Source organism: Ricinus communis, chromosome 7, assembly GCF_019578655.1.
Source record: "Ricinus communis isolate WT05 ecotype wild-type chromosome 7, ASM1957865v1, whole genome shotgun sequence".
Lineage (NCBI taxonomy): Eukaryota > Viridiplantae > Streptophyta > Magnoliopsida > Malpighiales > Euphorbiaceae > Ricinus > Ricinus communis.
In genome coordinates this window covers 16,018,601-16,090,689 of record NC_063262.1, presented here as the reverse complement: position 1 = coordinate 16,090,689, position 72,089 = coordinate 16,018,601, and the positions used below count along the sequence as shown (strand labels likewise).

Genomic DNA, 72,089 nt, shown 5'->3' with positions numbered 1-72,089 from the left:
AGGCACTTAGGTTTTTCATTCTAGCCAAATAGCTTTCATTCGTTTATTGATTATGTAGATAATCCTTTCTTTCACCATTTTTTTTATCATAATATATTACCACTTAGTTTTATTCTGCTTTGGGTTATGATTTTGCACATGAGTTGTTTTTATTGGGAACTTTTGTCTTGGGAATAGCTTTGGAATCTTGTAGCAGCTTACTTCAATCCAAAAAGAAATTCACTCTATTATGTAAATGTTTTCCCTTATGATTATTCAAAAAAAAAAAGAAAAAAAAAAGAATAAGAGGGAAAGGTGATGAAAATAAAGAAAGTGAGATAAACATTTTGACTTGATTCCTATTTCCCACCTTGGACTACTATCCATCGTTTACCCCTTGTGATTATTATGACTTGTGTGCATGTCATATATTTCATTGCAGAACACCATAGGTTCAACTCTTACCAAATTTACCTACCCCTACCTAATCCCCATTACAACCCTTATAAAGACCTCTTGACATGGTTGTTGACTCTCCATAAGTGGTAGGAGTAGGATTTAAGAGCAAGCATATAGTAAGTAAGGCAGTAGTTGATGCATTGAGCGATTAAACACTACCCTTTAAACACTTTGAGTGATTTAGAGTGAATCTGGTAAGGAGATGGTTCTGAATAATTTCCTTGAGACAGTATTTTATGAATTATTGGCATCATGGTTATGATACTTGAATTGATTGCTTCGTTTCTTTTTGTTTGACTTGTGATTGTTAAGGATATGTGCAGGAACTCTCTAGCTTGTTTGTCAGTTTAAGTATTGTTCCTTAGTGGTTTATTTTTCTTATTTTACTTTTGATTGCTTGAGGACAAGCAATGAGCTAAGTGTGGGGTTATTTGATGTGCGTAAAATACACACATCTAAATGGGGTTTTTAAGATTGATTTTATGGACATTTGGATGTGAATTGGTCTCAACACTCACCTTATACATATGTTTGTGTGCATTAGGTCCAAAAGAGGTCAAAGGATGAAAAGGAAAGAATTGGAGCATAATTGGACGTCAAAGGCTGAAACGAGCTAAGTAATGCGAGCATGAGGAAGCTGAACATGGCCGTGTTGATCTCAACACGGCCGTGTTCTGCTGATCACAAACATGGGCCGTGTTACTAACAGGGACAAACATACCGTGTTGGACATCAAAGAAGAAGTAGATTTTAGGGAGCACGGCCACAGAGAGTAACACGGCCAGGAACACCATCCCGTGTTGAGAACACGGCCAGGAACACGGCCGTGTTGGAGGCGACATGGGGTATTAATTAAAAGAACGAAAAGAAGAGAAAGAGAGGAGGCTAGGGTTAGAACGTCCCAAACACTAATTTTTCTTTCTCTAAGGGTTTTCTGAGCTGAAACTAAGGGAAAAGGAGACTTGGATCAAGGTTTCAATCAGATTTCCTTGAAGGATCGAAGATTGGTCAAGGTTCGTTGATTGATTTTCAAATCGAGCAAGAGGAACAAGAATCGATTCAATTGGAGCAAAAGGATTTGGGGCTGTTTACTCTCATCCAAGGGTGTAATCGGGTTTTCTCTACCTTTGCTTATTGTTGTAATTGAATTCTTGTATATTTTGAGAATGAACATGATTAGCTAGATTGATTTAATCCATTGGGATTTCTTTACTATGTTGGCTTGATATTATACTGTTGGATTGTTCGAGTTGGTTTTGTATTCTCCTTGTTTTCAGTATTAATAAGATTATGCATTATTCATGAGACGTTGTGAATTGTGATGTTTAGATTGCTTTATGAGATTGAGAAATCCGTTTGGCAATTGGAATTTTGAATAACAAGAACTGGTTAATAATCGCTTAGAGATAAGGATAATTAACTAGCCGGATTAAGAATTAACAAAGCTTAATAGAGGCGGATTAAAGCTTAATGCTAATTTAAGAATCAATCGTTAGGAAGAGATTCCAACTTTAGGTTATTAGGTTTAGGAGTTCGGTTATCTCGAGAGAGAAACCAAATTCGGTTAAGAATTCATCCACGGGTAGCATAATTAGACTCACCGATCCTTTATCTTTTGTTTGATTGCCAACTAGTTTAGATTCCCTTTGGGTTTGTCTTCTTGTCTTGATTATTTCACTTATCAATTACTCCTGCATCTCCCTTAGAACTTAGCTCGTAGTTAATAGTTAGTTTAGAATTTATTCATCATCCATTTTAGGTTAATATAACAAAGAACAAAGGAGTAACTCTGGGCTTTCGCTTTCCCGAGGAATACGACCTTGATACTCGCCATTAGTGCTAGACTGCATCGATAGGTACACTGCCTTAGATTGTAGCTAACACGAGTAGCACCCATCAAGTTCTTCCATCATGCTCATTTCAAATTCTCTAGTCATACACTTAGCAAAATCCTCACAAAGCAATTCATTAGTAGCACCAAACACAATGTCATCAATATAAATTTGAACAATTAGAGTATCATGCTTGTGTTTCATTACAAATAGTATAGTTCAACCTTTCTTTTTAAAAATCCATTTTCAATTAAAAGGGGACTAAGCCTTTCATACCAAGCTCTAGGGGCTTGTTACAATCTATACAAGGATTTAGATAATATGAAAATATGATTAGAAAATTTATGACTTTTAAGACCGAGAGGTTGCTCAACATAGACTTCCTCCCTAATAAATCCATTTAAAAATGCATTTTTCACATCTATTTGAAATAATTTGAAATCATGTGACATGGATAAGCTAAGAGAATCCTAATAGCTTCTAATCTAGCAACCAGAGCAAAGGTCTCATCATAATCAATGCCTTCCTCTTGGTTGTTGATGTGCGTAAAATACGCACATCTAAATGGGGTTTTTAAGATCGATTTTATGGATATTTGGATGTGAATTGGTACCAACAGTCACCCTATGCGTATGTTTGTGTGCATTAGGTCTAAAAGAAGTCAAAGAATGAGAAAGGAAAGAATTGGAGCATAATTGGACGTCAAAGCTGCCGAAACGAGCTAAGTACAAGCATGAGGAAGCTGAACATGGCCGTGTTGGTCTCAACACTGGCCGTATTCTCAACACGGTCACAAACACAGGCCGTGTTACCAACACGGGACCCAACACGGCCTTGTTGGTCATCAAAGAAGAAGTAGATCTTATGGAGCACGGCCACAGAGAGTAACACGGCCAGGAAAAGAGAGGAGGGCAGCTAGGGTTAGGACGTCCAAAACTCATCTTTTTCCCTGTCTAAGGGTTTTCTGTGTTGAAACTAAGAGAAAAGGAGACTTAGATCAAGGTTTCACTTGGATTCTCTTCAAAGATCAAAGATTGGCGAGGATTGTCGATTGGTTTTAATCCGAGTAAGAGGAACAAGAATCGATCCAAAATTGGGCACGAGGAATTGGAGCTCTTCACTCTCATCCAAGGGTGTATTCGGGTTCCTCTACCTTTACTCATTTTTTTTTGTAATTGAATTCTTATTGGTTGTGATTATGAATATGATTAGCTAAGCTTATTAACCCACTGGGGTTCTTTATCTAGGGATTTTTGTACTTCAATTTTGAATTGAATGTATTGATTGTCAATATTGGTTTGAAATGGAAGTATTTATTGATTTGTTCTTCATATCTTGTTGAATGATTTTGGAGAATTTGAATGATCTTGAGAAAGACGTTTAGGTTTAGATTGTCCTTTGCAACCTAGAATTGAATTCACCTAGAGATAGGGTTTTTGTTCTACCAGATTGAGAATTAACAACTCTCAATAGTGTTAAATGGTACATAATGCTAACTTGGGTAATTAGAGTTAGGAAGAGATTTCAACCTAATTAATCTAAGTTAAGATGTTAGTGTCCTTGAGAAAGGCATTAATTGTGTAGAGACTTTCCCACGGAAATTGGATTCAATCAATCAATTCCACCCTTAGTTTCCATTCCTTAGAGACAAGAATTCCCAAAGGGTTATTCTTTTACTTGAATTAATCATTCCCTAGTATACGTAGTTCGACAATTGTAATGCGGGAGGTATGTTTGCATCTTCTATGCCTACTAATGTTTCTAACGTTGAGCATGTTGATTATGTAGGTAGGCAGCAGAATGATCCCTACAGCAATACATACAACCCAGGGTGGAGGAATCATCCTAATTTTGGATGGAGAAACTCCAATAACCAAGGTCCACCAGGATACCAGAGGTTGCATCAGCAGCAACCTATGCAATCTATTCCCCATCAACCAGGAGGTAGTCAAGAAAAGAAACCTAACTTGGAAGAGTTGATGATGAAGTTCATTTCAACTTCAGAGAAAAGATTTCAGCAAACGGACACTGCCGTTTGGAATCAACAAGCTTCAATTCATAACTTAGAAACTCAAATTGGGCAGTTGTCTAGGATGATGGCTGAGAGGCAGCCAGGCACGCTTCCAAGTAACACAGAGTCTAATCCAAGGGAGCATGCCAAAGTAATTACTTTGAGATTAGGTAAGGAACTTACTAGTTCATCTAAGCCTTTCACTAATAATGATTCTAATGTCCAGGTGGATAAGTCGAAAAAGAAAGACAAGCCTGAAGAGAAAGAAAAGGGAGCTGTTGAAGAGAAAGAGGATTCGAAGAAGATTCCCTTGAGGCCATACCAACCTCCCATTCCATATCCTGCAAAACTCAAGCAGGATAAAGTTGATCAGCAATTTGGTAAATTTTTAGATCTTTTTAAACAATTGCGGATTAACTTGCCGTTTGTTGAAGCTATTTCACAGATGCCAAAGTATGCAAAGTTTTTAAAAGAAATCCTAAGCAACAAGAGGAAGTCAGAGGATTTGGGATTGGTGACCTTGAATGCAGAATGCTCGGCAGTGTTTGAATTCGGTCAAGCAGCGACCTAGGGAGTTTTACTATACCTTGTTTGATTGGGGATAAATTGAAATTGCTAGCATTAGCTGATTTGGGAGCTAGCATCAATTTGATGCCTAGTTCATTGTTTGTGGACTAAGCACTTCTAAGCTAACTCCTACCAGGATGAGTATACAACTAGCAGACAGAACTGTTAAGTACCCGAAAGGGATTATAGAAGATGTGCTAGTTAAAGTTAACAAATTTATATTTCCTGTGGATTTTGTTGTCATGGATATGAATGGTGAGAGTGATGTCCCATTGATCCTAGGTAGACCATTTTTAGCTACATCTAAAGCTTTGATATATGTTAGTAGCAGAAAGCTGGAACTTAGGGTAGATGATGAGAGCATTACATTTGATTTGACTAAATCCTTGAGATACCCATATTGTACTGTTTGTTCGATTGATTTTATCAATGATATTGTGGAATCTCAATTGCAAGAAATCATGATTGATGATCCTTTGCAAGTGGCAATGCAAGAAAATGAGGACAATTTATCCAATGAACAAGTGTTGGAGCAGCTAGAGCACTTATTAGCTGCTAATGTTGATGATGAAAAGACTGATGGTTTTGTTGATCTTGACAGGTCAGGAGTAAAGAAGCTGAAGCCTTCTTCGGAGGAGCCGCCCGTTCTTGAGTTGAAAGAGTTGCCAGCACACTTAATGTATGCCTACCTAGAAGAAGCAAAGCACTTACCGGTTATTATTTCCGCTCATCTCACACCTGAGGAGAGGGAGATGGTGCTGTGTATTTTGAGAAGGTATGCAAAGGCATTTGCATATAAGACAGCTGACATACCAGGAATAAAGCCGAGTTACTGCCTTCATAAGATTTTGATGGAGGATGAGTTCAAACCGGTGGTGCAGCCACAAAGGCGGTTGAACCCTCATATGAAAGAGGTGGTTAAAAAAGAGGTAATTAAACTTCTTAATGCAGGTTTAATTTACCCTATTTCTGACAGTGCTTGGGTGAGTCCTGTGTAGGTGGTTCCCAAGAAAGGGGGCATGACGGTGGTGAAAAATGAAAAGGAGGAGTTGATCCCTACACAAACGGTAACGGGCTTTCGGGTTTGCATAGACTATCGACGCTTGAATGACGCAACCCGAAAGGACCACTTTCCCCTTCCTTTTATCGATCAAATGCTTGAGAGGCTTTCAGGCCATAAGTATTACTATTTCCTTGACGGTTTTTTTGGTTATTTTCAGATTCCCATAGCACCAGAAGACCAAGAGAAGACAACATTCACTTGTCCTTATGGCACATTTGCCTATAGGAGGATGCCGTTTGGCTTGTGTAATGCGCCTGCGACCTTTCAGCGGTGTATGATGGCCATTTTCCATGACATGATAGAGGAGTCGATGGAGGTCTTCATGGATGACTTCTCTGTATTCGGTAACTCTTTTTCCCATTGTTTGCAAAATTTGGAAAGGATGTTAGCTAGGTGTATTGAAGCTAACCTGGTGTTGAATTGGGAAAAATGTCATTTTATGGTCCAAGAGGGTATAGTCTTAGGACATAAAGTTTCACATGCAGGGTTGGAAGTAGATAGAGCTAAAGTGGAAGTTATAAGTAAACTACCTCCCCCTACTTCGGTTAGGGCTGTTAGAAGTTTCTTAGGGCATGCAAGGTTTTATAGAAGGTTCATTAAGGACTTTTCTAAGATCGCTAGGCCTTTAACTCAATTGCTAGTAAAAGATATACCTTTTGAATTTGATGATGATTGTTTAAGAGCTTTTGAGTTATTAAAGGAAAAAACTAACCACGGCTCCCATTATGGTTTCTCCTGATTGGGAGCTGCCTTTGAGCTTATGTGCAATGCTAGTGATTTTGCAGTTGGAGCTGTTTTAGGCCAGCGCAAGGAGAAGAAATTCCAACCTATTTACTACACTAGCAAGACACTTACGGACACCCAAGAACACTATACAACCACAGAGAAGGAGCTCCTAGCTGTCGTGTTCACTTTTGACAAATTCCGTTCCTACCTTGTGCTGTCAAAGACAATTGTTTACACGGATCATTCTGCTTTAAGGTATTTATTTTCAAAGCATGATTCTAAGCCAAGATTGATTCATTGGGTTCTTCTATTACAGGAATTTGACTTGGAAATTCAGGACAAACGAGGAGCTGAAAATCTTGCAGCAGACCATCTTTCTCGATTAGAGAACCCGCACTTGGAGGAGCTTAATGAGCAAGAGATCGATGACTTCTTTCCGGATGAGCACTTATACTCAATGCAGGTGGAAAATGATATTCCTTGGTTTTCTAATTATGCAAATTATTTGGCTGCAAGGGTACTCCCAAAGGGTATGACGGGCCAGCAAAAGAAGAAATTCTTTACTGACTTGAAGTATTACATTTGGGACGACCCCTTCTTGTTTAGAATTTATGCAGATCAAATTATCAGGAGGTGTGTATATGGGGAGGAGATCATTCAAATTATCAAGCATTGTCATGAGGGACCGGTTGGTGGACACCAAGCCACAAATCATACGGCCATGAAGGTTATGAATGCTGGTTTTTATTGGCCGACTATCTTCCAGGATGCACGAGCTTATGTCTAGGTTTGTGATGCATGCCAACGGTCAGGTAATATTTCTGCCCGAGATGAAATGCCCTGACATAGTATACAAGTGTTGGAAATTTTTGATGTTTGGGGCATTGATTTTATGGGTCCTTTTCCTTCTTCGTATGGATGTTAGTATATAATGGTGGCTGTTGAATATTTTTCTAAATGGCCTGAGGCACAAGCCTTGCTTACTATTGATGCTAGGGTAGTTGTGAGGTTCCTTAAGAGATTATTCTCTAGGTTTGGAACACCTCGAGCATTAATTAGTGATAGGGGAACCCATTTCTGTAATTCTCAACTTGAGAAAGTGCTTTGAAAAGATATGGAGTATCTCGTGATTCTCCACACCTTATCACCCATGAAACGAGTGGGCAAGTAGAGGTTACTAATAGGGGACTCAAGCGCATTTTAGAGAAGGCCTGTAGGAGCCAATAGGAAAGATTGGACTACAAAGCTAGATGATGCTTTATGGGCATTTAGAACTGCCTATAGGACTTCTACAGGGTTCACTCCCTTTAGGCTTGTGTATGGAAAAGGTTGTCATTTACCTGTAGAGCTAGAACATAAAGCATTATGGGCACTTAAATCATGTAACTTTGATTTGGATACCGGGTAGACAAAGGCGATGTGAGATAAATGAGCTAGAGGAGTGGCGTCAACAAGCCTATGAAAATTCAACAATCTACAAGGCGAAGACCAAACAATGGCATGACAAGCGATTGAAAAATTGGAAGGAGTTTAACGTAGGAGATAGTGTGTTATTATTTAACTCTCGTCTCCGTTTATTTCCAGGAAAGCTGAAGAGTCGTTGGTCGGGGCCATTTACAGTGACACAAGTCTTCCCTTATAGTGCGGTTGAAGTGCATCATCCAGAAAAGGGAAATTTCAAGGTTAATGGGCAGAGGTTGAAGCATTACCTTGGAGGGTCACTGGATGTGGAGGAGCGAGTGAATTTGGTGCTCCATTTCTGATTCAAAGAAAAGAATAAAGTCCAGCTTATGACTTTAAAGAAGCTTGTTTCTTTTAATTTCATTTTAATTCCTTAGTTTTCGTTGTGAACTTAGCTTGATTAGATTTTACAGTTTGTTTTTGGTAAGTTTTATTTATGTTAAGTGTATGAGTTGAGGACTTATTGGTTATGCAGGTGAGAAAGAGTGAGAAAGTGCTGGGAATCACAACTTTTGCATTTTCTGAAGTTCAACACGGGCGTGTTAGAGACCGTGTTCGTTAACACGGTCCATGTTCTAATTGAAGAAAATCAAATTAAGATGAACACGTTTACAGTAGGAAACACGGGCATTTATGCCCGACCGTGTCCGAAACACGGGCGTGTTCTTAGAAGTGGTAAGTCAGCACGTTTTTATTCGCTTAACACGGCCTGATATCCAGACCGTGTTCCTTAACACGGCCACTGTTGGTGAACACGGGAGTGTTCCGTACACTGCCTATATATACCACTTCATTTCAAAATCTCCGAAAATTTTATTCTCCCCTTAGTTTTAGCAATTCTCTCCTCTCTTACTCTCTTATTTCTCATCTCGAAGGCTTTGGATATTGCGTTTATCAAGTAAGTATCCTCCAACTTCATTTTCTATTATTTTATTTTGATATTAGTTCAAATTTATGTTTTCTTTGTGTTCAAATTTGTGTTTTAATTTTTTCAATTTTTTTTAATTTATTTCCTTATTTTATTATATGGTGGATGCATTTACATTCATGTTTGTGCTTGATTTTCTTTTATTTGCTGTAATGTAGTTTATATACTTAACTTGCTCATATTTTCCATTTTTATTTCCACCATTATTTATGATTATGATTAATTCCTTATTTTTCTCTTTATTATTATTATTGTCGGCCATTAGCATGTTGGTTTGCCTTGTGATGGATTATGACGAAGTAAACTCCATATGGATGAATTGCAAATTTAATTGGTTAGCATTGCCTGGCAGTGTTGTGGATTAAATTTTCTTTGCAGGACATTGAGCAGTTTAATTTTATCGAGTTAAATCGTTTGGTTTGTTCATTTTATGCCGTTATGCTGCTAGAATTTTGTTGATCCTTAGTACTAAAAGTTTCCTTTTCAGGTACTATGTCCACCAGACGAGGATCAAGAGTTTACAAGAGGAGGCGGACCGATGGTTCCTCTTCCTCGCGATTGTCGTCACCGACTAGTTCGGGGCCAAATTAGACCACTTGGCGCCATCGATTCCTACTTTTCCAAGGGCAGCCCACCTTTGAGCGGGAGATATCAATCGATGAGGCACAAAGATTTGGGAAAAGGGCGTAGGATAGGCAGCGTGGAGACTATCGGACTTGCAGTGCGGTCCGTCGATATCTTAAGACGCCCCCATTTCAACATTTTTTGACATTGTTGAACCAACATATAGGGAGTTGACTGTGGAGTGTGCCGGCACTTTCTTTTGCAAAGCCAGTTCGCGGGACTTCCAACAACCGGATGCGATCAGTTTCGGACTAGCAAAGCGGACTTTCAAGATGAGTGTACAACAGTTTGGGGTACACTTAGGCTTGTGGTGAGGAGGATCATTTGAAGAGGTTCTGGTCAGCTGTATACACACTGGTGTGTCATATCCGTAGATGTGGGCCGAGATTTGATGACAACGAGGGATCTGATGCCGGCCAGTCTAAGGTGTCTAACTTGCCTGAGGGACTGCGGTACTTGCATGCATTGCTGGCTAGGACCATCACTGGCAGAGGAGATAGCGGTGGTGTAGTTACCCGTGACTGTTTATACTTTACAAAGCATGCACCGACGATCTGTCAACATGGGGTACTTATTGGCCACACAGATTAGTGCCTTCTGCAACAACTCAAAAAAGGTATTTTTCTATTTTGGGACTTACATTACTCGACTGGCTAGGAGTTTAGAAGTTTTGGAGGAAGCAATACCACATTTGACAGAGCTGGGGGTGATGGAGACGTTGGGACTTCCCCAAATGGTTAGTATGGGGATGGTGACTCGTAGGCAGGGTCCGCTAGGACCAGAGTATAGACTAAGGAATGCTATCTTGGCAGCACTCAAAGAGGAGCGACCTGCCCCACGAGCCCATGGTACACAGGATGTCCCACCTTCTTCTGATATTCCGGAGTATTCCTCGAGACTGTCAACTTCAGCTCCTTCTGGGTCTTCTTCAGCTGTTTTAGGAGTCTCCCCAATTGAGTTTAGAGAGCTACAGCTTAGAGTGCAAAGGTTGGCAGAGGAGCAGCAACAACATTTCATTCGATAAGAGGCTTTTCAACAGGATCTTTTACAGCGTCAGGCTGAGGTTCAAAGCGAGATGATGGCTCAGTTTGAGAGGCTGAGGGCTATGCTTCAGGCCCTGATTGAGCAGGGAGGTAGGTTAGAGGCCTCTATGGCCAATGACATGTTTGATGATATTTTTGCTACAGACTTTGCACCTGCTTGTCCACAGAGCCGGGTTCCAGAGCAGAGCCATTTTGACATCCCTCTAGCGGATGATCCAGCTGGCCCTCCCTCTCCGACTGAGCACCCTTCAACACAACAGCCTAACGAGCCTCATATTGATGCTGCTCCTGCTGATCCACCAGCTTCTGCATGTGACACTATTTCCGATCCTCATAGAGCAGCCACTCCTCCACCACAGACCAGCCAACACCCTGATGCACCTCTTTTCACTCCGGAGCCATAATCAGGGCAGTATTAGTCCTTTTTCCTTTTTCATTTCATATATTTTGTACACTGAGGACAGTGTGTCCTTCAAGTGTGGGGTGGTGATATCAATATATACTTGCTTTCATGTTCTATTATTTTGTATATGAAATTCAGATCCTTTTCTAGTGTATACATCGCATTTCATTTATTCCATCTCAGTTATTTGTTTATTCTTTGTGCAATTTTTTGTAAAATTTTAAAAATTCTTCACTTTGTTTCGATGCTCTTACTGTTGACTTGCTTTTGAAATCCTGTTTATGTCCATGTGATCGGGTAAAACCGATAGTGTTGAGTCTTGCGGAAGAATGTAAGATAATTAGTTTGAGTTTTGCACTAAGTTGCTTTGGTTTATTTAATTCTGTTTTGATGATTTTTGTTTGGAACCTACTCAAAAAGCACACTTGTGAGAAATTGAGCCTCAATTGTAAGCATACACTTGATATGCTTGTATTTATTTCTTGTTGAGAGTGTCAATTACTGTCTTTACCTTTAGAACTTGCTCAGTAATGCTTATAAGGGCCACAAGGAGAGTTTAATACTTTGGTATGATAGAGGCACTTAGGTTTTTCATTCTAGCCAAATAGCCTTCATTTGTTTATTGATTCTGTAGATAACCCCTTCTTTCACCATTTCTTGTATCATATTCCATTACCACTTAGTTTTATTCTACTTTGGGTTATGATTTTGCAAATGAGTTATTTTTATTGGGAATTTTTATCTTGGGAATAGCTTTGGAATCTTGTAGCAGCTTACTTCAATCCAAAAAGAAGTTCACTCTATTATGTGAATGTTCTTCCCTTATAAAAAAAGAAAAAAAAAAGAAAAAAGAAGAAAGAAAGAAGAAAAATATAGAAATAGAAGAATAAGAGGGAAAGGTGACGAAAAGAAAGAAAGTAAGTGAGCTAAACATTTTGACTTGATTCTTATTTCCCACCTTGGACTACTGTTCATTGTTTATCCTTTATAATTTTTGTGGCTTGTGTGCATGTCATGTATTTCATTGCAGAACACCATAGGTTCAACTCTGACTAAATTTACCTACCCCTACCTAATCCCCATTACAACCCTTATAAAGACCTCTTGACATGGTTGTTGACTCTCCATAAGTGGTAGGAGTAGGATTTAAGAGCAAGCATATAGTAAGTAAGGCAGTAGTTGATGCATTGAGCGATTAAACACTACCCCTTTAAACACTTTGAGTGATTTAGAGTGAATCTAGTGAGGAGTTGGTTCTAAATAATTTTGTTGAGATAGTATTTTGTGAATCAATTACATCTTGGTTGTGATACTTGAATTGATTGCTTCGTTTCTTTCTGTTTGACTTACACTTGTTAAGGATATGTGCAGGAGCTTTCTAGTTTGTCTGTCAGTTTAAGTGTTGTCTCTTAGTGGTTTATTTTCCTTATTTTACTTTTGATTGCTTGAGGACAAGCAATGAGCTAAGTGTGGGGTTACTTGATGTGCGTAAAACACACACATCTAAATGGGGTTTTTAAGATCGATTTTATGGATATTTGGATGTGAATTGGTACCAACACTCACCCTATGCGTATGTTTGTGTGCATTAGGTCCAAAAGAAGTCAAAGAATGAAAAAGGAAAGAATTGGAGCATAATTGGACGTCTAAGCTGCCGAAACGAGCTAAGTATGAGCATGAGGAAGCTGAACATGGCCGTGTTGGTCTCAACACTAGCCGTGTTCTCAACACGGTCACAAACACAGGCCGTGTTACCAACACGGGACCCAACACGGCCGTGTTGGTCATCAAAGAAGAAGTAGATCTTATGAAGCATGGCCACAAAGAGTAACACGGCTAGGAACACCAACCCGTGTCCTTAACACGGCCAGGGACACGGCCGTGCTGGCGGCGACAAGGGAAATTAATTAAAAGAACGAAGAGAGAAAAGAGAGGAAGGCAGCTAGGGTTAGGACGTCCAAAACTCATCTTTTTCCCTGTCTAAGGGTTTTCTGAGTTGAAACTAAGAGAAAAGGAGACTTGGATCAAGGTTTCACTTGGATTCTCTTCGAAGATCAAAGATTGGTGAGGATTGTCGATTGGTTTCAATCCGAGTAAGAGGAACAAGAATCGATCCAAAATTGGGCACGAGGAATTAGAGCTCTTCACTTTCATCCAAGGGTGTATTCGGGTTCCTCTACCTTTACTCATTTTTTTTGTAATTGAATTCTTATTGGTTGTGATTATGAATATGATTAGCTAAGCTTATTAACCCATTGGGGTTCTTTATCTAGGGATTTTTGTACTTCAATTTTGAATTGAATGTATTGATTGTCAATATTGGTTTGAAATGGAAGTATTTATTGATTTGTTCTTCATATCTTGTTGAATGATTTTTAAGAATTTGAATGATCTTGAGAAAGACGTTTAGGTTTAGATTGTCCTTTGCAACCTATAATTGAATTCACCTAGAGATAGGGTTTTCGTTCTACCGGATTGAGAATTAACAACTCTCAATAGTGTTAAATGGTACATAATGCTAATTTGGGTAATTAGAGTTAGGAAGAGATTTCAACCTAATTAATCTAAGTTAAGATGTTAGTGTCCTTGAGAAAGGCATTAATTGTGTAGAGATTTTCCCACGGAAATTAGATTCAATCAATCAATTCCACCCTTAGTTTCCATTCCTTAGAGACAAGAATTCCCAAATGGTTATTCTTTTACTTGAATTAATCATTCCCTAGTATACGTAGTTCGACAACAATTAAAGTAGCTATTAATTAATTTAGAAATTACTCATCAACACCATTTATGTTCTGTGATTAGATAACAGAGAAGATTGAGTAGATTTAGGTTCACACGTTCTTTGGGGAATACGACACTTGGTACTCACCGTTAGCTGTACTCCACTGATAGGTACACTGCCTTAGGTCATAGTCTTGCTTGACTTAGCACACATCAGTTGTATCCTTTTGCAACCAATCTAGTTTCATTTCTAGTTATAGAGTCTTGCTCATCCAACTTGTTTCCAAATACCCATTTACACCCTATAATTTGGTGATCCTTAGGTCTAGGAACAAGTTTCCATACTTTGTTTCTTTCAAATTGGTTGAGTTCATCTTGCATAGCAATCACCCAACTTTCATTATTTAGAGCCTCATCAATAACTCTTGAGTGAGAGGGTGATCCTTTTTGAAGCTCCACTCCTTGAGAAGACTTTGTGAATTTTCCAATGGTTGAGGATCTTGAGTTGCATCATGATTTTGTTGATCTTCTCGATTCCCTTCTATAGGTTTGTCAACTTCTTTTGATGGGTCATCAAGATTCACATCTAGCTCCTCAAATGCACCTACAAGATCATTCACATAAGTACCTTTCTCAAGATAAAGCCTTTTAGATTCATCAAAAACAAAATTCATAGACTCTTCAACTACTAAAGTATGTTTGTTAAAGACTTTATAAGCTTTGCTTGAGGTGAAGTAGCCTAGGAAGACTCCAATATTGGTTTTAGAGTCAGATTCTCCAAGATTATCCTTAGTATTAAAAATGTAGCATTTGCATCCAAATACTCTAAAATATGAAACCTTAGGCTTTCTTCTATTTCAAAGCTCATAAGAAGTTTTATTTAACAAAGGTCTTTTGAAAACTCTATTTGCAACATAATAACTAGTGTTAACGGCTTCTGCCCAAAAGTAGGAAGGGAGTTTATACTCATTGAGCATAGTTCTAGCCATTTCCACTAGAGTTCTATTTTTTATTTCCACAACTCCACTTTTTTGTGGTGTTCTAGGAGATGAAAAATTGTGTAATATACCAAATTCTTTGCAAAGGTTTTTAAAAAGATCATTTTAAAATTCTTTTCCATTATCACTACTTATAAAAGAAATCAAATATCTCTTTTCATTTTGAACTCATTTTGCAAATGATTTGAAAATATTAAAAGCCTCATTCTTATGATCAAGGAAATTAACCCAAGTAAATCTAGAGTAATAATCTACAATCATAAATGCATATGACTTTCCACCCAAACTAGCTACTCTTGTAGGTCCAAACAAGTCCTTATGAAGTAGTTGAAGTGGTCTAGAAGTTGATGCATGCTATCCGCACATGGAAAAATGCACCGATCGTATCAAGTAATATAATGATAAGTAAGAGTATCGTTCCACTTAGGACCTAATTGTGAATACTACCTTCAATCTTATACTAATGTTTAGCAATCAAAAAGTTGTTTGGGTGTAATTATATTTAAAAGTAAAATAATCTTGAAAATAAAGATAAAAAAGATTGGTAAATTTATCAAGGATAAAACCTATTTAGGTAGTGAATCCCCCTAATAAGTTAAAACAAACAGCAATTAATTCAAATGAAGAGTTGATTTGGCATTCCACAAAATTAGGTTTAAACCTTTCTCAAGTGATTAAACCCATAATTCCTAAGAGGAGGAAGAGGAATCTCTTCTCAAACCACTCACTTAGGTCATACATTAATTTATCAAGGATAAAACCTATTTAGGTAGTGAATCCCCCTAATAAGTTAAAACAAACAGCAATTAATTCAAATGAAGAGTTGATTTGGCATTCCACAAAATTAGGTTTAAACCTTTCTCAAGTGATTAAACCCATAATTCCTAAGAGGAGGAAGAGGAATCTCTTCTCAAACCACTTACTCAGATTTAATTTATAATGAAAGAAAAAGGCTAAGGCTCAAAATGGGTTCACTAAAGGAAAAAACCGGGTTAGGCTTTTTGGCTAAATTGTGTAATACCTAAGTGCCCAAATCATCTCATGACTATCAACAATTCATGTAATCTTAAAGGTCATCACAAAGCAAGTTATAGAAACAAAAATTCTGCACGATGCTCACTAATTAAAAACAGAATGGAGCATAAAGCCTCACCATTGAGATTGAGTGGGATAAAATTGCATGAACTCTCAAACTAGAGTTTAAACAATTAAACAATCTAATACGCATCAAAATTAACAATGTTCTATATCCAAGATAAAGTGAAATGAAAGGATTAAGGAAAAACACCAGTTTTACCTGGCTTGATTGAAACTAAGAGATTCGTTCATTGCCTTCTTCCCACAAAGATTCGATACAAGCAATAAGGGTCCATTCAAAAGAAAGAAAATCATTAACTACTCGATTAAAACAAAACTCAAGATAAGGACAGTAATAATGAACGGACTCAATCAATAAGGGAAATTAAAACAAGATAAAAACAGCAAAGACAAAATTGGTACCTACACAAATCTACGGTACCTACCCCACACTTGTGAAAAACACTATCCTCAGTGTGAACAAGGTAGGCACTCCAAAATAAAAGGGATAAAATACGTAAAATGAAGCTAATTATGGGAGTCCATAAAAGAAATTTGAAAACTAAGAGAAAAACAAGACGACAAAAGGAGATAAAAACTAGAAAGTCTACTAGATACTGCCCTTGATGTGTACTTTAAGACTTCAAAATATGTTAGTCCTCAAAATTACGTACGAGCATCAAGTAGGCTAACTCCTACAAAACTCAAGAATAAACACATCCCTAAGCAACATCTAGTAAAGGGTTCAATAAGATAGCATCTCCTCAAAATCAAACTCACTAAAAACAGACTGAAATATCTAACTACAAATTACTACATAAAATAAAATAAAAATGTTCAAAAATTTAGAAAGCAAAAATAGATTCGAGAATGCCTCCCGAAGGCGCTTCTTTTTGTTCGAGTCATCTAACTGGACTCTACATCAGCATTCCTGCATTGTGGGCAAATTAAGAAGGTAGGCTCAATGTAAGTTGGGGCTCGAGGCATATAAGCGCAATGAGAAGGTCTGATGTGTGCGGTAGATGACCAAGGAGGTGCTCTCTGGACCGATTTGGGATGTCCATTCATCCACTCCGAATTCCGGTTAAGTGACCTGTCAAAAACAAACTTGCAACTACCCTTCTCGGGTCTATCATAGCATAAAGTCTCATATTGATACAAGTTATTTTTTTTCAGATGAATAACACATACTAATAGAGGAAGAAACATGTATAGCATCATCCATTTGTACATCTTGTGGTTGTGTATTACATGCAAGATCAATTCCATCAATACTACAAATGGCATGAACATGGTCGGTGGAAGAACTATCAAATGAGGGTAAACTAAAAGTGACACAGTCATCCCCTACATTAAGTTCTAACTTCCCCTCAAATACGTCTATTTTAGATCTAGCTGTGGCAAGGAAAGGTCTCCCCAAAATTAATGGTACACCATGATCATTGTCCATATCCAAAACCACAAAGTCCACAAGAAATATGAACTTATCTACCTTAACTAGCACATTTTCCACAATTCCCCTAGGAAGCTTAACAGAACGGTCAGGTAATTGAATGCACATCCTAGTGGATTTTGCCTCCCCCAAACCTAGCTTATTGAACAAACTAGTGGGCATGACATTTATGCTAGCCCCTAAATCAGCTAATGCATCATCAACACACAAATTACCTAAAGTGCAGGGAATAGTGAAACTCCCTGGATCGTGACGTTTCTCTGGCAACTTGCTTTGAAACACCACTGAGCACTCCTCGTTAAGCTGCACATAGGCAACCTCCTCCAACTTCCTTTTTCTGCTAAGTATGTCCTTTAAGAACTTAGCATACTTCGGCATTTGCTCCAATGCATCAATAAAAGGCAAGTTAATATGCAGTTATCTAAAAATATCTAAGAACTTACTGAACTACTCTTTCGCCTCTACTTGTTTAGCTGTAGCAGGATAAGGAATCTTAGGTTTATATTCCCTTACTGGAATTGATTTCACCTTTTGTCCCTCAGGTTCCCTAACCTTACTGCTCGCCTCAACGTGCACATCAATAGTGGCGTCATCAAAAATAGGCTTAAAAGGAGCTGAAACTAACTTATCTGAATGCAAAGTGATGGCGTTCATGTGCTCCCTCGAGTTAGACTTAGTGGTGCTCGGGAGTGCTCCTTGTTGCCTCTTAGACAACATCTTAGAGATTTGGCCAATCTAGGTCTCCAAGTTCTGAATCGAGGCCTGCTGATTCCTAAGTGCACTATCAGTTTGCTGGAACCTCATCTCCGTAGACGCCACAAACTTCATCATAAGCTCCTCTAAATTTGACTTCTTTTCTGGTAGAGGAGGAGCTTGTGCGAGCCCAGTGAATGTTGCTACGGGCTGTGATGAAGTCTCCGAAAATCAGGTGGACCACAGGCGTTATTGTTCCTCCAAACTGAAGTTGGGATGATTCGCCACCCGAGGGTTGTATGTATTCTGTAAGGATCGTTCTGCTGCCTTGGGGCATTCCCCATATAGTCAACCTGCTCAACATCAGAAGACATAGCAGAATTAGATGGAAAAGTAGTAGAGGATGAAGCAAACACACCTCCTACATTACAGCACCATAAAACTCGCAGCCAACGTTAGCTGCATGAACCGGCATCTGGAGTTGGTCAATCTTCTTGGCTAGAAGCTCCACCTGAGCTGCCAAGGCTGCTGTAGAGTCCACTTGGTTGACCACTCCCTGTCTTCCTGGTCGGCTCCTAGAGGATTGCCACTGATAGTTGTTCATGGCTATTTCCTCTATCAGGTTCTGAGCTTGCTCGAGGTCTTACTGTTTAGCGCCCTACCTACTGCAGCATCCACCATCTGCCTCGTTGCAAGGTTCAACCCGCTGTAGAAGGTCTGAACCTGCATCTACACTGGCAATCCGTGATGTGGGCAGCATCTCAAAAGATCTTTAAACCTGTCCCATGCATCGTACATGCTTTCATCATCAAACTGCACAAAAGAAGATATGTCATTTCTAAGTTTAACAATTTGAGCGGGAGGAAAATACTTATATAAAAATTTTTCAACCAACGCCCTCCAGGTAATAATCGTTTGCTATGGAAGAGATTGCAACCATCTCTTAGCTCTGTCCTTCAAGGAAAATGGAAACAATCTCAGCCGAATGGCGTCATCGGTTGTTCCATTTATCTTGAATGTGTTACAAATCTCTAAAAAATTAGAGATATGTGCATTGGGATCCTCGCTGGGTAATCCTCCAAACTGCACACTGATGGGTTCTACTCGTGTTAGCTACAATCTAAGGCAGTGTACCTATCGATGCAGTCTAGCACTAATGGTCAGTATCAAGGTCGTATTCCTCGGGAAAGCGAAAGCCCAGAGTTACTTCTTTGTTCTTTGTTATATTAACCTAAAATGGATGATGATAATTTCTAAACTAACTATTAACTACAAGCTAAGTTCTGAGGGAGATGCAGGAGTAATTGATAAATGAAATAATCAAGACAAGAAGACAAACCCAAAGGGAATCTAAACTAGTTGGCAACCGAACAAAAGATAAAGGATCGGTAAGTCTAATTATGCTACCCATGGACAAATTCTTAACCGAATTCGGTTTCTCTCTCGAGATAACCGAATTCCTAAACCTAATAACCTAAAGTTGGAATCTCTTCCTAACGATTGATTCTTAGATTAGCATTAAGCTTTAATCCGCCTCTATTAAGCTTTGTTAATTCTTAATCCGGCTAGTTAATTATCCTTATCTCTAAGCGATTATTAACCAGTTCTTGTTATTCAAAATTCTAATTGCCAAACGGATTTCTCAATCTCATAAAGCAATCTAAACATCATAATTCACAACGTCTCATGAATAATGCATAATCTTATTAATACTGAAAACAAGAAGAATACAAAACCAACTCAAACAATCCAACAATATAATATCAAGCCAACATAGTAAAGAAATCCCAATGGATTAAATCAGTCTAGCTAAACATGTTCATGTTTAAAACAATCTAGGAAATCAATTACAATGAAAGAATAATGAAAATAAAACATGTACACCTTTTTCTCTCGAATTGGATGAACGGCTCCAAATCCGGATCTACACTTTGATTAATCTCCCAAACGCCTCTTGAATTGCTTCCACTACGGTTTTGCACCGGAACCTTGCGATTCCGGGATTCTTACTCCCATGACTCTCTGCTCAATCTTTGTCGCGAGCCGAACCCGGTAGGGCTCTGTGTCACTCTTTTTCCTCTCCCTCACAAGAAAAATTCATTTTTCTTATATATTTAACTCAGCACGGACGTGTTCAAGGCCGTCTTTAGTATGGATCTCACTAAGTAGGGTTTCACCACGGTAGTGTTTCTCTAGTGTTGGCCACCACGGGCCGTGTTGCTCCAGTGTTATCCACCACCGGAAGGCATCTTGAAGGCCGTGGTGGCTCTGAGCAGGTGCCCAGTGCCAATTCAAGAATCAAAGCCAATGGTTGAGCACGGCCGGAGTCCGAGGCCGTGCTCAATGTATACATTAATGGGCTCTTGTCGATCTTGATGAATTCTCGTCCGTTTCCGACGCGTATTGATCTATAATTGCTTAAACACCGATGATGGTCCTATAAATGTTCCTGAAATGCAAAAGAACACAAAACACGGGTGATCTGGGAATAAAAGCACAATAATTGCTAAGAACATACGCAATAATATGCAAGCAAATATGTGTAAAACTATGCTCATCAAATTACCCCACACTTAAGCTATTGCTTGTCCTCGAAGCAATTAACAACTCACCCCATAAAACTACGAGTTAGCAATTCCTTTCAGTTTATGCCCCTAGTCCACAACAGAGAGTATTCAACACATCTCAAAGGATACTCAATCATAAATCAAATTACAAATCATTAACAAAGAATGGAAATAATATTAATGCATGAGTAACTTAAATGACAACTCAACCTGAAACATCATGAACCAATGCCTCACAGGGATCACTCAAGTCGCTCAAAGTGTATATTAGGTGAATAACAAATCCCTCAAAGCAAATGCACAAGACCCGCTCACCATAAGCTTGCTCATAAATCATATCTTCGCTACTGTGAATAAGTAAATACCAAAATCAAAGGGTCTTTACCAAGGTTGAAATGGGGCTAAGGTAAAGGTACGGAGATTTGGATAGAAGTGTGAAAGTGTTGGAATTCGTGCGATAAACAATAGTATATGCTGAAAGGATTAAATGCCTAAGATCACAAAAAGAATCATTCACTAAAATCCCTACTTCATAGAATAACGCTCGCAAATGCTCTAAATCCAATAAAAAGATAAATAATTAAAGAGATTTGTTTATTATATATTCTTTTTTTTTCTTCTTCTTCTTTTTTTCTCTTTCTTTTTGTTTTCTTTTTTTTGTTTTTTGTTTTTGTTTTTTTTTTGAATAATGAACTAGCAGCTTATTAGCGACCGCTGCATATAACTCGAATAAACATAAAGAATAACAAATACAAATTGGATCAAAGGGAGCATTTAAAATATAAAAAAGATTTAGTGAATTTACCAACATAGCAACTAGCATTTTAATCCCACATAAAGTTGAATAAATCATAGAAAGAAATTCCAGCATAAGGGTAAAGGAAAGATAAATGTAAAGAATGGTATAATTGAAGTGTATAGGTGTAGATTATGAAGAAAAGGTTAAGGCTCAAAAACTGGCTAACTAATAGAAACATAAGGTGTTAGGCTTTTGGTCAAATGTGGTGAATCCCAAATCGCCCAAATCAACTCATGGTATTCACAATATTCATGTAACTTCAACACGCATTACAAAGCAAGTTCTAGAAGCAAAGTTAAGTACAATGCACACTCAAACAAGAAATATAAAGAGCATAAGTATAATGAATACTCAACTGGCTCAAAATCTCACTTTCAGGTGTGGTATTAGGTGCAGTTGGTTCGCAACATCATTAATTGAATCATTACTTAAGAAACACATGCATATGATATTATCAATGTTCTAAGTTAAAATTCGACAATTCGAAAAAATAATTAAATAACACCGGTTTAACCCGGCAGGGTTGATGTGTAAAACACCATAAATTGTTTTCTAAGGACAATGAACAGCAAAGAAAAGTAACTACAATTCTATAAATCAAGTCATCAATCGACCAAAAATAGCATACTCAAGTGCATAAAAACACAGTGTCCTAACATCCCTAAAAATACACAACACCTAGCCATAGCAATTTCGGATATATTAAAAATCCATATGAGAGATTAAGGTTTATCCATAAGCACCCCACACTTGAAGAACACACTGTCCTCAGTGTAAAATGTTATGGATACCCCGCATGGAATGCTCAACTAAGATATCAAAGGCAATACAATCCAAGTGCATGACATGTATGAAAAATAAAGTAAATAAATGCGGAAAAATAAAAAGATCTAGGGGTACCGATCATCCATCGAGGCCGATGTTGTGGAAATTCGGTGCCTCCTCGGTAGAATCCGAAAATAATAAAATAAAGAAATAAAATCGAAACCGAAATATGAAAACTAAAACTAATAAAATGTTTCAAAACAAAAGGTTAAAATATTAAAGATTAAAGATAAAGTTTGGGGTGCCTCCCAAAGCGCTTCTTTTTATGTGATGAGTCTTCTTAGGCTGGACTCATGGTGAAAAGCAAACGTTGGGGATTGGCGACCATCCATCCTTCTTCCAAGCAAATGGCTTCAAATATCCGCTTAGAGGGATAATCGTCAACTTCCTCTTCCGACAGGTCAAGCAAATTTGCCGTTATGATGGGCAAAACTTCGCTCCTCATATATTTGCACGTAGTCATGATGCTCTAGGGGCTCTTCCAATTTGAAAGCTAAAGTTTCACCAATTGGAAGGATCGACGGTTGGGCAATTTCTTCAGGAACGTCGATGGTTTTCTCTAGTCCTTGGCTTCGTTCACTTGCTAGAAGAAACTCGAGCTCCTCCAAGACTTCTTCATTGGATAACTCGTGCTCATCTTCCATCAACGAAGGGACTTGTGGAAAATCCACCAAAAATTCCTCTAACTGCAACTCAGCATCATCGACTGTACGTTCCTGTTGATAGTCTTTCAGAGGGATCATGTTTGCCTCTTCCTTTTCTAGTTCTATCTCCATGTTTAAAGAGTCGTCCTGCATAGAAGCATCATCATCAAACATAATAGATAAACTAGAAAAATTCTCACCTGAACGCAAAGTGACGGCGCTCAAGTGTTCCTCGGATTCAGTAGCGTTTGATGGAGTTCCCAATTGCTCTTCAGCTAGTAACTTGAATTTTTTTAATTAGTTCTATCTCCGTGCATATTGCATTTTTTTTATCTGCCATTTTTGTAATCTTCTTACTGTTTAGTAATAAAATTTGATTCAATTAATTTGAGACGTTAAATTAATTGTCTTTTGGGTTGTTTCTTGACATTGAGAAATGCTTTTTACAACTGGAAATTAAATAGTAAGAACTGGTAATTAACACTTAGAGATAAGGTTAATTCACTCGCAGGATTAAGAATTAACAACTCTTAATAGTTCTAAATCACGCTTAATGCTAATCTGTAATAATTCGATAGGAAGAGATTCCATTAGGTTAGTGCAGATTTAGGAACTCAGTGAGCTTAAGAGAGGAGCGGAGTTTGATTCAGGATTTAGGCACGGGTAGCAAGATTGGCAGTTTATAAAATCAACCTTAGAATCCCATCACTTAGGTTCCCTTTGGGTTTGCTTCTTTGTTACGGTTGTTTTTCGATTGTCAGATGTTGTTGTTCCTTTATTTGCATTCATAAGCATTAGTTAATTAATTTAGACTTCTCACAACTTATTTCAGATTAAATAACATAACGAACAGTAGTAACTTTAGGTTTACCGGATCTCCAGGGATACAACCTTGATACTCACTAGTGCTAGACCGCATCGATAGGTTCACTGCCTTAAGTGTAGGTTGCAAAAGTAGCCCACCACTCGTGCTACGGTCCATGCAAATATGCACGGCCCATGCAACGGGCACCAACCTCCATAAAATGAAAAAATTTTGAAATTTTCCAAAGGAGATCGTGCAAAAGCCTCAAAACTGTGCACCAACAAGGAATCGACTCCGATAAGCATCTAATACGCGTAAATCATCCAAATAGCTTAGTTTCTACCCGTAAATCAATCAATCTTTATCGAGGAGTCTGAAAACCTGAAAAATTGATAAACATACCACAATGCGATCAAACTGGAATAAATATGACTCAAATACGCGAATAAACGACTGATAAACAGTCAATTAACATGCATAGAATCATCTACATCACTCCCTGCTCAATCAGGGCCTGAAGCATAGCCCTCTGCCTCTCAAACTGAGCTATCATCTGGCTTTGAAACTCAGTCTGACGCTGTAAAAGGTCCTGCTGAAAAGCCTCTTGTCGAATGAAATGTTGCTACTGCTCCTTTGCCAACCTCTGCACTGTAAGCTGCAGCTCTCTAAACTCAATTGGAGAGACTCCTAAAACAGCTGATGAAGAGCTAGAAGGAGCTGAAGTAAATGGTCTGGAGGAAGACTCCGGAATATCAGAAGAAGGTGGGACATCCTGTGTATCATGGGCTCATGGGGCAGGTCGCTCCTCTCTGAGTGCTACCAAGAGAGCATTCCTCAGCCTATACTCTGGTCCTAGCGGACCCTGCCTATGAGTCACCATCCCCATACTAACTAATTGGGGAAGTCCCAATGTCTCCATCACCCCTAGCTCTGTCAAATGTGGTATCGCCTCCTCTACAACTCCTAAGCTCCTAGCCAGTCGAGTAATGTAAGTCCCAAAACAGAAAAATACCTTCTTTGAGTTGTTGCAGAAGGCACTGATCTGTCTGGCCAACAAATATGCCATGTCGACGGACTGGTACTGATGCATGCTATAAAATATAAACAGGTCGGGTTGGGTAACTACACCACCGCTATCTCCTCTGCCAGTGATGGTCCTGAGCGGCCAATGCATGCAAGTCTGTGATCCCTCACGCAAGTTAGACGCCTTAGACTGGCTGGCACTGTATCCCTCAATGTCATCAGAAATCTTGGCCCACATCTGCTGATATGACACACTAGGCGTGTGTATATAGCGATTGTAAACCTCCCCAGCTGCATCCTCATCAGTCCACAAACCCAAGTGTACCCCAAACTGCTGCACACTCATCTTGAAAGACTGCTCTGCTAGTCTAAAACTAATCGCATCCGGTTGTTGGAAGTCCCGCAACTGGCTCTGCAGAAAGAAAGTGCTGGCAAACTCCACAGTCAACTCCCTATATGTTGGTTCAACTATCTCAAAGAAATGCTGAAATGGGGGCATCTCGAGATGTCGTGACTGCATTTGCAAGTCAGAGCGGTTTCTAGTCTTGGCCGATCTACCCTATGCCCCTTTCCCAAATCTTTGTGCCTCATTGATTGATATCTACCGCTCAAAGGTGGGCTGCCCTTGGAAAGTAGGAATCGATGGCTGACTGCGGTGGTCTAATTTGGCACGAACTAGTCGGTCGGCGCTGACGATCGAGAGGAAGAGGAACCATCGGTCCGCCTCCTCTTGTAAACTCCTAATCCTCGTCTGGTGGACATGGTACTTGACAAACGCAATATCCAAAGCCTTCGAGATGAGAAATAAAAAGTGAGAGAGTAAGAGAGGAGAGAATTGCTAAAACTAAAAGGAGAGCAAAATTTTTGGCCATTTCGAAATGAAGTGGTATATATAGGCGGTGTCTGGAACACGTGTTCACCTGTGGGGGCGTGTTCATGAACACGGTCTAGATATCAGGCCGTGTTAAGCGAATTAAAACGTGCTGACTTACCAACTTCTGAGAACACGCCCGTGTTTATGGAACACAGGGACGTGTTGGGGACACGGTCAGGCATAAATGCCAGTGTGGCCTACTGTGAACGTGTTCATCTTAGTTTGATTTTCTTCAATTAGAACAGGGGCCGTGTTAATGAACACGGTCTTGAACACGCCCGTGTTGATCTCTAGAAAATGCAAAACTTGCGATTCTCAGCACTTTCTCACTCTTTCTCACCTACACAACCAATAAGTCCTCAACTCATACACTCAACATAAATAAAACTTACCAAAAATAAACTGTAAAATCTAATCAAACTAAGTTCACAATAAAGGGTAAATTATTAAAATTAAAAAATAGAATTTAGGGTGCCTCCCAAAAGCACTTCTTTTTTATATGATGAGTCTTCTTAGCTGGACTCATGGTGAAAAGCAAACGGTGGGGATAGATGACCATCCATCCTTCTTGCAAGCAAATGTTTTCAAGTATCCGCTTAGAGGGATAATCGTCAATTTCCTCTTCCCGACTATCAAGCAAGCTGCCAGTATGATGGGCAAAACTCGCTCCTTGTATAATTGCACGTAGTCATGATGCTCTAGGGGCTCTTCCAATTTGAAAGCTAAAGTTTCACCAATTGGAAGGATCGACGGTTGGGCAATTTCTTCAGGAACGTCGATGGTTTTCTCTAGTCCTTGGCTTCGTTCACTTGCTAGAAGAAACTCGAGCTCCTCCAAGACTTCTTCATTGGATAACTCGTGCTCATCTTCCATCAACGAAGGGACTTGTGGAAAATCCACCAAAAATTCCTCTAACTGCAACTCAGCATCATCGACTGTACGTTCCTGTTGATAGTCTTTCAGAGGGATCATGTTTGCCTCTTCCTTTTCTAGTTCTATCTCCATGTTTAAAGAGTCGTCCTGCATAGAAGCATCATCATCAAACATAATAGATAAACTAGAAAAATTCTCACCTGAGCATAAAGTGGCCGAGCTCAAGTGTTCCTCGGATTCAGTAGCGTTTGATGGAGTTCCCAATTGCTCTTCAGCTAGTAACTTGAAGATTAAGCCTACTTGATGCTCTATGTTCTTAATCGAGGCTTGTTGATCTTCAAGTATCATCTCTGTTTGTTGGAATCTATCCTCAAGACTTGCAATAAACCTCATCATCAGCTCCTCCGACACTAACTCTTCACCTTGAGTTGATGGTGCAAGATTAGGCCGCTGAAATTCTAGTGGTTCTTGGCCATCTAAGCTCCATCCAAAGGGTGAATGAATGCTCAACTCTTGATTGTAGGTGCTTCCATATGAGTCATTTTGCCAACTTCCCGTATAATTCACCTGTTCATAGTTATAAGAACAATGAGCAACATCACTATATAATGGATAATCATTACTCAAATGTAAACCACAATAAAATTCATAAAAAACTTGAGATGAAAGGATAGGAGTGGAGAGTTGATCGGTAGCCCTGCAAAACGATTCCACTCGAGCTTCTAAAGATGCACGGGTATCCCAATTTTTAGCACTCTCTTGGTTCCTAATCCCATTTTCCAACGTGTCACACAAAGAGTTTAGCATTGAACCTCCTTATCATCCACTACCCAAATCATAAAATTAACTAAATAAATATGTATAAATAAAAGAAAATAAATAATAATAAAAATAATAAAATAAAATAATAAAAAAATGGCTAAATTAACAAATAGCAAACTGATGTGTGTAAAATACACACATCTAAATGGGGTTTTTAAGATTGATTTTATGGATATTTGGATGTGAATTCGTCCCAACACTCATCCTATGCGTCTGTTTGTATGCATTAAGAGGTCAAATAATGATAAAGGGAAGAATTGGAGCATAATTGGACGTTAAAGCTGCCGAAACAAGCTAAGTACGAGCATGAGGAAGGCCGAACATGGCCGTGTTGGTTTCAACAGCGTGTTCCCACTACGAACACCAGCGGCCGTTTTGGGTGCATTAGACATCAAAGAAGAAGAGGCGTTAGGGAGCACGACCACAGGGAGTAACACGGCCAGGAACACCAAACCATGTTCGCAGTGACAGGACGAATTAATTAAAAGAAAGAGCAAGAGGAGAGCGGGGGAGAACGTCCCAAACCCTAATTTTTCTCTCTCTAGGGGTTTTCTGAGCTGGAACCAAGGGAAAAGGAAACTTGGATCAAGGTTTCAATTGGATTCCCTTCAAAGATCGATGATTGGGCGAGGTTCGTTGATTGGTTTTCAAATCGAGCAAGAGGAACAAGAATCGATTCAATTCGAGCAAGAGGAATTGGGAACATTTACTCTCATCCAAGGGTGTAATTGGGTTTTCTCTACCTTTACTCATTGTTGTAATTGAATTCTTGTGTATTTTGATAATGAACATGATTAGCTAGATTGAATAAATCCATTGGGATTTCTTTACTATGTTGGCTTAGTATTATATTGTTGGATTGTTTGGGTTAGTTTTGTATTCTTTTTGCTTTCAGTATTAATAAAATAATGCATCATTCGTGGGGCGTTGTGAATTGTGTGTTTAGATTGCTTTGTGTGATTGAGAAGTCCATTTGGCAATTGAAATTTTGAATAGCAAGAGCTGGTTAATAATCGGCTTAGAGATAAGGATAATTAACTAGCCGGATTAAGAATTAACAAAGCTTAATAGGCGGATTAAAGCTTAATGCTAATTTAAGAATCAATCGTTAGGAAGACATTCCAACTTTAGGTTATTAGGTTTAGGAATTCGGTTATCTCGAGAGAAGCCGAATTGATTAGAAATCATCCACGGGTAGCATAATTAGACTCACCAATCCTTTATCTTTTATTTGATTGTCAACTAGTTTAGGTTCCCTTTGGGTTTGCTTTCTTGTCTTGGTTATTTTAGTTATCAATTACTCGTGCATCTCCCTTAGAACTTAGCTTATAGCTATTAGTTAGTTTAGAAATTATTTATCATTCATTTTAGGTTAATATAACAAAGAACAAAAGAAGTAACTCTGGGCTTTCACTTTCTCGAGGAATACGACCTTGATACTCGCCATTAGTGCTAGACTGCATCGATAGGTACATTGCCTTAGATTGTAGCTAACACAAGTAGCACACATCACAAATTTCAGTCTAGTTTTCAAACATTCCCCGACAGCGGTGCCAAAACTTGATGTGTGCTACTTGTCTTGGCTACAATTTAAGGCGGTGTGCCTATCGTGCACTGTAATGGCGGTATCAGTCGTGTTCGAGAAAAGTGACCTGGGTTACTCCTTTATTCTTTATTATATTAACCTAAAATAAATGATGAATAATTTCTAAACTAACTAATAGCTAAGTTCTAAGAAGATGCAGTGGATAACTAAATAACCAAGACGGCAAAGGCCCTAAACTAGTTGACAATCAAACAGATGAGGTTGGTGTCCAAATGCCGTGCAGAATTCGGTCGGTTTCTCTCTCGAGATAACCGAATTCCTAATAACCTAAAGTTGGAATCTCTTCCTAACGATTGATTCTTAAATTAGCATTAAGCTTTGTTAATCCCTGAGTTAATTATCCTTATCTTCGATTAACCGGCTTCGCTTATTCAAAGTGCCATGGACTTCGATCACAGCAATCTGAACACATAATTCACAACGTCTCATGAATAATGCGAAACAATCCAACAATATAATACTAAGCCAACATAGTAAAGAAATCGATGGATTTAATCAATCTGGCTGATCATGTTCATTATCAAAATCCACAAGAATACAATTACAATAAAGAGTAAATGTGAGAAGGCGATTACACCGGATGATGGCGATTCCTCTTGCGGTGAATCGATTCTGTTCTACTCGAATTTAAAACCAATCAACAAACCGCCTAATCTCGATCTTCGAAGGAATCCGTTGAACCTTGATCCAAGTCTCTTTCCTCGCGGTTCCACTCAACCCAGGAGAAAATTAGGGTTTGGGACGTTCTCCTCTTTCCTCTCTTTGTTCTTTTAATTAATTTCGCATAGCCTCCAACATGGCCGTGTTCGGCCGTGTTGGGAACGGTTTGGTGTTCTGGCGTGTTACTCTATGGTACGTGCTCCCTAAGAACTTATTTTTCTTTGATGTTTGATGACACCCAACACGGTTGTGTTGGTGCCTGTGTTGGGAACACGGCCAGTGCTGAAACCAACACGGCCATGTTCAGCTTCCTCATGCTCGTACTTAGCTTGTTTCGGCAGCTTCGGTGTCCAATTATGCTCAAATTCTTCCCTTTATCATCCTTTGACTTCTTTTGGACCTAATGCATACAAACAGACGCATAGGGTGAGTGTTGGGACCAATTCACATCCAAATGTCCATAAAATCAATCTTAAAAACCCCATTTAGATCTGTGTATTTTACGCACATCATTTCTCCACCCGAAATTTGGATGGTTACGTCAGCTGGGATTGTATGTGCTGCTGTCTAGGGGCATTGCCCATGTAGTCTACATGTTCCATGTCAGCAGAAACAATAGAGGAAGAATTATTACTAGAAGCAAACATACCTCCCACATTACAGTTTGTACTGTAGTGCGGGCCACCGTAAAATTCACAGCTTACTTGGGCTGCATGAACTGGCATCTAAAGCTGGTCTATTTTCTTGGTCAGAAGCTCCACTTGAGCTACCAAGGCTGCTGTGGAGTCTAACTGGTTGACCATTCCTTGTTTGACCGGCCAACTCCTAGAGGATTGCCACTGGTAGTTGTTCATGGCCATCTCCTCTATCAGGTTCTGCGCCTGCTCCTGCGTCTTGCTGTTCAAAGCTCCACCTGCTGCAGAGGTATAAGAAGGCCTTTGCCTACAAAATCGCTGATATTCCCGGGATCAACCCAAGTTTCTATTCTCACAAGATTCTTATGGAGGATAGCTATAAAGCAGTAGTTCAGCCACAAAGACGGCTTAATATGAACATAAAGGAAATAGTGAAAAAGGAGGTAGTTAAGCTCCTAGATGCAGGATTAATGTACCCTATTTCTGACAGTTCTTGGGTGAGCCCTATGCGAGGTTGTCTTAGAAGAAAGGAGGCATGCGATAATTCGAAATGAGCGGGGATGAGTGATACTTACCGCAGACTGATAGAGTTTCGGTGTGCATCGATTACAGGAGGCTTAATGATGCAACTCGGAAGGATCACTTCCCTCTTCTTTTCATTGATCAGATGTTAGAAAGATTGGCAGGACACATGTTTTACTGTTTCCTTGATGGTTTTTCAGGATATTTTTAGATCTTAATTGCACCTGAAGACCAAGAGAAGACAACTTTCACCTGCCCCCACGGGACATTCGCTTATAACGAATGCCTTTCGGCCTATGCAATGCGTCGGCTACGTTTCAGCAATGTATGATGGCCATTTTTTGATGATATGATTGCAGAGTCGATGGAGGTATTTATGGATGACTTCTCTATTTTTGGTAACTCATTCTCTCACTGTTTGGCAAATCTAGAACGCATGTTAGCTAGGTGCATTGAGGCTAACTTAGTGCTAAATTGGGAAAAGTGTCATTTTATGGTGAGAGAGGGAAACGTTCTAGGGCATAAGATTTCATATGCGGGGATGGAAGTCGATAGAGCTAAAATAGAAACAATATCTAAGCTACCACCCCCTAGTTCTGTTAGGGCTGTTAGGAGTTTCTTAGGCCATGCTGGATTTTATAGAAGATTCATTAGAAATTTCTCTAGGATTGCTAAGCCTCTTACTCAATTGCTAGTTAAGGATGCACCTTTTGTTTTTGATGATGCATGTGTATCTTCTTTTGAGTTATTAAAGAAACTTTTGACCACAGCCCTTATCATGGCTTCGCCTGATTGGGGGCTGCCCTTTGAACTAATGTGCGATGCTAGTGACTATGCAGTTGGAGCTGTACTTGGACAGAGGTTTGATAAAAAGTTCCAACCCATTTACTATGCCAGTAAGACATTAACAGGAGCCCAGGAACATTACACTACTATAAAGAAAGAGTTGTTAGCTGTCATGTATGCCTTCGACAAATTCCGATCATACCTCATCTTATCAAAGACCATCATCTTCACTGACCATTCAGCTTTGAGGTGTTTAATAAGCATGATGCTAAGCCAAGATTGATTAGATGGATTCTATTGTTGCAGGAATTCGACATTGAGATTAGAGATAAGAAGGGCACAGAAAATTTGGCAGCAAATCACCTATCCAGACTGGAGAATCTGAGCTTGGATGCACTTGATGAGAGCATGATAGATGATCGATTTCCAGAGGAGCACTTGTACTCATTAAAGGTATATTCTGGTTCTCCGTGGTTTTCTGATTATGCTAACTATCTTGTGCCTAGGGTCTTACCAAAGGGTATGACTTATCAGCAAAAGAAGAAATTCTTTGCCGATTTAAAATACTACATTTGTGAAGACCCCTTCCTATATCGAGTGTGTGCAGACCAGGTCATCCACTGAAGTGTTTATGGCGAAGAGAGTCTCCAGATCTTGAGGCATTGTCATGAAGGACCTGTAGGAGGCCATCAAGCGGCAAACCATACTGCTAGGAAGGTGTTGGATGTAGGCTTTTATTGGCCAACTATCTTCCAAATTTGCTAAAACCTTTGTTCAGGTTTGCGACGCTTGTTAGCGCTCAGGTAATATCTCTGCCCGTGATGAGATGCCCCAAAACAGTATGCAGACATTTGAGATATTTGACATTTGGGGTATTGACTTCATGGGACCCTTCCCTTCCTCAAATGGTAATAAGTATATCCTAGTAGCTATTGAATATTTCTCTAAATGGCCGGAGGCACAGGCCTTAACTATTGACGATGCTAGAATTGTTTGCAGGTTCCTTAAAAAGTTATTTGCTAGGTTCGGCACACCTAGAGCACTAATTAGTGACAAGGGAATGCATTTCTGCAACGCTCAATTAGAGAAGGCACTCAGGCGCTATGGTGTAACGCGGCAGTTCTCCACTCCCTATCACCCATAAACTAGTGGGCAAGTTGAGGTTACTAATAGGGGTTTAAAACGTATATTAGAGAGAATTGTGGGTGTAAGTCAAAAGGATTGGGCCTCGAGACTAGATGATGCATTATGGGCATTTAGAACTACATATAGGACCTCCACAGGTTTTACGCCCTATAGGTTGGTATATGGGAAGTCTTGTCATTTACCTATCAAATTAGAACACAGGGCTCTTTGGGCCCTTAAAACTTGCAATTTTGATGTTGATTTTGCAAGTAAGGAAAGACAGTGGCAACTGGGTGAATTGGAGGAATGGCGTCAACAAGCGTATGAAAAATCCTCAATTTACAAGGCGAAGACAAAGAAGTGGCATGATCAGAGGCTCAAAGGTCCCAAGGAGTTTCAGAGTGGAGATAGAGTATTGCTATATAACTCACGTCTTCGGTTGTTCCCAGGGAAGCTCAGGAGTCGATTGTCGAGGCCCTTCGTGGTTAAGCAAGTTTTCCTATATGGCACAGTCGAGCTTCATCATCCCGAGAAGGGTGATTTCAAAGTCAATGGACATAGGCTCAAGGTGTATCACGGGAACTCGTTGGAGACTGAGCAACAGGTTAACATGATTCTGCACCTACACTGATGATTCATATTGAGTCCAGCTAAATGACTCAAGAATAAAAAAGAAGCGCCCTTGGGGGGCATTCCCATTCTAGTTTTATGCTCTTTTCTTCGGTCCATTTTTATGTTATCATTCATTGCATGCTTATTGATCTTTAGAACAATTACTTTTTATATTAAACATAGTTGTATGAACTTAGTGTTGGAATAACTTATGTCGGATTTTTAGTAATCGGTGAAGTGTGACTTTCCCGTTTGATTCACTTGTTTGATTTACGGCCTAAATGTGTACGTATATGTGTCGAATGCAAGTAGGGAGTTTAGAGACTTGAGATGGTGAAGGAAAGCCCGGAATCAACCCTTTCACCACGGTTTCTATGGCCATCACGGGTTGCAACACCAGGTCGTGCTCATCAGCATGGCCGAAGTCAAGCCCATGATGAGAAAACACATGTAGAATGAGGGATTTCAGCCGTTCACCACGGCTTCCGAAGGCACCACAGGCAGCAACACCAGGCCATGCTAGTCAACACGGCCGTGCCCCCACCCGTGCCAAATGGTGCATCATTGAAGCTTAAAGGCTCATCATTGAAGCCATGCCAACCAGTGAGGATACACCATCAGCAGACTCCTAGTAGTGAAACAAAAACTTGTGCTACCTTTCTTTTTCCTTTTTCTTTTTATTTTCTTTCCTTTATTTTATTTTATTTTATTTTCTTGTCTTTTTGCATGCTTAATTTTGTGTTATTTCCTTTCATTTTTCCTTTTATTTTTCCTTTCATGTTAATTTATTTTAGTAGAACACGATGCTTTCCCATTTTGAAATGAACACTAAGTATGACCTTCAAGGACTATGATGTGCTAGTTATATGCTATACCCAGTTTTAATTTTTCTAACACTGTGGACAGTGTTATACTCAAATGTGGGGTGGGTATCCCTTAATTATTTAAAAGCAATGATAATGGACCATGCTTAGGATGTTAGGACCTAGGGTTTGCATGACATTCAAGTTTAGTCTATTCTTTCGTAATTAATGACTTAATTCACACACTAGTACTTGATTCTCCCTATTTATCTTTTGTTCTTGAAAGCAATTTCACTGTATTCAACATGTCAATTTGGTCGGGTTAAACTGGTGTTACTTGAGTTCCTTGTGAATTTATAACCTTTGACTGTGAACTTTGATTATGTCAACCTCGTATTCAATTTATGTGATGATTCCATTGATAAGTCTGGGAACCAATTGCAAATTTTAGCCACTTCAAACATGAGTTTTTGAACCAAAAAAATTGAGCATCCATTGCACATTATGCTCATGAATTTTCTTGATTGAGTGTGCTTTGTACTTACTTTCGTTTCTAGAACTTGCTCTATAATGCTTGTTGCAGTTACATGAATTTTTGAATACCATTAGATGATTTGGGCAACTTAGGATTTCACCACATCTGGCCAAAAGCCTACCCTTTGTTTCCATTAGTCAACTAGTTTGAGCCGTAACATTTTGTTCATAATTTACACCTAATTACTACGCATACACCATTCTTTACATCTGTCTTTCCTTTCACCCTGTATATTGAGGAATTATGTGTTATGTTTCTTCATTTATGGAATCATAGTGCCTAACATTGTTTTTAATTCACTTAATCTTTTCAGTCATTCTTTGATGCTCCTTTCAATCCAAAATTGGATATTTATTCTTATTGTTTATGTCAATAACCACAGCAGCCCCTACATAAGCTGTTGTAATATATATACATAGTATATATCAAAAAAAGAAAGAAAGAAAAAAAATTATTACTTACTTCTTAGCTTTTAGCTCTTTTGAATCTTGTGAGCATCCTTTACTTCAAATAAGGCTTAGTGAATACTTTTATTGTTTAGCACTCAGTTCTTGAAGCATTCAGTTCAATTAAGTGCATAATTTTTCATTATACTTTACACTTTTATCCAAATATCCGTACCTTTACCTCAGCCTCATTACAACCCTTGAAAAGACCCTTTGATTTTGGTATTCAATTATTCGCGGTAGTGAAGATGAGATTTATGAGCAAGCTTATAGTAAACAGGTTTTGTGCAGCTGTATTGAGAGAATTTCCTTATTTACCTGTAAACACTGTGAGTGATTTTAGAGATTCCTATGAGGCAATGGTTCTCAGTCGTTAATGCTGATTTGTTATATAAGTTGTGTTTCGAGATGATATCATTATAGTTCTTTCTTAAAGGTGTATAACTTGTTAGTTACTTGAGTTTCATTCTTTATATGTTGAATAGGGTTGAATTGTGAACTTTAGCATGGATTATGAGGGGTAATTGTTGCTTGTGCATGTATTGAGTTATTGATTGCTTGAGGACAAGCAAAAGCTTAAGTGTGGGGTGATTTGATAGGCATCATATTACCATATTTACATGCCCAATTGTTTACATTCTTGTGCATAATTATCTCGTTTTATGCTAGAATCACCTGTCTTTTGGTTCCTTTCACGTTTCAGGTCATTATCGAAGGACATTGTCAATAATCGAGGAAAATACGCGCAATTACGGATCAGAATCCATCAAATTGAGCAAGGACTAGCGATACGAGGTTGAGCACGACTGGACTCGGCCGTCTGAATTGTCAAGCTACCCCAAAGTACCATTTTGCACGGTTTAGTAGCCACCACCTCCACCACGGCTGTGGTGGCTCGGCCACCGGCTAGGGCACGGCTGGAAGAGGTCAACAGGCCGAATCGCGAGGTTCGTACGGCTGGACTCGCCGTGCTAACTAGCACAGGCTTGACCACGGCCGTGCTGAAGGGACTATATAGGCAAAAACGATTTGGTGAATTAGGGTTCAATTTCTGACTTGATTTCCATTATACGAACTCAATTCATTTGCTTCTAGACCTCAATTTTCGACTTTGGGAGATCAATTTCATCAATTGAAGGAAGGATTACACTTGTTTCAACATCGATTTGAAGATCAAGACAAGATTTGGGAGCATTCAAGAGGCAAATTAGGTTTGATATTTTGAATTGGAAAATTAGAATTTCTCATCCAACTTGAAAGAGAAGGGTGTACATGCTTTTAATTTACTTTTCTAATTTTATTCCTTATTTTGTGATGCTTATTAGTATGAGTAGCTAAATTGTTGAACCCAATTGGGGTTCCTATGTTGTTGGATTGATCTTAATGTTATGAGATTTTGATTGTCAAGCCTTGATTCTTCTTGCTTTTATTATTAATGAGAAGTCACTTTATTCATGAGACGTTGTGAATTGTGGAATTTAGATTGCTTTATATAATTGAGAGATTCGTTTAGTAATCGAAAAATTGAATAGCAAGAACTAGTTAATAATCACTTAGAGATAAGCGTAATTGACTAGCCGGATTAAGAATTAACAAAGCTTAATAGAAGCAGGTTAAACCTTAATGCTAATCGGATAATTGATCGTTAGGAAGAGATTCCAACTTTAGGTTATTAGGTTTAGGAATTCGGTTATCTCGAGAGGGAGACCGAATTCAATTAAGACTTCGTCCACGGGTAATTGCAATTGATAATCAATTTAATCTCTATCTTTACAAAAATCCAATTAACTTAGGTTCCCTAGGGTTTGCTTTTCCTTCAAGAGTTTTCTTAAATCCTTTCAGATAATTTGACATTTAATTACTTATTTGTTCATAATTAATCATAGAACAACACTTCATTGATTTCTTTAGGTTATATAACATAAGACGCTACAGTAGGTCTAGGTTCACCCTTTCCCGAGAATACGACCTTGATACTCACCATTTGTGCTAGTCTGCATCGATAGGTTTACTGCCTTAGATTGTAGCTACGTAAATAGCTTATTAGTCGCTCTCGAAAACCGTGTTGCAAATCGCTTCTTCTCGCCATAGGTAAGGTATTTCAGCACACCCTCTGACCCTGACCGTGCTCCTTAGCATGGGCGTGTTGACAAGGCGTGTTGAACAGTTTAATGCGCACGATTCAACCGTTTCTTTCCTATTTTAGTCCGATTTCTCTCTAACTTTGATTATGTACCTAGAAAAACACCTGAGATACAAAGGAAACTAAAACAGAGAGTATTCTAATACAAAAACACATAATTTGCTTTAAAAATAACTCAAAATCAAGCATGCAAACATGTGTAACATCAAGGATATCACCATATGACAAGGCACTTAGGCTAACATATCGAACTTCATTGAGATGGTCGAGAAGGCAAGGAGTGCTCAATGTTTCTTTTCTTTTTAACTTATTGACATGATTGGTAGAACAATTGGCAAAACATGGTAATAAAGTTGGAAGATTTGGATGTTAAAAGCATGCAAAAGAATAGATTGACGAGGAATACGCAATTTATAAACAGATTTCAAATTATTTTTACCGCTTAAAAGTCCAACTCAAAAGGGAGATGGATGCATGTGTGACACGTGTATGACAAAGATAAAAGTTGACCAATTTTGCTTTTGGCTAGCTAGGATTTTATAAGCTTCGAGTTATTCAACAATAGGTTATAAAAGGGGGCATTGTTGATGCTGGCCCAAAAGGAGTTATGGGCTATAATTGGTGGATTGAAAGAAAATTGTAAAAGCCGAGTGACAGGGCCCATAAGTCTAATATCTGGTAACCGGTTGGAGGAAAGCATCGGTCAAAATTGTAAATCAGTTAGGATTCTAATTGAAGAAGTATAGGCAGAGTATAATTCTAAGGGATAAAGTTCTATGTCATTAGGACTTATTATTTAGATAGGACTTTGCAACTGTAATAATGGCAGAAAGCTTGTTGTAAGATACATACATTTATATACAAATTAATACAAATATGTTGTTCAATCTCTCTACTGAGTATTTCAATCCATGTGATTGGTAATCCCTTGTTTATATTAGATTTTACTTGTGGAATCGAAGGCTCTAGCACGGGTTTACTTTCCTAGAGTGACTTGGCGATTTATCTCTGTGACACATCTTCCATCGGTTAATATCTGTTCTTAATCGAGAAAATTATCTTTGTTACTTTAGTAATTTGATTCTTGTAGCTGGTTGCAGAATATGATCTTAAAACAATATTTGACATATTCTCTGATCGAATCTGATTGATTTTTGGCCTTGTAAAATAGTTTTGAAGAATTCTAATGCAAAATAATTTTAACTAGTATAAAATCAATTAAATATATGTTTGAAATTTACTTTTTCAAAAATCAAACAATTAATAAATCTATATTCAAAAAGTTTATAATCTTTTGACTTTTTTTTTATTTGTATTATGTATATTGATGAAATTGTTGTTAGATTTGTTGTGAATTCACTGAGATTTTTATGTGGTGAGTTTTCAAAGGAATAGCTTTTGAGGAAGAAAATGTATTTTTAGCCTAAGAGTACAACAATTAAGTCGTTGATTTTTAGTATAATTTTGTAAAATTTTAGAGCTGCGTATAAAAGTTAGTTTATTTTTTGGGCAGTTGCGTAGAATTCGCAGATATTTACTGCTTAACTATCAAGGGCCAAAAAATTGATATTGCACATCTTAGCCATATCTAGATAAAAATTGCTAGAGGAAAAGAATTTCCCAGCAGACCATTGTTTTCAGGAATCAAACAGAACTGTGACCCACTGGCACTCAAATTCTTGTTCTTTTGTTTTCTATTTTTCTTTTTTGTCACTGTATATCTTTTTCTTTTTTTGATCGAAAGTCACTGTAGATCTACTTACATAAAACTGCTACATCGTACAATATCTGATATTGCAGCAAGATTTGTTCCATACGTACATGGAGCATGCGCTATAATTCCTTATCATCCCAAACAAAGACCATCTAATGCTTTGCAATTGCATCCAATGCTTCCTCGTCAAATACCAGAAGCTGATAATGGGAACCACAGAAGGCAGCATTTTAACAATGGCCAAGTGCTTGCATTCCTTTATGGGAAGTAGCTGCTGCTCTTACTCAGTCTATCATGCATTCTCAACCAGGTTTTACAAGATGAAAGTCCTGATTCTTGCTGATTCCAGGCATTTAATTCTTGCTTACATCCTGCGACAATACCTGGTCTTCAGTAGCTAATGCTGGTGCTTTCGGCAACTCAAGTCTCAGTGGCTGATTCACCTTTTCAAGCGGTGCACTTATTTGAGAGTTGATGGGCGACTTATCACCACCATTAACTCCATTCTTGGATTTTTTGGCCAGATGGTGAAGCCACAATATTAATTCAAGAATATAGGCTTCAGTCGTGTCCTTGTCTGCATGGTGGAGTGTCTCAACCCGAATTATATCAGCTGTTGTGGCAGCAGGCTTCCTATTTGCCTCAGATCTGCATTCATGACTCATTTTTTACTCCCTTGTTATTTATCCTACTGTCATATTCTTTCAAGAAATTGTAATCTAAAGATTATTGTATATTGTAAATGTCACTCACCTAGTATTTGCCCATTCTCCAACCCAACCAAAACCATGATGAGCTCTGTTTTGAAACAATTACGTCCAAAAACAACAAAAATAACGATTAAACAGAGAGCAAAGCAATAGAACAAAGGTTACAATGCAGAAAAATTCTAATTTTCGTACTTAGCAGTTTTGGCGGACATCGGAACAAGCCACTGTAAAGTCTTTTCCATCTCATCTTTAATCTCTGTAATCGTGAGCTGCAGAGAGAAGTTAAGAACATATGTTAACCAGCAGGAAATCTGAGCAGAAAATTCTATGGATTGTTTTTACTTGTGCCCAGTGAGGTAGGAGACACAAGCCTAGCTTAAATTCTACTATTCTCTTCTTAGAATGGAATGCACATTTCTTTTCGAAAGTGAAAAGGTACATAATCAAATCATTTATACCTCCTCTTTAACATGAAAAGAGTGTAATTTGGAACGTAGAGCTGATTTTACACTGGGTGGCAAATTCTGGTATAATGAATCCCTTGCACTTGGAGGCATAGAACTCGATCGTGCCACCTGCGAGAATGTGATTGTTAAATGCCATACATGCAGTTGCACCAGAAAAGTACAAGAGCTAGTGTCTATAAGATCATTTAAGGAGAGTCTTCAATTTCTTAAATACAACAAGAACTAGTGTCTATAAGATCATTTACGGAGAGTTTTCAATTTCTTAAATACAAATAACACAAAACTGATGCAATCAAGAGCAGATGCAGGCAGTGCAGTACAATCTGACCAATAATAATAGTCATCTAACATAATTCAAGATCATTACCCCAAAATAATGCAATAGTTTCAGCTTGTGTGTTTATACCATTCAATTCAATCAATCTCGGTCAAATCCACTCCCATGACAATTTCTCTTCGTAGGAAACTTCAATTGAATCATCCAAAATATCACATCATAATTTTTTGTCTGTAATTCATATAAGGGATTCCCAAACATTGGGTATACAAAATACATTTTCTCCTTTAAAACTCCCATAAATATGTTGTCAACCTTTAGCTTAGCATGTATCACAAAATTCAAGGTGTACATCAGAAGTAGCATCACTGTCTTATTGTCATTCTATCGTATGCCTTCACTAGGGTTATAGTGGTAACTGCAAAGTTCAGACAAGCTATGTGACTGCATTCTCCCCATCAATTCAACATTTTATCACAACCGCACTAGTTTCCATGAGGTGCAGGTTCCTTTTGTTGAAAGAGAAAGTCGATAATGTAACAATTTTAATGCAGTACTATGAAGAAGGGGCGGGGGGCAGGGGCCAAAACACGATTGTCCTATCATGGCAGACAGATGGTAAAAAAAAACCCAAAAAGCACTTAATCATGATCACCTTTTAGGCCTAATTGGGTATGAGCATTTACCAGTAAGAATGAATTCCTTGCAATGGATAATTAATTGCAACTCTATCGAGACTTTGGACTATCCGGACACATACTTCGTGAAATGGTTCATGCATTTTTGTTTAGTAAATTCGCCTAAAGGATCAGTTTTTCTCTAGTCTATTGATGCTTCCGATTATTCAGAAATTGAAGAGAAAATGTTTTCAGTTGCTTGATAGATTTGTGGACCGTGTAGGAGAGGCAAGTTTTGTTCAAGTTATAGTGCAAGTAGCAATGTTCTTGATGGTAAGAAACTCAAACTCTCCTTTTAAATTTATTTTTCTTACAAAATGATGCCACTTTAAATAGTATATCAAACTTGCCTAGTTTTTCAATTTCTTTTCCAGGTAAACTATTGGAATAAAAAGACCACAATTGAATTGGAATGCTTTGCTACTCGTTGCATTGACTTGATGCCAAAAGATATTGGGAAGCTACCTAATTTTAAAATAAAATTGAACCGAGCAATGAGTTTGAATGGTATATTTATGTTCCCCAGGTGTGGTGAATTTGTTAAGGCATTTCATAGAACAAAGAGAGCTTGTTCAAGTTGGTGTCACAAGATTTGCTACTACTTTTCTCACTCTTCAACAGATACATAAGAAGAAGCACAATTTAAGAAAAATGTTCACTTCAAAGGATTGAACAACTAGTAAATGAGCAAAAGAATATGTTGGTAAGAAGATAACTAGAATCATCTTGGTGCCTAGATGGTGGACCAGAATTTTGTATATCTTGAAGAAATTTCGTCCTTCAGTCTGTGTTCTTAGATTGGTTGATAGTGAAAAAGCCTGCAATGGGATATATTTAAGAGGCTATGGATATGGCTAAATAAGTTATGATGAAGTCTTTTGATAAGAAAAATGAAAAGTACAATGATGTGTTTAAGATCATTGACAATAGATGGGAATGCCATCCTCATCAACCTTTGTATGCAACAGGATAATATATAAATCCCAAGTACTTCTATTCAAACACCAACATATCTAAAGATGAACAAGTCATGTTGGGTTTATATAAAGCTATAGCAAGGTTGATTCCATGCCATTCTGAGCAAGACAGAATTAGTGACAAACTCACTTTATATTGAAACGCGAAAGGGCTATTTGGGATGGAGTTGGCCATTAGGCATAGAAATACAAAAGCTCCAAGTAACTTTCTTTTATTAAGGCTTAAGTACTTCTTTTAAAGGTTAATTAATTTAGTGCATCAAAAATTAAATAAACACTTGTGTTTTTTTTTTTTTTTTTTTTGTAATTTAGAATAAAATTGGCAGCTATGGAAATCTTATAGATCATTAACTTCAAATTTGCAAAAGTTTGTTGTTAAAGTGCTTAGGCGCACTTGTGGTGCATCTGGTTCTCAGCACAATTGGAGTAAATTTGAACATGTAAGTAATTAATATATTTAAATGTAATTAAATATAATATTAATAAGTTAGTTTTAGAAGTAGGATGTTGAATTTGTTATATGTTACAATTATTATATATTAATTAGGAACATACAACTATACATAGCAGGAGAATAATTAGGGATTTAGTTAGGAATCAGTATTTGATTGAATTCCTATATTAGAGATATAACTTGTCTATATATAGGCGTAACAATCATAATGAATACACACATGTACCTCTAAAATTTCTGCCAATTACAAACAGTAGGGTGTTAGGGTTTTTCGGGTCTCTTTCTGGACATTTATTTCTCACTGCCCAGACAAGGGGAAGCACCTGCTGCCAATCGGCCTTCATCTAGAGTTTCGTTGCAGAAAGCCCTGCGCGTGACCCACACGCGCCATTAGAAGGAAGCTGCTACAGTGCCACCCGCCGGCGCGTGAGGGCGCGCCTATCACTGCAACCTGCTCTTTTTTGCATCCATCTGCTCGCCTAGACTTCCACGACACATTCCTCTACCTGTTTGGATCAACATCTATCTGGTGTGGGATCTACTTTAGGACATATTTGATTCCTCAAAGAATTGCGAATGGTTGATTTTGTTATTTGGTTGATTTTCTAATATGAAGGAGAAAAGTCAGTTGTTGTGTCTGATTTTGTTCCTATGTTGTCTAAAATCACAGAACATAAACTTAATAGATCGAATTATTTAAATTGAAATAAAACTGTCCGGCTTTATTTGCGGAGTATTTCTATGGATAATCACTTAACGAATGACCCACCTAATAATGATTCAAAAGTCTCATGGTTGAAAGATGATGCTCATTTGTTTTTGCAAATACGTAATTCTATTAATAGTGAGGTAGTTGGCTAATTAATTATTGTGATTTTGTGAAAGAATTGATGAATTATTTGGAATTTGTGTTCTGGCAAGGGAAATATCAAACACACTTATGAGGTATGTCAAGCCTTTTATCGTGCAAAAAAAAGTGACAGAACTCTCACTGACTACTTTATGGATTTCAAGAAAACTTATTAGGAACTTAATATGTTACTTCCATTTAGTACTAATATGAAAGTTCAACAAGCTTAGAGAGAAAAGAGGGCGGTAATGAGCTTCTTGGTTGGTCTGAGATATCTTTGTTGGAAGAAGCTTTCAGTAGGGTACTTCGCACAAAAAATTTAGCACCTGTTCAATCTAATAGTGTTCTTATCAACTGTACCTCTAAATCTGGGAGACAACCATATAAGAAAGGGGGAGACTCTAGTAATCCTGGTACTCGAGGGCAGGATTCAGGAAGTGTTGTCTGTTACTCTTGTCATAAGCCAAGACATGTGAAGAAGGATTGTAAAAGGTTGCAGAGCAAAGAATCAGTCAAACCAGTCAGTACATGTTGCATCTACTAATAATGCTCTTGAGTCTATTAAAGTATCTATAGATGAGTATACCAAGTTTTCACAATACCAAGAATCTCTAAAGTCTCATCACTCTTATTACTGCTATTACTGATTCAGGTAAAATGAACACGTCTTGTTTCCTCATCTTCCAAATGGGTCATTGATTCTGGTGCCACAGATTACATGACAGGTAACTCTAGTCTATTTTCTTCCTTTAAATCACATACTCCTAGCACTACAGTTATTTTAGCAGATGGGTCTACACTTCATGTTCTAGGGTCTGCCACAATTATTCTAACACCCTCAATTCCTTTGTAGTCTGTTCTAAATTTAGCTGATTTGTATTTCAATCTTTGTCAGTAAACTCACTCGTTCTCTTAATTGTAGTGTCTCATTCTTTCCTGATTTCCATCTATTTCGGGATCTTATGACAAAGAAATTTATTGGTAAAGGACGTGAATCTAGAGGCCTTTACATTCTTGATACACAAGTACTAAAGTCTATTGCTTGTTCTGGAGTTGTGACCCCATTTGAAGCACATTGTCGGTTGGATCATCACTCATTACATATATTAAAGATATTTTATCCTTAGTTTTCTAGTTTGTCTTGATTAGATTGTGCGTCTTGCCAATTTGCTAAACGCCATCGTCAGAGTTTTAGTCCTAAAGTCGATAAACAAGCTAGTGCTCCTTTTAAGTTAGTCCAATGTTCAGGGTCCTTGTCCAGTTGTGTCTAAAATTGGGTTTAAGTATTTTGTTACCTTTGTTGATGATTATTCTCAAATGACATGGTTATATTTGATGAAAAATTGTTCAAAATTGTTCTCACTTTACTGCTTTTTGCGCTGAAATTAAAATACAATTTAATGTGCCTATTCAAGTTTTGCAAAGTGATAATGCTAAAGAATACTTATCAGAATGCCTCCAAAATTTATGATTCAACATGGCATTATTCATCAAACTTCTTGTGTAAATACACCGCCTCAGAATGGGGTTGCTGAAAGAAAAAATAGACATTTTCTTAAGACTGCTACAGCTTTGTTGTTTCAAATGCAAGTCCTTAAACATTTTAGGGCTGATGGAGCTTTTACAACCTGTTTTTTGATTTTAATCATATGTCATCATCAGTCCTTTCTGGTAAGACTCCTTTTCATGTTCTCTTTGCTAACAAGTCATTAATTCCTATCAAACCTAGGATATTTGGGTGTACTTGTTTTGTCCAGGATGTTCGACCTCAGGTTACAAAATTTGATCCCAAATCTCTCAAATGCATCTTTCTTGGATACTCCCATGTGCAAAAAGTTATAGATGTTACTGTCCTAGTCTTAATAATACCTTATGTCAGCTGATTTTCCCTTCTAGAATAAACACTATTTGCTTCATGTTCAGGTTTCGTTCATCAGGGGGAGGATGATGATTTCCTAATTTATACTATTACTGATCTTCATCCCTCTGCTCTGATTAAGGCTCCTATAAAACAAGTTTATTCTCATCGTCAACAACCTCATGTTCCTGTTCCTACTCATGTTCCTGTTCCTGTCCTTGGTCCTTCTGCTCCATGTCTTGCGCCAGTTCCTTTGTTATCAAATCCGGCTCCCAGTTCTAGTGATGATCGTCCTATTGCCCTTCGTAAAAGTATACGTCAATGCACTTATGCGATATCCTATTTTGTGTCATATAATCATTTGTCATTAAGAATGCATTTCTTCATGGTGACCTTTCAAGAGGAAGTTTATATGGAGCAACCATCCAGCTTTGTTGCTCAAGGAGAGTATAGGAAAGTTTGTCGTCTTCGTAAATCCTTATATAAATTGAAACAAAGTCCTCGAACCTAGTTTGGGAAGTTTAGTCAAGCTATTGAGAAGTTTGGCATGAACAAAAGTAACTCAGATCATTTTGTTTTCTACAAGCAATCTGCAGCTGGCATCATCTTATTGGTTGTTTATGTTGATGGCATTGTCATTACTAGGAGTGATACTAGTGGGATTTCATCACTCAAGTCATTTCTTCATGGTCAATTTCATACAAAGAATTTAGGGGCTCTAAAGTATTTTTTAGGTGTTGCTGTAACGAGTAAGAAATGGATTTTCTTATCTCAAAGTAAGTATGTGCTTGACTTATTGTTCAAGACAGAGAAACTGGCGGCTAAGCCATGTAGCACTTCAATGGTTCCTAGTTTGTAGCTTACAAAAGATGGTGAATTGTTTGAAGATCCTGAGAGATGCAGAAGATCAGTTGGAAAGTTAAACTATCTTATTGTGACTCATCCTGATATTGCCTATTCTATCAGCACGGTACTCCAACTGTCAATCACTAGAAAGCTGTAGAGCAAATTTTGTATTATTTGAAAGGAGCACCTAGGCGAGGAATCCTGTATAGCAACCATGGTCATACTAGGATTGAATGTTTCTCAGATGCTGACTGGGCACAGTGCAAGGAAGATCGAAGATCTAATTCAGGCTATTGTGTGTTTGTTGGAGGAAATTTGTTTTCATGAAAAAGCAAGAAGCAAAACGTTGTCTCACGTTCGAGTGCAAAATCAGAATATAAAGCCATGGCCAAATCTGTGTGGGAGATAATGTGAATATATCAACTCCTTACTGAAGTGGGTCTTAAGATCTCAGTACTGGGTAAGTGATGGTGTGATAACCATGGTGCACTCATACATGTAATCTAGTCTTTCATGAACGAACTAACAATATTGAGATTGATTGTCATTTCGTTCGTGAAAGAATTCAGCAAGGATTGGTTTCTACAGGATATGTGATAACAGGAGAACAGTTGGAAAATATCTTTACAAAGGTCTTAAATCGGTTAGGGTTGATTATCTTTGTAACAAGCTGAAATTATCAATATCTATACTCCTAAGGGGGAATGTTACAATATTTTATAATTATTTAAGAATGTACAACTATACATAATAGGAGAATAATTAGGGATTTAGTTAGGAATCAGTATTTGATTTGAATTCCTGTATTAGAATATATATATATATATATATATAGGTGTAACAATCATTGATTAATACACACAGTAATTACTTCTCACATTGAATTTCAGAGTTTAATTTACATTATGCATCATACTTAATAAATTATTCTAATATGTTGCAGATTCATAGCCAAAAAAGGCAACATTTATATGATTTGGTATTTGTTAAATACAATCAGACAGTGAAGCATGGAGACTTCAATGATCCCATCTCTTTAAAAGATATAAATGATAGTAAAGCATAGTTAATAGGTCCATGGATGTAGGATCTGATAACAAAGATGAATCAGTGTTCGACGATGACAATTTGACACGTGTAGTTGCTAGAGCTAGTGGAGTTGAAGAGGAGACATATTGTATAAGAGGTAAAGATATCATATATCCTCTTTCTCTTCAAGTGTTAGGCCTAAGGAAATGGGAAAGACGAAGGCATCTTCTCATACGTGAGCTAACCCTCCTTTAGTACTTAGAGATGAGGAAGAAATTGATTTTGAAGAAAAAAATGGAGAATATGAAGAAGCTAGGAAATTGGAAGTGATCAACTTGAATTTGATGAGATGATGAAGACAATATTGATGTCAATGAGAATTAATTGCACTTTAATAAGTGGTTAAGAACTTTTTAGTATACTAGGATTACGAAGCTTAGGTGCTTTTGATCTGGAAACCTACGTTGCTAAGTTTTATGTGTGTTTTTTGTCATCACTGTGTGTTTTGGGTACTAATGCACTTTTTTCTACTTTTTGATATTTTTTTCGCGCGCAGTGTGTGTCGAGCACAAGCCTTGCGCCTAGGCTCCAGGACCCTTTTGCACCTTTGTGCGCCTTGCGCCTCTAATATTATCTCTGTAATAACTTATATCCCAAGCTTATTATAAATAGGAGTTAACTGGTGTAGGGTAAAATATAACAACCCTATTTCGTCCAAAGTCCTATGTCCTAAATCTACACCTTCAATGCTATCTAATTTAATTAGAGGGCATTAATTTTTTTGATTTGCTTTCCAGTTTAGGTTTGTTTACTCTTGGCTCCGTGTACTTCTCAATCTCTGAGTTTACTTTGAGTTTACTTCCTAGTTCAGGAGATTTTCATGTCTATGATATGACCTCAAGTTTGTAGGAAATTAGCAATTGTCCATCACAAATAGCTGAATTATAGTAATACTGAATAAACCTACAACATGCATGTGCATGCACATTTAAAAGAGATAACATGCACATAAGAGAGCCTACGATATAATTAGTTGCAAACTAGCGAATTTGGAGTGCTTATTCAAGTTACAAAATTGACAGATTTTCTGACTGTTACATTAAGTTTAAATGCCAACATAAAGAAATGGTGTTGTCTCGGATGTGCAGTGCAGTATTTTCAAATAAGAACGATAAAAATCATCCCTGTTATATTATGAGCACTCGCATGTAAACGTCATATAAGGTATCATAACAACTGCTGTAATATAGGAATTATAAAAGTCATAATTTACTAAAGTTTTAGCAACAGAATAAGATATAATACTATTTAATAAAGATGGTCTACTCACAAGAGTATCAATTTGCACAACAACATTTGCATAATGCAATGAGAGGCCCGCAGGTCCCAATCTTCTATGTTTGTTCACAGATTTAACTGATTCATTACTATCTGCAGGATACAAGTGATATTAACACTATTTCATTGATAAACATAAGGTTGTTCAGAAAAGAAAATTTTTGAAGGAGAGGATGATAAGTTAAACAGTCAAAGAGATGTTTCTTCCTCAAGCCTCCATTTGTTATGTGGAAAACAACTTGTTGCTGGAAAAGGTTTCTCAGGAAAATATTTTATTTTTATTGTTTGGTTGCATACGAAAAATTCCAAGAAATTATTTTGTGACATTTTGGAGCGTTTTGTAAGAAATTGCTTTTAAACAATAAAAATAAACAGTATTATAAATTTTAAACATAATCAAAAGTTTTAATCTTCAAGTTTTAATTAAATATAAAAGAAAATATATGAAAATAGCAAAAATGAAAATTGCCAATACTTAGTATATTAATTAACAAATAATTTATTAGAGTTTGTACAAGTTCTTTTCATATTGAAAAGCTTGGAGAATGATTCCCATTTCGTTTTCCTTAAAAATGGCCTAGTTTTACCTTTGACCAAGAAAAGGTTTTTGCCCGACCAATTTGAACTTTTATAAAGCTTTCCGTATTTTTCTCCAAGGTTGCCTGCTCCATTTTGTTTCTTTTTTCATTTTCTCTATTTATTTTCCCCATTGCCTTGTACCTCATCAAAAGAACAAATGCACTTTTAAAATACCTTGAGCAAGATACGTACCTGCACTGCCAAAGTTGTTGTGTATCTCAAGGAGTAAGAAATTGACAATATCTACAAGCTTCTCCACAACCTATAATCAAAATTAACAAGTTACTCCAGAAGCACCGAACTTGATCAAATAAGAGAGCGTACTTTGTTAACAGAGTGAAGTGTGTAGCACTATGAAAAGACTTGCAAGAATCAACATGCATCCATTTACAAAGAGAACGCAATCATGTTTTCAGAAGTAAAAGAAGAATAAATTAAAAAATTAAAAAAAGAGATAAAAATATTTGGTAATCTAAACATAAGGTCCTCCAAGAGAAATCAATATTTGCAGGGCTTTGGATCTACCTCTTCCACACTTCTGGACCAGAGTGACTTTTTCTTTAAGTTACGGACTTGCTTTTTTTGGCTTTTGAGCTCTGTTCGCAATGTTGCAAGGCTGTCATCTGAATTGCAGACAATAACACAAACCCATTAAAAGTAGGTAGTATTTATCTCTCTTTACCAAGTGCTTCTGAATTTCCATGGAAGCTTCAACGGCTACCAGATAATACAGCTCATCATATGACTTCATATCCCTTATGAGTATTACAAACACTCACAGTATAAACTGGATGTTGCCTATAATCTGGAAGTTAATGCCAGCTGCAACAGAATGCTTTTCCATTCATTTTAGGAGATGAAGACATTTATATTTCCTTGTGTGATGCATATGTGAAACAGATTCAGTAACATCTTAGCATAAACAATAATAAAAAGCCATTCAATAACACCATTTATCATTTGTAAATATGTTATTAGCGTGTCAATTTCTCGGTTTCTGGAGAAAAATAGCAAATTAGTTAGTTCATAATGATGCCATTTGCCAGTCATCTAGGTTCTTCACCTTATTGTACAGAAGTTTATATAGCACTCCAATGAAACATAAACAAATGCTACTTAAAACCAAGAGCTGAGTACAAAAATCTTATATTAGTTCAAATGGAGAAGTTACCTTTTGGACCAGCAACTGCATTATTCTCCTCTTGAAGTCTACGCTGATACTCTTGTTGAATTCTGTCCAACACTTGCAATCCATGGTACAGTTCCTACATACCCAATTTTCTTCTCATACAATGTTCTTCTCCAAATATATGAACTTATAAGATTCAACATTAGAAGTTCACACATTACCCAGACATAAATTGACATTTCAAAGAACCTTCATTATGGTTATCATATGTTATGCCAAGGCTTTCTTGCTTTCTCCTTGATATTTGAAAAATGGACAAAGGGTCAATTTGCTCCCTGAATTTATGTGCAATGGTCAAATACATCCAATTTAAATTTTTTCAGCAAATGACCCCCTAAATTTATGTCCAAAGGTCAAATACATTCAATTTAAACTTTTCAGCAAATAGCCTCCTGAACTTGTGTCCAAGAGTCAAATACACCCAATTTATCCTTTCTAAAAAAGTGAAATAACATTATATTTTTTAGATTTTAACTGAATTATAAAAATTAAAAATAATATTTATTTCATTAATAACCCTCCAAATTTTAATTTTTGCTAAATACGCTATTATATAACGCGTTACTAGATATTATATCAGTAAATTAATAAAATAAATATTTTTAAAAAATTATAATAATTCAATTAAGACCTAAAAATCCAATGTTATTTCACTTTTAAAAAAGTTTGTATTTGACCTTTAGATACAAGTTTAGGAGGTTATTTAATGAAAAAATTTAAATTGGGTGTATTTGACCCTTAGACATAAGTTCAGGGGACTATTTGCTGAAAAAATTTAAATTGGATATATATTCAAAGGGCAAATTGACCCTTTATCTTTTGAAAAAATACAATGACTATATACTGAGTTGAACCTCAATTTTCAGAACTCCTTTGTCATATAGGAGGAAAAGAAAATATTCCTTCATACAAAAAGCAATGGTAGGGAAATTATTGGATGATTTTATACTGACAGGAAAAAGTCACTCCAGCCATCCACATTTTTGAAAAATAGAATTATTAACAGAATAAGAATAAGATGTTACTTCACATACCACAAGGTGAGAAAGTGAAAATGAAGATTTGGTAATATACAATGTTAAAAAATGGTTCATAATATGTGGGGCAGGTACTTGCTCCATTAATTTAATATGCATGCCAAAGTTTCTTATTCATTTATCTTTCTGCAACCCTCAAAAGTATTTAATTATAGGTTTGTAGCAATCTATGTCACCAAAAATAAAGGAAAAGAACTCACAGCTGTATACTGAACTAAAGTCATTAGAAGCTCCATCACAGATATTGCTTCTTCCTGCTTCAGTTGCCTTTGAGTAACATTTTTGCTCATTCTGAAAATCAAAATAAGAACTTAATCGGTAAAGTGCTTTAGACAAGTAATAAATTCAATACTCAAAAGAGTAATTATGCTATTTATGTTACTTCTCAAAATAACGGTCCAAGTTGTGCCATTGCAGATCTTTACATATATTCCCAAAACGAACAACTTCTCCTGAAAAAATTTTCAACTCTTCCCTGTAAACATAAGGTGAGGATAACACATTTTAGAAAAAAATATAAAAAGCTAATTCAAGACGGTCTATCAGTGGATGCATCACCACAGCCATTAACACAGCATTTACCTCTTGTCAGCTTCAACAATCTTCAAGAGCTCATCCATATCTTTTGATATTAGATTTTGCACTCCTTCTGAGGGAAGCACAACTTCTTTCAAATGTCGAATACTCCATTTTGAAAGGGAATACATAAGGCTGGAACCCTTAACGATTGTATTTGCTACCTCAAAAGCTAATATTGTAAGCTCATTGCCTTTAGTTGCCCCACTAGATGCAAATCCGTTATTGGTGTTTAAATTTGTCATGCTACTCCCAAGTGTGTCCAAGACCTCAATGCTAGCTCTACCCAGACGTGAACTTACCTCCGAAACCTTCAAATAACAACATAAACGAAGATTTTTCAATTATATTATCAAACTACTGTACAGATATAGCAATGCTCTATATAATTCCAATGGATCAAGCATGACTATTGACAGTAATTTTGCTCTCTCAATATTAATAAAAGCTTTGCACAAAGAATTATGAGCCACTTATAAGGATTGTATATAAACTTGTATTTAATTATATGTAATTGATCATTCAACTGTCAAAACTTTTTGATGTTTTAGCAGAGCACAGATGAATTTCTTTTTTATCAAATTTACAAAGGCCTAATTACTATAAAAAAAATCCACAGTTTGTGTAGATTATCAATTTTACCCAATATTCTAAAATAGCAAATTTTATTTAAATGTTTCCAAGAAATTAAATAACAATTATAATTTTATTGCTAAAACAAATAAGAAAAGTAAAAAGAATATAAATTATACCATAAAATATATTTACACATGCATATATTGTTTGCTCAATGAAATGACTCACTTAGAGCAAACTTTTTAAAAGAAAAATCGTTAGTTTTTTTTATGTTAGTAACGAATTCATAATTTTAATTCAATGACAATTAATCCATTTAAGCATATTTATGTATTGAAAATAAAAATCCCACCATACATATAACAAATCCAAGACTTGTCTTAATATTTTATGAGACCACTTTGCTTTTTCTTTTTTCGTTTTCTTTTCGGGGGGTTTCTTTTCTATCCCTCAAAAGCCAATATGAAAAAGTAAGAAAGTAAAAACAAAAGAATGAATAAAATGAACTAACCTTAGCAACAGCAGACTGTCCAGAGCGCAAAGATCTTGATTTAAGAGATGGGTAGCGAGGAATCCCATCATAAAAATCATCCAAGGAAAACGATCCCTTTGGATCTTGAGACCTGTTCTCTATGCTTTCCCTCACCTCTGCTGCTTCTCCTGCTGCTGGTTGGTGATCTTGCAAGTCTCTGTTTTTCTTATTATTGTTGCTGTTGTTTTTGCTGGAATCAACATGACCACTGAAATTCCTATTTTCTGGTCTTTTATTATCAGTATGAGAAGCAGAAGCCTTCGAACAGAGCCCTCCCATGCTTCCTTCTTTCTAATTCGCCGATCACTAATTTCTGGTCAACAACACAAAAACCATACGACTGCCGAAGAAATGAACGAAGCCAGAAAGTCCAATGGAAGGGCACCCCGCGCAGAAACATTGGGGGCTTTTATGCTAATAAAAATTAATTATTAATTATGAATTGAAGAAGCAGAAGAGTCTTCTTTTGTTTGTTTGTTCATTTTTGACCAATAAGGCACTCCACAATATAATTAAATACTAATTTAATGACAATAAGCAATCAAAGGAGAATACGAATTATTGATCAAGATGGCAAATATTGGAGGCGTCTGCGCCTGAACTACCAGTTTGGACTGAAGAACAGGTCAATTTTTCATCCCTTCTCCTTTGACTTGTTTTAAAAATATTATATAATTTATATTTTATATATAAAAAGACAAAGAAAAAGAAAATTCGTTCTTGCTGTTAGTTCTAGATGCCGTCTGTTGTCCATTACTTGAACGGATGAGCCGACTTAAAAAAAGATTTAGGACCGTAAGTTATGAATTTCATTTCATTCGATGTTCCCGGATTGTTATTTAAACGAAATATTTTGAAACTGAAGTATTTTTGACGTTTCGGATCGAACCATTCTAAATTATATATATATAATTTAATTTTAAATTATTAAAATATATATTATAAAATTATTATCTATAATCTAATTAAATAGTATATTGAAAAGTAATAAATAAATATTAAATTTAATTTTTTATTATTTTATTTTTTCTATAATATAATCGGCTAATTGTGATATAAAACATAAAAATCAAATTACATAAGTCTTAAGTTGTTATTACTAAATAATATTATAGATTAAATTATAAAAATATTTTAGTAAATTAGTGAAAAGAATGCATGATTAAACTATACACACAAAAATGAGGTGATAGATAAAAATAAAAAAGTTATTATACAGAGTTTTAGATCTTTAGTTTTAGAATTTTAGATTTAATTTATTTTTATTAAGTTAAAATTAAGTGTTATTGAACTAATTAATTCAATTCAATGATATAATTTTTTTATGAAATTACCTCATTTCAACATATCTTATTAATATCGGGCGAAATGGCTATTTCGGCCCAATCTCGATCGTTCCGGTTTCGAGATGGTCGAGATTTTGGCCGATATGGTACAATAGGTATTTTGTTCTGTTTTTTAAACAAAATGAGTCATTCCGGCCGGAACGAAAAAAATCAATAACCTTGTCGTGTATCCCATTAAAATTTTTAAATTATTTTGTAAGGTTGATGGATTTTTATTAATACTTTTAATAATTTTTTAAAGAGTCGATGATTTTATGAATGATCTTTACCAATTTTTATAGATATCAATAGATTTTTATTGAATTCTACTTACTATTATTTATTTATTACTTAACTATTTAAAAATAAAATTTAATTATTTTATTTTTATTATATTTTTTTTCTCTGCGTCTATTTAAAATATTATTCCATATAATATTATGTGTAACTTCATACATAACGGACTTTGTTTCATTATTGTGTTAGATTCGTATTATTCTTAAATTTTTTATGTCACAATATGAATATATTTTTTTTGTCAAGACAATAATTTTTTTTAAAAAAGTTATCATATCACAATTTATCTCTAATTAAACCATCAAATTCATGTTATTGTTTATTACCTATTCGATAAATACTTAAACCAACAATAATCACGCATACCAATTATTTAATAAATACTTAAACCAACAACAATCATGTTTACCACCAGAAACAATTATTCAAATAATCTTTCTTATAAAACCTAGAAGTCTACATGTGGTGGGATTGTTTGCTCAAAAAAATTCACTAAATGCTTTATTTAAAATTCATATTTTTATGAAAGTCCCTTTTTAATTAAATTAAAAACTTCTAATTAACTTTTTATTTGTGAGTAACAAAAAATAATATTAGTAAATAATTTTTAGCTTCTGAGGATATGTATTTAATTAAAATTTTTAAAGACTTTGATGGAATTTAAAAGCAGGGTATATTCAATAGTAACTTTGAAAATTTTGTATAAGTCAACAGGGTATTCAATATAAACTTTTAAAGAGTTTAAAAAAGTCTATAAAAATTAGGAGGTATTTAATTACAACTTTAGTCTTTAAAAGTAAGTTACTATTTAAAAAGTCATTGACTTTTATAGATATGGACATTTAAATACTTTTAATGACTTTTTAAACATTGTTATGAATAAAAATTCTTAAGATTTCTCTTTTATTTTTTTTCAAGATTTCAATATATTTTTTTTTTAACTCATCTTTCTTATTTTTAAATTATCTTACATTATTTTTTTCATTTATCTTCACTATTTAATTTTTTAATTCTCAACTTTAGACTTTCTTTTCATTTTTAACCAATATTTTGTTTTAGATTTTAGTTATAAAGTATGACTTATTTTTCTTTGAATATTTTCATAAAAAGCAATTAAAAAAAACTTATACAAAGGGCCAATGTGGCTTATGAACTCATGGCAATGGCCAAATAAACCGAATTACAACTATTTCAGCAAATAAGCTCAAAACTTACATTTTTCAAGCCAAATTAGTCCAATTTCGACTTTAATGCACATGTGTATTTCATGTGAGCCTTTAAGGCGTGTCAGTGACTAATAGTTTAGCATAAAAATATTGAAATATATATTTATTTTTTACTTTATTTCTTTCTTCTATTCCTTTTTCTCCTTCACTTCTTCAGTCTTTGTAACAACATATTCCTTTTGTTGTTTCTTTTTCTTCTTTTTTTCTCTTCTCTATTAATCACACCAGTTTTGATTGACAGACCATCAATCTCTACATCGCCTTCAACAACATTATTAGTGGTTATCAGCATCCATTTTTGGAATCCAAATAATGAGTAAAGAAAAATTATATGATGAAAGTTACTGTCTTTCTCGAGTCTTAGGAGGTTAAGGATGGGGAATCAAAGTTAGGATTGAGAATAATTGAACCAAAATCACTTTTCTAGAATCAATTTGCAGCCAATTGACATAAAAAATTAAGTTTGAGAGGTGAAATAACAGTTTTTACAAGTTCAAGAACTAAACTGTCAACATTTTCAAAACTTTTTGCCCTTGAAGGCAATCGGCTCTGTGTAAAGCCGAATCGGCTATACACAGAGTCGATCGTTTAGTGATGTGCGTAAAATACACACATCTAAATGGAGTTTTTAAGATTAATTTTATGGACATTTGGATGTGAATTGGTCCCAACACTCACCCTATACGTATGTTTGTGTGCATTAGGTCCAAAAGAAGTCAAAGAATGAAAAAGGAAAGAATTGGAGCATAATTGGACGTCAAAGCTGCCGAAACGAGCTAAGTACGAGCATGAGGAAGCTGAACATGGCCGTGTTGGTCTCAACACTGGCCGTGTTCTCAACACGGTCACAAACACAGGCCGTGTTACCAACACGGGAACCAACACGGCCGTGTTGGACATCAAAGAAGAAGTAGATCTTATGGAGCATGACCACAGAGAGTAACACGGCCAGGAACACTAGCCCGTGTCACCAACACGGCCAAGGACACGGCCGTGTTGGAGGCGACAGGGGGTATTAATTAAAAAAACAAAGAGAGGAAAAGAGGAGGAGGCTAGGGTTAGAACGTCCCAAACCCTAATATTTCTCTCTCTAAGGGTTTTCCGAGCTGAAACCAAGAGAAAAGGAGACTTGGATCAAGGTTTCAATCAGATTCTCTTCGAAGATTGAAGATTGGGCAAGGTTCGTCGATTGGTTTTTAAATCGAGCAAGAGAAACAAGGATCGATTCAAGATTGAGCAAGAGGAATTGGGGCTGTTTACTCTCATCCAAGGGAGTAATCGGGTTTTCTCTACCTTTTTACTCATTGTTGTAATTGAATTTTTATGGATTTTGATAATGAACATGATTAGCTAGATTGATTAAATCCATTGGGATTTCTTTACTATGTTGGCTTGATATTGTCACGACCCCACCCGTGGGCCCGTGACCGGCACTAGGGAATGGGTAAGCTTAAGGCCACCGAAACCCGTAGTAAGCCTGACACTCACTGATTTAAACAAATCTCATCTCAAATTAATATTATTAAAATCACAAATTATCTTAATAGCACATTCTACATAAATACTTCGGTCTGCCAGAAAAACTAGGCGAGACCTGAAACTCAGAAAATTTACTACTAATACATTTACTATTACTACTGCGGAGAATCTAAGATTTACCAATTTACATACCAAATCAAATACATCACCCGATGATGAAGGAGTCGGGTTACTGAATAAGAGTCGCGGGAGAACTAACAGTCACAAATCTGAAAAACAGTAAAAATGAGACTGTCAGTCTCGAGAGTGAGTTAAAATCAAATAATCTAGGGACTATTGCTTCTTCTCAGAAAAACATAGATTATTCGAGTCCATATATCAAACCCTGAACATAAACAGAAATCATGATGTCATCATACCATAATGAAATAAATAAGTAAATAAATAAATAAATAAAAATATCTTTGTTTCTTTTCTATTCGGGACGAGTGGCTCGGTAGAACCCTAAACCCCAAATTCTAGTAGCCTTTCGGCTCTCTTAATCCAACAGTGCAGCCCAGAGAGCAAGCTCGATCAGGGTCCTTACCTCCAGCCTGAACACTTGAATTCCAAATAAGCCGGCGCCCAGAGAGCATTGCTCGATTAGGGACCTTAACTCCGGCAATTAACTGAACTCAGCCCAGAGAGCAAGCTCGATCAGGGCAGACAAATTCATAATAACCTTATATCCATGATCATTCTGATGTAACCCATCAAAGGCATGTTCTACAAGCCACATTTCCCAATTCGCAATCATCACATATAATAAATATCATTATCTGATGAACTCAACCAACACATATCGAAATAAAGATTAAAGATTTAAGGTAAAACAACGTGCAATTTGTGAGGGAAAAATAATAACGTTTATCTTATTATAACATACTAATAATAATATTTATATTATTTCAAATATTAATAATCAAGTGAAATCATTTATTTTACGATACTAATAATCATATTATGCATGAACTTTCAAAATAGCATATTAAATCAGACTTAGCAATAGTGCAATGATTAAATGACGTTAACTCACTGATTTAACGCGTTCCGCAGTCCGCTCCTACGCCTCGGGTGGAGCTGGCGGGAAGGCTGAATTATCTAATATCAAAAGGACATACAATTAATAGACATTCAAAAATTTTTCCTAACTTAGACCCCAAGGTCGACTGCCTAGAATTAAATTGGACTCGAGGATTACCGAAATTTGAGCGAACCTCCCTAAATTACGGATATTTACCCCCCGTAAAACGGGTCCAGGACCTGCCAAAAACATATCAAACATGCTGGGATTTAATAACAGGAGCCGGGCCACAAGAACTGCATTAATATTTTTCCGACTCCAAAACACCACAATTTAAACAACGGGAGTCGGGTCCCCAAACTTCACTATCTCCGACCTCACACAAAGACAAAACACAAGGCGGGGACGATTATTTTTGACTCACAAAAATCATCAAATACTCAATACCATCCAATAGACACAATTAAACCAAGAATTTCTAAAATTAACGGGCCAAAGATAATTACCGAGACGCTCGGTCGCTCGGTCGACTCGCCTCTAGCCGCCGGAGTCCGATCGACGATCCGAACATACCATCGGACTCACAACGACGCGCTGATGATGATCCTCGCTTCCGATTTTCCGATCCGACACCCGATCATCCGGGAGAGATTTGCGGACGATCTCGGCCGTCGATTCGCAAACGAAGCCCGATCGCCCACGAAACCAGTGCCATCGCGAAGCTTGGTGAGGAGAGTCGGGATACATCCTCCGATCATCCCTCCTCCGGATCTCATGGGAAAAGTCGAAAAATGCCGGTACCGCCACCATTTTCTCTCCACCGGATCTTCCGTCTCCGGCCACCACAGTCGCCGCAAAGCTCTCGTAGAGAGCCGATCGCCACAGGCCGGCCAACAACGCCGGAAGCGAAACACGCCAGGCCGCCTTGGCTTCTTGGCCGCTTGCATGATGCCGCTCCGTCGACCTGCGCTCTATGCCCCGACGGCCGCCTTGCCGCCTTTCTCCCCTTCTTCTTCGGCCGTCGCCCTCTCTCTCTCTCTCCCGATCTACTTTCTCTCTCCCCGATTTCTTTCCCTTCAATATCGACATTTGACCCCTGAACTTTTCCTTATTACAACTTGGTCCCTCAACTTTCTTAATTACTTACAATTTCATCCTGCATAATTCCAATTTGACCCCCAAACTTCTTTTTAGCCTTTCAATTAAGCCCTTAACTATTTAATTTGGGCCAAATCCGAATTATTGAAAATACACAATTACAAAAATACTCCTGACCGACATATTTATTTACAAAAATACCAAGCTCACAAATTTCCATTAAAACCCCATAAAAATAACATTATACTTTCAATCCTTATTCCAAAATAAATTTCCAATTTAGTCCTAACACACAATTAAATTAAATAATCAATTTCCAACTTAAAATTTAATACTACTAATCAATTATAATACCAATTTTCCCAAAATTCTTTTATAAAAACATCCTTTATAATTTCTTCCAAAATTTTCCAATATATAATTTTACTTATATTAATATGCATTTGGGAAAATTTGAATAACCAAAATATAATCATTTCTCAAATAGTTTACTTGAATAAAAATAAAGCTAAAATTAACTTAAATAAAAACTCACTATTAAATATATAAAAAAAAAAAAATTCCGGGTGTTACAGATATTATATTGTTGGATTGTTTGAGTTGGTTTTGTATTCTTCTTGTTGTCAGTATTAATAAGATAATGCATTATTCATGAGACGTTGTGAATTGTGATGTTTAGATTGCTTTATGAGATTGAGAAATCCGTTTGGCAATTGGAATTTTGAATAGCAAGAACTGGTTAATAATCGCTTAGAGATAAGGATAATTAACTAGCCGGATTAAGAATTAACAAAGCTTAATAGAGGCGGGTTAAAGCTTAATGCTAATTTAAGAATCAATCGTTAGGAAGAGATTCCAACTTTAGGTTATTAGATTTAGGAATTCGGTTATCTCGAGAGAGAAACCGAATTCGGTTAAGAATTCGTCCACGGGTAGCATAATTAGACTCACCGATCCTTTATCTTTTGTTTGATTGCCAACTAGTTTAGATTCCCTTTGGGTTTGTCTTCTTGCCTTAGTTATTTCGTTTATCGATCATTCTTGCATCTCCCTTAGGACTTAGCTTGTAGCTATTAGTTAGTTTAGAAATTATTTATCGCTAATTTTAGGTTAATATAACAAAGAACAAAGGAGTAACTCTAGGCTTTCACTTTCCCGAGGAATACGACCTTGATACTCGCCATTAGTGCTAGACTGCATCGATAGGTACACTGCCTTAGATTGTAGCTAACACGAGTAGCACACATCATTTAGCATAGAGCCGATGGCTATTTTCTGAAATTTGACACTGTTTTACATGTATATTTTTACCTAAAATGCCAAAATTGGTTAAAAGAATTTTCTAGAAGATATTTGTGATAATTATTGGGATTCAAAATATATTTAGTGATAATTATTTGAAGTTTAAAGATTTTTATTTTATTTTTATTGGGTACTAATCTTAAGGGTTTTTTTATCTATTAAAAAAGAGAAGATAATAGATTCATTTTTAAGTATTTATCTACTCATTTAGGAAAATCCTACTACGTTAAATAGAACGACATGACCTAGGTCTAGGGTTAGTGTGAGTACTTCTTTTTCGGATCTAAGTAGGAAAAATGGAAAACCCTATGATGAGAGTAACTACTTTCTCGAGTCTCAGGAGGCGAAGAACAAGCGAATCCGAGGCTAAGATCAAGGTTAATCCAGCTGAAATTAGCTTTTTGAAATCAATTTAGATCTGATTGTAAAAACTAAGTTTGAGAGTCAAAATGGTAATTTTTACAAAATCAGGGACTAAACTGCAAAATTTAAAACTTCTTCTAAATAGCCAATCGGCTCTATGATAAAACCAATTGGTTCTTTATAGAATCGATTGGATTTTGACTCTCCGACGTCATTTTTTTAGATGATTTTACGTCCATATATATATTTTAGAAGGTTTCCGATGATAATCATTATTTTATCGATAATTACTCAAATTTTAAATAAATAAATGTGATATTTATCGATATTTCCTAAGATTTATCCCTTTCTTTAGGATTTTCTTTAAAATTCTACCTTTATAAATAGTAAGAGGTGCTTAGAATTTTAGAGAGGAATCAAAAACTAAAAATTGGCCCTCAGAGAAATCAATATAGCAGAGACACCGAAAAAGAAAGAATACAAAGAAAATCTAGAGGAGAAAGAAATAAAAGCATTATCGATTGTAGTAGTCATTAAAAGATCCAAGCCACTAAAGAAAGAACCATTTTAGGAAACAAGCCATTGAAGAAAGATCATTTTTAGAAACTTTTTCTAAATCATAAAGGATTTTCCAAAGTCAGATCCAGCTCTAGATTCCTATCCAATCTTTTACTCAACTACTTCCTCATCGTCCGAGACTCGCAGATCCAATATATATGGTGACAACTTGAGAATTTCTTCCACCATACATCTGCATCCATCACAAAATACTGGTTCTTTCATTCTTTTTTGTATTTTATTTGTTTTCTATTATTATTTGTTCTTAGAAGCATGATTAAGATTTTTATCTTTGATAAACATTATTAGATTAGATTGTCATTAATATGCATAACAACAAAATTTTTAATTTGATATTAAGAACTAGGATTTTCATATCTGATATTTTTGCCAATTGGGTGTTAGGTTGATTAAAACACATGTTATAGGGTTAATATTTAAGTCTTTGTCAATATGATTTAGTAATTAAGTCTAAATAAAATATGATTCTTTGCTTTGATAATCTTCTGTCAGTTTATAGGATTTTAGAATTTTTAGTGATTTATATTTTTTAGCTTCTGTAATTTTTATTTGTTATTTTTTATCTATTTTATCTCATTTTAATTAATCCTTAACACCTTTGCATGTGAAAATCGGCGCTAAGTGTGAGATTGAACTGGTAAACAAAGGAGAATCGATAGGAATGTGCCCCTTGGACTCTAGAGCCGATTGGCTCAATATAGAGCCAATCGGCTCTTCATGCTGGACCATTTATTTTTTGCTTTTTTAGCGTATTTCAATGTATTCTCAGCCTCTATATAGTTTTAGGTCTTTCCAGTTTTGCAATCATAGTTATAGTAGGTTGTAATAGCTAGGATTTTCTTTTGTACTTTATTTTCTTTATTTTTTGTTTTGTTGTTTATTGTATGTTAACCCAATACATGATTAAATGACTGATTAATAAAAATGATCATATAAACTTAGGACTAAAAACTAATCTAATACGAATTTGATAGTCTAATAGGCTAATCCACTTCAACTTGGCTTAAACCCTAAAATCCATTTAGACTAGCGGGCTTTGGCATGTTTAGTTAAGGTTTAAACTTAGTTAGGGTTTAGATCATAATAAATGGGCAATCTCATAACAAGTAGTCCAATAGGCTTAAAAGATGGAATCTGAAGAGCATAACATATAATTGAAACTAGAATAGAAGGGCTTTATACATAATTGCTCAGTAAATTAGATTAATAATTTAAATATGGTCTCGGTTTAAATAAGACTTAGGTGTATTGTGTCTTATTTTGGCATGTATATGTATGAATTGCTTGCATTTGTAGAAAATATTTTGTTAAACAATAAATGTAAATACTAATATACACAAATAAGGAAGTTGACTTTTGGATCTATCTCTAGACTCTATGGTGTAAGCTTCCTTATGAAATTTGAGAAATGCCACTTATTAGTAAAAATATCCTGGTGATTACTCGGGTGGCGACTCCTATCTCCGTGCTAGTCTCAGTGACTAGTTAGCATGTTTCCGATTAGGTTGAAAAGTCTTACAGTGCCTTAGTCGCTAAAGACACTTGGGTGCATGCCCGAAACCGCCGCCCACAATAAGCTACATTCATTAAGCAATAGACGACCAAACCTCCATTAATTTACATACATTCATTAAAAGTAGAGGCTTTAGGAAAAAGAAAGAGGAAGTCACTAAGAAAGATCTTCATATTTGGAAATCCTTCTTTGAATGACATAAGACTTTCAAAATTCAAGCAATACTAGATTCTCAATGAATCTTCCATTCCACCACCTCATCTCTCTAGTCACTCGAAGATTAGCACTCTACGGTGACAACCTGTGGGTTCCCTAAATCCAACATCGTTGTCATCTCCATCTCCTTAAAATTGGTTCGTTTACTTTATGTTTTAAAAACATGATTAGGATAATTTTCTTTAATGATTTTATATGATTCACATGATTTTCATGATTATATTTAGGTTTTTATGAATCAATATATTTTTCATTATACTAGATATTAGATCTGACAACATTCATTGTGTTAGGAATTGAATATGATAATATGCAATATGATGGATTTTGTATCTGATGGCTTGAATGATTAGAATAATGTGCTAGATTCATGTTTTCATTTGATTATATCAATCTCCTAGGATTGCATACTTAAATCTAGAATATGTTATGTAAAGCTTTCTTTATCTTCTGTAAGTTTATTATTTTGCATGTTTACACCATTTTTTTATTTTTTCGGCTCAATTTAATTTTTTCTTATGTCCTTAGCCTTATCTTTTTGAGTTTTAATCATGTTTTTATCTCTTGTGCATGTTAAATCGGCTTTTGGCGAGGGAGGATTGAGAAAATTGCAAAACTGATCATAACTAAGCCCTAGAGCCGATTGGCTATTCGCTAAGCTGAATCGGCTATATGATGTCATCAATCCGCTGCTCATCCCAAATTGGCCTAATTCGCAATTTTTCGAGCCCTTTTGCTAATTTTTACCAATTTTAACTTATTTTAGTTGCTTTTCTTAAGTTTATTAGTTGTATGAAGTGTTGGAATAGTTAAATTTATTACTTTTCTATTTTGCTTTATTTTGATAATGGCAAATAATTGTTAACTAAAATTGAACATCTAGACTTGGGCCCTAAAACTTAGATTTTAGCATGCAATTTGTAGTCAATTAGGTTAACATATTCGTAAGTTTTGGCTTAAATTAAAATACAATTAGACTTAGTGGACTATGCCATATTTAATTAATTAATCGACTCATTTAGAATAGGATCATTAAATCAGGTCTTGGCATGTAAAATGTAGCCCATTTAGGTTAAAAACTTGGTAATTAAAGTATAATTTGCAATTGGGCTAGACTAGGTAGGCCTTTATACATAATTGGATAGATAATTTGGTTAATTATTTGATTGGGAATTGGACTTAAAATGGGCTAGACCTAAATGGGCCTCATATACTGTAGTGTTTTATTGTAAATTTTATACTCGTTGTATTTATAAGGAATAGCCCGTTAAGTAATAAAATTAAAAACAAAGATACATAAATAAGAAAGTTGGTATCTAAATCAATCTCTAGATGTGTTGAAGCTTCCTTATAGAATTGAGAAAAGCCACTCCATTAGTAAAAGTGATCCGGTGATTACCCGAGTGGCGACTCCAAAATCTTTGCGCTAGTCTTTGTGATTACTTAGCATGTTCCTTTAAGGTTGCAGAGCCTTACAGTGCCGCAGTCACTAAAAACACTTGGGTGTGCGCCCGAAATCCGCCCACAATGGCGACTTCGCTAGGGATAAGAGAAGCTGATTCCAGTATATGTTTGTCTTTAATTTTATTATTTAATGAATGATTACTTTCACACATTGTGCACTTTGGTCCCTATAAGCCTTGATAGCGTTGGTTAGTAGTTCTTTGGTTTCACTCAAATTTTGGAATTACGATACTGGCTAATCATCACTCATAAGTAATGAACAAGTTTCCTCGTCACATGGACCCTTGAGTGGGGAGACAAGCAAAGGAAGAATGCTTTTTGCTTTTGGGATCCTTTTATCCTTACTGAAGAGAGATTAAAATAAATTAAATCAGATTTAATTAATATCTAATTTCCTTTTAAATATCCTTAATTTTAATTTTATATCCTTTAGGACACAAAGTCAAACATTAAGATATAAGTCAAACTTATGTCTTAATGAAAACAACCTAGTCATACTAGGATTCTAGATTTGAACATGTTACCTTAAAAATTTGATGCGATCACATAATTATATGAGAAAAAAATAAATCAAACATGTTCCCCTAATCATTCCAATCATTATATTCAAAATCCAATATAAAGCATCTTATTAGATTCAAAACCTAGCATATTCATGTTATCAGATTCAAAATCCAACATAGCAGAAGCATGTTGATTCATAAAATATCTAAATCTAATCATGTAAATCATAAAAGAAATAAAAAAATCTCCTGATCATGTTTCTAAATATCATAAAATAAAAGAACCAGTAAGAAGAACAAGATGTTGGATTTGGAGAATGCTCAGGTTGTCACTGTAGAGTGTTGATCTTCGAGTCTATAGAGAGGATAAGGTGGTGAAATCAAGCATCAATTGAGAATTGATTGCTGCTTGGGCTTGATTATTTATTTTTGATGAAGAGAAATCTTTTGGCATTCTGAAAAAACTTTCCTAATCTCTAATTCTTTCTTTAGGGACATGGCTCTTAATTGCCTAAAACCCTCAGTCTAATGAAAGAACATAGACCTTTTTAAGTGCAGTTAGCAGCCAGTCTTAGACTTAGGATATCCTATTCTATTTATCGGAGTAGTGTTTCAAAAAAGCTTAGAGGAGCAGATAAACTCTAATTTTCTTTTATGAGATGATTTAATCCTTTAATTTTAAATTAATATCTAATAAATGAATAAAATCAAATCTCTTAAAATAAAATCTATAAAATTCCAATAATTATCATGATGAGCATAGTTTTACACATATTTGCTTGCATATTATTGCGTATGTTCTTCGCAATTATTGTGCTTTTATTCCCAGATCACCCGTATTTTGTGTTCTTTTGCATTTCAGGAACATTTATAGGACCGTCATTGGTGTTTAAGCAATTATAGATCAATACGTGCGGAAACGGACGAGAATTCATCAAGATCGGACAAGAGCCCGAAATGCATACATTGAGCACGGCCTGGACTCTGGCCGTGCTCAACCATTGGCTTTAATTCTTGAAATTGGCACTTTGGTCAGGGTTTCCGTAGCCACCACGGCCTTCAGCACGGCCCGTGGTGGCCAACACGGGGATTAACACAGCCCGTGGTGTCCAACACGGGGATAAACACGGCCGTGTTGAAACCCTACTTGGTGAGATCCACAGTCTCAGCACGGCCTGGACTTCGGCCATGCTGACCAGGACGGCCTTGACCATAGCCGTGCTGAGTTAAATATATAAGAAAAATGAAATTTTCTTAGAGAAAAAAGAGAGGAAAAAGGGTGACATAGAGCCACGGTTCGGTTTCGTACGATGTTAAGTGCAGAGAGAGTTGCGGGGAGTAAGAATCCCGGAATCGCAAGGTTCCGAGTGCAAAACGATGGTGGAGCAATTCAAGAGGCAGTTTAGGAGATTAATCAAAGTGTAGATCCGGATTTGGGTACATTCATCCGATTCGAGAGAAAAGGGTGTACATGTTTTATTTTCATTATTCTTTCATTGTAATTGATTTCCTAGATTGTTTTAAACATGAACATGTTTAGCTAGACTGATTTAATCCATTGGGATTTCTTTACTATGTTGGTTTGATATTATATTATTGGATTGTTTGAGTTGGTTTTGTATTCTTCTTGCTTTCAGTATTAATAAGATAGCATTATTCATGAGATGTTTTGAATTGTGTGTTTAGATTGCTTTGTGTGATTGAGAAGTCCATTTGGTAATTGGAATTTTGAATAGTAAGAATTGGTTAATAATCGCTTAGAGATAAGGATAATTAACTAGCCGGGTTAAGAATTAACAAAGCTTAATAGAGGCGGATTAAAGCTTAATGCTAATTTAAGAATCAATCGTTAGGAAGAGATTCCAACTTTAGGTTATTAGGTTTAGGAATTCAGTTATCTCGAGAGAGAAAATGAATTCGGTTAAGAATTCATCCACGGGTAGCATAATTAGACTCACCGATCCTTTATCTTTTGTTCGGTTGCCAACTAGTTTAGATTCCCTTTGGGTTTGTCTTCTTGTCTTGATTATTTCATTTATCAATTACTCCTGCATCTCCCTTAGAACTTAGCTCGTAGTTAATAGTTAGTTTAGAATTTATTCATCATCCATTTTAGGTTAATATAACAAAGAACAAAGAAGTAACTCTGGGCTTTCGCTTTCCCTAGGAATACGACCTTGATACTCGCCATTAGTGCTAGACTGCATCGATAGGTACACTGCCTTAGATTGTAGCTAACCCGAATTAGCCTATCAAGTTTTTGGCTCCGTTGCCGGGGAATTGTTTGAAAACTATAGTGAAATTTGCTATTTGTTAATTTAGCCATTTTTTTTTCTTTCTTATTATTTTATGATTTTTATTTTTATTTTTTATTTATTTATTTTATTTTATTTGTACATATTTATTTAGTTTAAGTTTATGATTCAGATAGTGAATGATAAGGAGGTTCAATGCTAAACTCAAACTCTTTGTATGACGCATTGGAAAATGGGATTAGGAATCAAGAGAGTGCCAAAAATTGGGATACCCGTGCATCTGTAGAAGCTCGAGTGGAATCGTTTTGCAGGGCTACCGATCAACTCTCCACTCCTATCCTTTCATCTCAAGCTTTTTGTGAATTTTGTTGTGGTTTACATTTGAGTAATGATTGTCCATTGTACAGTGATTTTACTCCTTATTCTTATAACTGTGAACAGGTGAATTATACGGGCAATTGGCCAAATGACTCGTATGGAAGCACCTATAATCAAGAGTGGAGCACTCATTCACCCTATGGATGGAGCTTAGATGGCTTAGAACCACCAGAATCTCAGCAACCACATCAACATCCTAATCTTGCATCTTCAACTCAAGATGAAGAGTTTGTGTCAGAGGAGCTGATGATGAGGTTCATTGCAAGTCTTGAGGATAGATTCCAACAAACAAAGAGGATACTTTAAGATCAACAAGCCTCGATTAAGAACATAGAGCATCAAGTAGGCTTAATCTTCAAGTTACTAGCTGAAGAGCAATTGGGAACTCCATCAAACGCTACTGAATCCGAGGAACACTTGAGCGTCGTCACTTTGCGTTCAGGTGAGAATTTTTCTGGTTTATCTACTATGTTTGATGATGATGCTTATGTGCAAGACGACTCTTTGAACATAGAGATAGAACTAGAAAAGGAAGAGGCAAACATGATCCCTTTGAAAGACTACCAACAGGAATACACAGTTGATGATGCTGAAATGCAGTTAGAAGAATTTTTGGTGGATTTTCCACAAGTCCCTTCGATGATGGAAGATGAGCACGAGTTATCCAATGAAGAAGTCTTGGAGGAGCTCGAGTTTCTTCTAGCAAGTGAACCAAGCCAAGGACTAGAGAAAACCATCGACGTTCCTGAAGAAATTGCCCAACCTTCGATCCTTCCAATTGGTGAAACTTCAGCTTTCAAATTGGAAGAGCCCCTAGAGCATCATGACTACGTGCAATTATACGAGGAGCAAGTTTTGCCTGTCACGACCCCACCCGTGGGCCCGTGACCGGCACTAGGAATGGGTAGGCTTAAGGCCACCGAAACCCGTAGTAAGCCCGACACTCAATTTGATTTAAACAAATCTCATCTCAAATTAATATTATTAAAGCCACAATTTATCTTAACGACTACATTCTACATAAATACTTGATGCGCGGAAAAACTAGGCGAGACCTCAAACTCGAAAATTTACAACCGATACATCTACTATTACTACTGCGGAGAATCTAAGATTTACCAATTTACATACCAAATCAAATACATCACCCGATGATGAAGGAGTCGGATTCTTGAATAAGAGCGAGAGGACTATGATCACGAATCCGAAAAATAAAAATGAGGCATCGGTCTAGAGTGAGTTAAAATCAAATAATCCGGGAACTATTGCATTCTTCTCGGAAAACATAGATTGTTCGGATCGATTATATCAAACCATGCACATAAATACCAATCATACTATAATCATACCCTATTACTTTCTTCACGGGAAAATATTAATCATTCGAATCAATATATCAACCATGCACGTAAATACAATCCATATTATAATCATACCATAATAAATAAATAAATGAATAAATAAAAATATATTTTTACTTTTCACGGGACGAGTGGCTCAAGAGAACCCTAACCCCAAATTCTATGACCATTTTGGCTCTCTTAATCCAATAAGGCGCCCCGAGAGCAATGCTCGACCGGGGACCTTACCTCTAGTCCGGTCACTTAAGTATCCAAATAAGAAATCTAGTAGCCATTCGGCTCTCTTAATCCAATAAGACTGGCCCCGAGAGCAATGCTCGACCAGGGACCTTACCTCCGACGAATTTACACAAATCAGAGCCATGCTCGACTAGGGCAAACCCATAAAAAAAATCCGATTACATGTCCATGATCATTCTGGTGCGACGCGGTCCCGATGTAACCCATCAAAGGCATGTTCTACGAAAGCCACATCCCCAAATCGAAATCATCACATATAATAAATATCATTGTATAATGAAATTATTCAACCATATCAAAATAACAATTAACAATTAAGAGTAAGACATCAAGCAACTCATGTGGAAAACTGACTATATTTGGTATTATTATAACATTACTATAATAATACTTATACTATCTTCATTAATTAATAATCCAGTAAAATTATTTACATTGCGATACTAATAACCAAATTAAGCATAAACTTCCAAAATAGCATATTAAAATCAAACTTAGCAATAGTGCAATGATTAAATGACTTTAACTCACAGAATTGGGCGACCTCCTAGCTCTGCTCCGGTGCCTCGGTTGGAGCGAGCCGAACAGACAGATCATCTAATCACGGAAAACAATTTATCAAAACGCTGAAACAATCGATCATTAATCCTAGGTCTAGACTCCTAGGACTGACTGTCTAAGAATCTCGACTCGGGAGAATTCTACCGAAAATCTAGCAGAACCTCCCCTACAACACGAACATTATCCCCCGTAAAAACGGGTCCAGGACCTGCCAGAAAAACACTCCAAATATCCAACAATTTAAACAACGGGAGTCGGGTCCCCAAACTTCACTATTTCCGGCCCACACAAAGACAAAATACGAGGCAAGCAAACTGACAGACAATTATTTATGACTCACAAATATCATCAAATACTCAATATAACCCAAAAGACACAAATTTAAAAATCAAAGGATTTCCAAGATCAACGGCCAGAGAAAAATTACCGAGACGCTCGGTCGACTCGCCTCCGGCCGCCGGAGTCCGATCGACGATCTGGACACACCATCGGACTCACAACGATGCGCTGATGACGATCCCCGCTTCCAATTTTTCGATCTGACACCCGATCATCCAGAGAAATTTACGGACGATCACGGCCGTCGATTTGCAAACGGAGCCCGATCGCTACCAAACCAGTGCCATCGCGAAGCTTGAGCTGAGGAGAGTCGGAATACATCCTCCGATCGTCCATCCTCCGCCGGATCTCGCCGGAAAAACCCAAAAACGCCGGCTGCCACCACTTTCTCTCTCCACCGGATCTTCCGTCTCCAGCCACCACAGCGCCATTCTTTGCTTAAAAGAAAGCTCTCGTCGACAGAGCCGATCGCCACCCAACTGCCAACAACGCAGCCGGAACACGCCTGGAAGCCGCGCGCCTTGGCTTCTCCGCTGCCTTGCCGCCCGTCGGCCAGGGCGCCCCGTGATCCCCTTTCTCTCTCTTCCGACGCGCCACTCTCTCTCTCTCTTCCTCTCTTCTTCCCCGATTTTCTTTCCTTTCAATATCGACATTAAGCCCCCGAACTTTTCCTTATTACAATTTAGTCCCTCAACTTCCTTAATTACTTACAATCTCATCCTGCAGAATTCCAATTTAACCCCCAAACTTCTTTTTAGCCTTCAATTAAGCCCCTAACTATTTAATTTGGGCCAAATCCGAATTATTGAAAATACACAATTAAATTAAATAATCAATTTCCAACTCAAAATTTAATACTACTAATCAATTATAATACCAATTTTCTCAAAATTTTTTTATAAAAACATCTCTTACAATTTCTATCATAATTTTCCAATATATAATTTTACTTATATAAATATGCATTTAGGAAAAATTTTGAATAACCAAAATATAATCATTTCTCAAATAATTTACTTGAATAATTTCTTAAAATTTCAAACTAATTGGGTATAGAAAATAACTCATTTATTTGATTAATATTAAATTTTTCATTAAATCATTTCAAATTAAACCCAATAATAATGAAGCTAAAATTAACTTAAATAAAAACTCATTATTAAATATATAAAAATTCCGGGTGTTACATTGCCCATCATACTGGCAGCTTACTTGATAGTCGAGAAGAGGAAATTGACGATTATCCCTCTAAGCGGATACTTGAAGACATTTGCTTGGAAGAAGGATGGATGGTCGTCGATCACGCCCATTTGCCTTTCACCATGAGTCCAGCTAAGAAGACTCATCACATAAAAAAAAAGCGCTTTTGGGAGGCACCCCAATTTTTATCTTTAATTTCTAATTTTTAACCTTTTGTTTTCAAACATTTTATTAGTTTTAGTTTTCATATTTTTAGTTTTGATTTTATTTCTTTATTTTATTATTTTAAGATTCTACCGAGGAGGCACTGAATTTCCACAACATAAGCCTCGATGGATGATCAGGGCAATCCCCTAGATCTTTTTATTTTTCTGCATTTATTTATTTTATTTTTCATACATGTCATGCACTTGGATTGTATTGCCTTTGTTCTCTTAGTTGAGCATTCCATGCGGGGATCCATAACATTTTACACTGAGGACAGTGTGTTCTTCA

At 36.6% G+C, this 72,089-nt stretch overlaps 1 protein-coding gene, 1 long non-coding RNA gene and 1 other non-coding gene across 3 annotated transcripts; 1 reads left to right on the top strand and 2 right to left on the bottom strand.

Moving 5' to 3' along the window:
- The first annotated feature begins 18,780 nt into the window (after window positions 1-18,780).
- LOC112533850 lies at window positions 18,781-18,887 on the top strand. Its single transcript, XR_003078204.1, has one exon. It is a non-coding gene; the product is annotated as a small nucleolar RNA R71 (small nucleolar RNA).
- Window positions 18,888-38,709: 19,822 nt separating this feature from the next.
- Window positions 38,710-53,491, bottom strand: LOC8287615 (protein PSK SIMULATOR 1). Its single transcript, XM_015715586.3, has 12 exons — window positions 52,812-53,491; window positions 51,731-52,035; window positions 51,531-51,623; window positions 51,349-51,439; window positions 50,094-50,187; window positions 49,448-49,545; window positions 49,115-49,184; window positions 48,336-48,436; window positions 40,029-40,145; window positions 39,763-39,839; window positions 39,614-39,658; window positions 38,710-39,508 (listed from the first exon to the last, which is right to left on the bottom strand). The coding sequence occupies exons 1-12, from the start codon at window positions 53,109-53,111 to the stop codon at window positions 39,214-39,216; spliced, it is 1,686 nt and encodes a 561-aa protein (XP_015571072.2). The 5' UTR covers window positions 53,112-53,491; the 3' UTR covers window positions 38,710-39,213.
- A 3,899-nt stretch (window positions 53,492-57,390) lies between these two features.
- Window positions 57,391-58,768, bottom strand: LOC125370510. The gene is made up of 3 exons (XR_007216544.1): window positions 58,729-58,768; window positions 58,235-58,299; window positions 57,391-57,428 (listed from the first exon to the last, which is right to left on the bottom strand). It is a non-coding gene; the product is annotated as an uncharacterized LOC125370510 (long non-coding RNA).
- Window positions 58,769-72,089: the final 13,321 nt, after the last annotated feature.

What these genes read in the sequence shown, in the direction of transcription:
- LOC8287615 (XM_015715586.3), bottom strand. Translation starts at nt 53,111, where the DNA reads ATGGGAGGGCTCTGTTCGAAGGCTTCTGCTTCTCATACTGATAATAAA. An exon ending in ATTGTTGAAGCTGACAAGAG is followed by an intron (nt 51,624 to 51,730) that starts GTAAATGCTGTG and finishes TTATGTTTACAG; the next exon opens with GGAAGAGTTGAAAATTTTTT. An exon ending in GGTCCAGAAGTGTGGAAGAG is followed by an intron (nt 49,185 to 49,447) that starts GTAGATCCAAAG and finishes TTTTGATTATAG; the next exon opens with GTTGTGGAGAAGCTTGTAGA.